Source organism: Chiloscyllium punctatum, chromosome 19 (genome assembly GCF_047496795.1).
Source record: "Chiloscyllium punctatum isolate Juve2018m chromosome 19, sChiPun1.3, whole genome shotgun sequence".
Lineage (NCBI taxonomy): Eukaryota > Metazoa > Chordata > Chondrichthyes > Orectolobiformes > Hemiscylliidae > Chiloscyllium > Chiloscyllium punctatum.
In genome coordinates, this window is record NC_092757.1 from 44,927,545 (window position 1) to 44,999,633 (window position 72,089).

Sequence of the window (72,089 nt, forward strand, 5' to 3'; positions counted from 1 at the left end):
AGCGCTTTAGGGAACCTCTCCGAGACACCCGCACCAATCAACCAAACCGCCCCGTGGCCCAACATTTCAACTCCCCCTCCCACTCTGCCGAGGACATGGAGGTCCTGGGCCTCCTTCACCGCCGCTCCCTCACCACCAGACGCCTGGAGGAAGAACGCCTCATCTTCCGCCTCGGAACACTTCAACCCCAGGGCATCAATGTGGACTTCAACAGCTTCCTCATTTCCCCTTCCCCCACCTCATCCTAGTTTCAAACTTTCAGCTCAGTAACTGTCTCCTTGACTTGTCCGGACTTGTCCGACCTGCCTTTCTTCTTTTCCACCTATCCACTCCACCCTCTCCTCCCTGACCTATCACCTTCATCCCCTCCCCCACTCACCCATTGTACTCTATGCTACTTTCTCCCAACCCCCACCCTCCTCTAGCTTATCTCTCCACGCTTCAGGCTCACTGCCTTTATTCCTGATGAAGGGCTTTTGCCCGAAACGTCGATTTCGCTGCTCTGTTGGATGCTGCCTGAACTGCTGTGCTCTTCCAGCACCACTAATCCAGTATTTGGTTTTCAGCATCTGCAGTCATTGTTTTTACCTAATTTCCTAGCCCTGTCAGGAATTTGCCCTCAATTCTCTTGGCTCCTACCTACTTAAGTGGACTTTGTCAATTACTTTCTGGAAGTCCATGTAAACAACATCTATGGACAATATTCCCTGACAGCTACCTTAGTCCCCTCTTCAAACCCTCTGCAATGAATTTATCAGGCACGACCAACCTGTCATGTGGCTCTCCCTGGTTAACTCAACAATTTGAGGTGCTCACTTATCCCAGCCTTGATTATAGACTCCAACAAATTCCCTGCCATAGGTGCTAAGCTCCATGCTCTGCAATTCCCGAGTTTTCCGGGTTCTCCTCTCTTAAAAAGCGCGACTGACACGTGCAACAATCCAATCCGGAGGGACGACTCCTGGATCTCGGGAATTCTGAACGATTACAGTTCGGGCTTCTATGAGGCGCTTGTCGATTTGTTTTAACACCCACCGATGGAACCCGCCTAATCCCAGGCATTTGTCACCCTTTGATTCCAGTCATTTCCTCATTATCGATGTTTTACTCACCTTCATTTTATTCGGTTGCTTTTCCCGATCCACTTTTCATTTCACCGGGACTTCTGGCAAGCTATCCTCCTTTTCTCCTGAAAATACCGAGGTAAGGGGAATGATGGAACATCTCGACCATTTACAATGTCCCCACCTTCTCCTGACCACCCGCTTTCCCTTTAGGGCAGCGGAACATTTCTTCTCGATTTTGATGTCCCTGGAAAGATTCCGATCAAAATTCCTTTTGGGAGCTCTTTTACACTGCTTTGTGTCTTTCCTGCTCTCTGGATCTTTCCCAATCAGCAGGATCTATGCTGATATTTTTGTCCATGACTGTTTTCTTCTGTGAAGCAGAGCTTTCCCTCTCAGGGGTATCAACTGGTTTCCTATTGTCTTCAATGTTTCTTTAAACATCCTCCCGTCATCTTCAGTTCTTTTAGCCATCAGCAGATTTTCCAACCTTATTGTGGACGGTCTCTGTCTCATCTCAGTCAAGGCGGCTTTACCGAACTCTCCAACTCCAGCAGCATAGAACATAGAACAACACAGCACAGAACAGGCCCTTCGGCCCACAATGTTGTGCCGAACATTTGTCCGAGCTTAAGCACCTATCCAATTGCCGCTTAAAGGTCACGAATGATTCTGACTCTGCCACTCCCACAGGCAGCGCATTCCATGCCCCCACCACTCTCCGGGTAAAGAACCTACCCCTGACATCCCCCCTATACCTTCCACCCTTCACCTTAAATTTATGTCCCCTTGTAACACTCTGTTGTACCAGGGGAAAAAGTTTCTGACTGTCTACTCTATCGATTCCTCTGATCATCTTATAAACCACTATCAAGTCACCCCTCATCCTTCGCCGTTCCAATGAGAAAAGGCCGAGCACTCTCAACCTATCCTCGTACGACCTATTCTCCATTCCAGGCAACATCCTGGTAAGTCTTCTCTGCACTCTCTCCAAAGCTTCCACATCTTTCTGAAAGTGAGGCGACCAGTACTGCACACAGTACTCCAAATGTGGCCTAACCAAGGTCCTGTACAGCTGCAACATCACTTCACGACTCTTGAACTCAATCCCTCTGCTAATGAACGCTAATACACCATAGGCCTTCTTACAAGCTCTATCCACCTGAGTGGCAACTTTCAAAGATCTATGAACATAGACCCCAAGATCCCTCTGCTCCTCCACCTTACTAAGAACCCTACCATTAACCCTGTATTCCGCATTCTTATTTGTCCTTCCAAAATGGACAACCTCACACTTGGCAGGGTTGAACTCCATCTGCCACTCCTCAGCCCAGCTCTGCATTATATCTAAGTCCCTTTGCAGCCGACAACAGCCCTCCTCACTGTCCACAACTCCATCAATCTTTGAATCATCTGCAAATTTATTGACGCACCCTTCGACTCCCTCTTCCAAGTCATTAATAAAAATTACAAACAGCAGAGGACCCAGAACTGATCCCTGCGGAACTCCACTTGTAACTGGGGTCCAGGCTGAATATTTACCACCTACCACCACTCTCTGACGTCGACTTGTTAGCCAGTTCTCTATCCAACTGGCCAAATTTCCCTCTATCATACCTCCTGACTTTCCGCATAAGCCTACCATGGGGAACATTATCAAATGCCTTACTAAAATCCATTTACACTACATCCACTGCTCTACCCTCATCCACATACTTGGTCACCTCCTCAAGACCTACCCTTCACAAAACCGTGCTGGCTGTCCCTAATCAAGCACTGTCTTTCCAGATACTCATAAATCCTATCCCTCAGTACCCTTTCCATTACTTTGCCTACCACTGAAGTAAGACTTACTGGCCTGTAATTCCCGGGGTTATCCCTATTCCCTTTTTTGAACAAGGGCACAACATTCGCCACTCTCCAGTTCCCTGGTACCACCCCCGTTGACAGTGAAGACGAAAAGATCATTGCCAATGGCTCTGCAATTTCCTCTCTTGCTTCCCACATAATCCTAGGATATATCCCGTCAGGCCCGGGGGACTTGTCTATCCTCAAGTTGTTCAAAATGTCCAACACATCTTCCTTCCTAACAAGTATCTCTTCTAGCTTACCAGTCAATTTCACACTCTCTTCTTCAACAATAAGGTCCCTCTTGTTTGTAAATACTGAAGAAAAGTACTCATTCAAGACCTCTCCTACCTCTTCCAACTCAATACACAGTCTCCCACTACTGTCCTTGATCGGACCTACCTTCGTTCTCGTCATTCTCATGTTTCTCACATACGCGTAAAAGGCCTTGGGGTTATCCTTGATCCTACCTGCCAAAGATTTTTCATGCCCTCTTTTCGCTCTCCTAATCCCTTTCTTCAGCTCCAGCCTGGCTATCCTGTATCCCTCCAACGCTCTCTGAACCTCGTTTCCTCAACCTTATGTAAGCCTCCTCCTTCCTCCTTCCAAGACATTCAACCTCCCTCGTCAAGCAAGGATCCCTCACCCTACCATCTCTTTCCTGCCTGACAGGTACATACATATCAAGGACATGTCGTATCTGTTCCTTGAAAAAGTTCCACATTTCCACAACATCCTTCTCTGACAGCCTATGCTCCCAACTTATGCTCCTCAGATCCTGTCTTACAACATTGTATTTACCCTTCCCACCAATTGTAAAACCTACCCTGTTGCACGCACCTATCTCTCTCCATAACCAAGGTGAAAGTCACAGAATTGTGGTCACCATCACCAAAATGTTCACCCACTAACAAGCCCATCACTTGTCCCGGTTCGTTACCAAATACAGCAGATACATGCTTTGTGCTTTCAAACACTGCCTTGAACTTGATAGTGCTATCATCACTATGTGATAAGTGGCCACGCACAAGTAGCTCACTCATTAATTCCAAATCATTACTCATTACTAAACCCAATACTGCTTGTCCACATGAAGCATATAGGACATAATGCAGTGAGAAACAGTACCGGCAATACACCAGACATGCACTACCTTTCTGACAAATGCTTGACTACCTCTAAATCTGTGTTCACGTTAAAATCCCTCATGAGCAGTACTCTGGCTTTGTTACATATTGGATGCTGCCTGAACTGCTGTGCTCTTCCAGCACCACTAATCCAGTATTTGGTTTTCAGCATCTGCAGTCATTGTTTTTACCTTGTTGATTTTAACCCTACTGCGAATCCTCTTGCAAGGATGCCTGCCTTGAAGAAGTTTTCCTCCTCTCTCTACAAGAATCTCAGGGAGTCCCTCTCCCACTGCAACTCCCAGGTCATTGCGTCTGCTCTGAAGCTCTTCAACCATGTTGTGAAACAAACTCGGTACCACAGCCACATTCGCTTCCTCAGTGCATGCCTCCGTAACCAACTCATCCCACACGGACTCCAGACCACCTTTAAATCAGCAGAGTTCGGACCCAAACAGGACAAACAGTACAGACTACAGATTCAAAAACACCAGCAACAGTTCTCCTTCAGGATCCTCCGCTCCACGCTTGCAGCAATGCGCCGTCACCTAACCTCTCTCCAGTCAGCCCTGCCTCAGCTGAGGGCCACACTCTCTCAGAATTGCAAAGGACCCACTCTGTACTACATCCTCAGGAGAATTCATACTCTCAACAAACAGTATTTCAACTCCATCTCAAACATCAAAAACTGTAAGTACAACAAACTTTTATCCACCCACCTCCATAACCAGCGCTCCTCAAACATTCCAGAAGATTCCCCTGGCCTCGGAAACACCATTAGCCATGCGGCTGACGCAGCTACCACCCCCACGCTGAGTGATGATGTCACGTCCGCCCCCATCATGGCCACTCCCACAGTCACTTCCGGCCCTCACATCATTCCTGATGCCACACACTCAGTGACTCCCGCCACCCCTACTGCCATGATCATCACCAATTCCACCTCCACCAGCGCCACTCACCTGCATTCTGCTGACACGGCCCCCACAGACCCCACTGTCACTATCCCCACACCCCAGAACCCCGAGGGCAACATTACCCCAGCTCATGCCTCCACCCCCATTCCCCCCACCATCACACCCACTCCAGGTACTGGCTCCGACCCCACTCCCAGCTCCACACCCACACCAGATCCCAGCTCCCGGCCCTGCCGAGTTTTCACCATCCCTCCAAGACCTCCCACTCACTGAGGAAGAACGATCAGTCCTCAGCAAAGGACTCACCTTCATCCCCCTCCGTCCACACATCACTGAATTTAATACACGCCGTGACGTCAAACAATTCTTCTGTCGCCTCCGCCTCCGAGCTTACTTTCACAATCAGGACTCCCGCCCACCTTCCGAGGACCCCTTCGCCCACCTCCAACACGCTGCATCCACCTGGACACCCTGTGCTGGCCTATTACCTGCCCTCGACCTCTTCATTTCCAACTGCCGCCGGGACATTAACCGCCTCAACCTGTCGACCCCCCTCCCCCACTCCAACCTCTCACCCTCACAACGCGCAGCCCTCCAATCCCTCTGCTCTAATCCCAACCTCACCATTAAGCCAGCGGATAAAGGGGGCACAGTGGTAGTCTGGCGCACTGACCTCTACACCGCTGAAGCCAAACACCAACTCGAGGACACCTCTTCCTACTGCCCCCATCACCAAACCATCATCTCCCAGACCATACAGAACCTCATCACCTCAGGAGACCTCCCACCCACAGCTTCCAACCTCATAGTCCAGGAACCCCGCACTGCCCGGTTCTACCTCCTTCCCAAGATCCACAAGCCTGACCACCCTGGCCGACCCATTGACTCAGCATGCTCCTGCCCCACCGAACTCATCTCTACCTACCTCGACACTATTCTATCCCCCCAGTCCAGAAACTCCCCACATACATTTGAGACACCACCCACGTCCTCCACCTCCTCCAAGACTTCCGTTTCCCCGGCCCCCAAATCCTCATCTTCACCATGGATATCCAATCCCTCTACATCTCCATTCGTCATTACCAGGGCCTCCAAGCCCTCCGTTTTTGCCTCTCCAGACGTCCCCAACAGTACCCTTCCACTGACACCCTCATTCATTTGGCCAAACTGGTCCTCACCCTTAACAATTTCTCCTTTGAATCCTCCCACTTCCTCCAGACCAAAGGCGTAGCCATGGGCACACGTATGGGCCCCAGCTATACCTGTCTCTTTGTTGGCTATGTAGAACAGTTGATCTTCCGTAATTACACCGGCACCACTCCCCACCTCTTCCTCCGCTACATTGATGACTGCATTGGCGCCACCTCGTGCTCCCGCGAGGAGGTTGAGCAATTCATCAACTTCACCAACATATTCCACCCTGATCTTAAATTTACCTGGACCATCTCTGACACCTCGCTCCCCTTCCTGGACCTCTCCATCTCCATTAGTGACGACCAACTTGACACTGACATTTTTTACAAACCCACCGACTCCCACAGCTACCTGGATTACACCTCTTCCCACCCTATCTCTTGAAAAAATGCCATCCCGTATTCCCAATTCCTCCGCCTCCGCCGTATCTGCTCCCAGGAGGACCAGTTCCACCATAGAACACACCAGATGGCCTCCTTCTTTAGAGACCGCAATTTCCCTTCCCACGTGGTTAAAGATGCCCTCCAAAGCATTTCGTCCACATCCCGCACCTCCGCCCTCAGATCTCACCCCTCCAACCGTAACAAGGACAGAACGCCCCTGGTGCTCACCTTCCACCCTACAAACCTTCGCATAAACCAAATCATCCAACGACATTTACGCCACCCCTCCCCACCCCTTTCCGCCTTCCGCAAAGACCGTTCCCTCCGCGACTACCTGGTCAGGTCCACACCCCCCTATGACCCACCCTTCCATTCTGGCACTTTCCCCTGCCACAGCAGGAACTGTAAAACCTGTGCCCACACCTCCTCCCTCACCTCTATCCAAGGCCCTAAAGGAGCCTTCCACATCCAAAGTTTCACCTGCACATCCACCAATATCATTTATTATATCCGTTGCTCCCGATGTGGTCTCATCTACACTGGGGAGACTGGGCGCCTCCTAGCAGAGCGCTTTAGGGAACCTCTCCGAGACACCCGCACCAATCAACCAAACCGCCCCGTGGCCCAACATTTCAACTCCCCCTCCCACTCTGCCGAGGACATGGAGGTCCTGGGCCTCCTTCACCGCCGCTCCCTCACCTCCAGACGCCTGGAGGAAGAACGCCTCATCTTCCGCCTCGGAACACTTCAACCCCAGGGCATCAATGTGGACTTCAACAGATTCCTCATTTCCCCTTCCCCCACCTCATCCTAGTTTCAAACTTCCAGCTCTGCACTGTCTCCTTGACTTGTCCGGACTTGTCCGACCTGCCTATCTTCTTTTCCACCTATCCACTCCACCCTCTCCTCCTTGACCTATCACCTTCATCTCCTCCCCCACTCACCCATTGTACTCTATGCTACTCTCTCCACACCCCCACCCTCCTCTAGCTTATCTCTCCACGCTTCAGGCTCACCGCCTTTATTCCTGATGAAGGGCTTTTGCCCGAAACGTCGATTTCGCTGCTCATTGGATGCTGCCTGAACTGCTGTGCTCTTCCAGCACCACTAATCCAGTATTTGGTTTTCAGCATCTGCAGTCATTGTTTTTACTTTGTTACATATTGCCTAGTTTTGTGCATTTTTACTATCCAGGACTTCAGAGCTGCTACCAGGCGGTCTGTACATAACACCTATTACAATTTTAGGATTTCGACTATTCCTCAGTTCCACCCACACGGTCTCCACTGAATGCGTTTCCTTCATTATGTCCTCCCTCATCATTGACAGAATTTTGTTTCTCATCACGGAGGCTACTCCACCACCTCTGCCATTTTCCATATCCGTCCTATACCACTATCCTATAACCTCGGTCTTCACAATTATCCTTCTGGAGACCACCTTTTGCTTTGCTGAATCTGCAGCACACTCTCCGCGGTCAATATCTCACACCAGAGAGCTCCACCATTCAAACTGATGACCATCGATCCACCTCAACTGCACCTCCCTTTCAGAATTCCCTAAGATATCAAAACTCCATCCACTGACACTGAAGTATCCTCAACAGTAGAACCCACACCACTCTCTGGAGAATATCATTCTAAAGATTAACAACACAATAACTGTCGAAAGTTCACTTATCTGCCTGAAATTATAGGAAATACAGTCTGAAAATCCAAGTCATTGGCACCTATTGCTTCTGCCTTTATCCACCCGACTGTTAATGAACACAACATTCTCTTGCATTTAGTCCAACAGGAGTTCCCTTTCTTCAAAACATCTTGATAGTGTCTTCAAATGGTATGATTATCTTAGTGCACGGTTAAGATTTCCAAAGTAATATCCTTACTCACTAACGTCCTTCTGTCATCCTTAAATGTCAGGGGCTACTCCTCTTTCCAAATCCCACCTTACTATTGTTAATAGTCTGCACTCTGGAAATGTTATTTCTCTACCTTGGTCAACTTGTAACTAAGGCACAGTGATGTCAATTGGATCGAACCATTCATCACCATTTGTGCCATTATTAGGCCGATCTGTTTGTGAAGGCTTCGGCTGTTAGAGAATAAGCCTTGATTTTTGTACCTGGCATTTTAAATACTCACTCTTTACACTTATCTTATTATTTGCTGCTGATGTGTAATAATAATCATCATTACAATGATTGAACTTGCTGTGTTTGCTGACCCATTCTTCCTGCCTTAACCATATCGATCCACCGTTGTATGAACTCGACCGGTGAGTGCAGATATTGTAAAACACCCTTCACCTGACAAGCCCTCACCACAACGTTGTTGCTTTCAGACCCTATCCACACCACTAGTTAGACGATTGTTAGAAAACAGGGGAACGCTGACAGCGATCAGGGAAGTGTGATCATCGAAAGTGAGGCATCACTTAACAAAAACTACGGTTTGTGCTCTTCAATAAAATACTTGCTCCTTTGGTGTTCCTGGTGCGTTTGCTCCAATCTCAAGCAGTAATGATGTGTTTGTGTATTGGGGGAAGAAGTTGAACAATGAAATTGGGCAAGAAAAAGTGAGACAGAGAGACGAAGCGAGTAGTTAATAGGACGTTGCTTGATGAATGGGAGTGTGAGAGTGCGAAGCTGTGAGCAACCTCTGGTGGCTGCAAAAGCCTACTGCACCTGGTATTCCCAGGCGGTCTCCCATCCAAGTACTAACCAGGCCTGAGTCTGCTTAGCTTCCGAGATCAGACGAGATCGGGCGTTTTCAGACTAGTATGGCCGTAGGCACAGACTGCTTCCATTTCTGCTTCCTTAAAGGCACACACTGCTGCATTTACAACAACATTTTGCCATTCAATCAGACTGCACCAAAACATTTCTTTTTCCTTTGCCTTTCTATTCTCCCATCTCCATCTTCAGTTCCTCTACTTCACCCTAGACACACACACACACACACGTTTATTACACAACAGGATCAACTCTTTCACACTCACTCCACTCCATTTCATTACATGCCCATCCAAACTGCTTCACAAATAAACTCCTTTCCAAATTATAACCACAGCAACATACACACACCACAACGCTGTTTAGCCCCTACAACCTCTGCCTCCATTCAAACATCATGGCTCAGCTCTTGCCCAACTTCATATACAAGCCTCTGGCCCTTGGTACCTTTGCTTCACAAACATTTATCTCCCTCTCATTTCAATAGAACAACTCATCCAGCATCCACTGCACTTTGTCAGAAAATGATGGCTAAAATCCACCATCCGATGTATGCACGATGGCTTCCTCACATCTCTACGCAACCCTGTGGCCCTAAGTCTCACGCTATGTCCCTTCGTTCTACAATCCCCAACCAGTAGAAATCGTTTATCATTAGCTACCTTCTCTTTTCCTATTCATGTCTTCGAGACTTTCATCACACCACCCATTAACATTCTCAATTCTACAGACCACAGGCCTAAATGATATGATCTCTCCTTCCATCTTAACCATACAAGTCCAGGTATCATTCTTGTAAATCAATATTCTACTCCTTTCAGAAGGTGTGCGGCCCAGATCCGCTCACAGTACTCCAAGTGGGGTCTATCTACCCAGGGTTTTGTAGAACTGCAGCATAACTTCGGCATCCTTCTACTCCAGTCCTCTACTTAGAAATTTGTCTTGCAAACGTTTCGTCCCCTGTCTAGGTGACATCCTCAGTGCTTGGGAGCCTCCTGTGAAGCGCTTCTGTGCTGTTTGCTCCGGCATTTATTGTGGCCTGTCTCTGCCGCTTCCAGTTGTCAGTTCGAGCTGTCCACTTTAGTGGCCGGTATATTGGGTCCAGGTCGATGTGTTTGTTGATAGAGTCTGTGGATGAGTGCCATGCCTCTAGGAATTCCCTGGCTGTTCTCTGTTTGGCTTGCCCTATAATGGTAGTGTTGTCCCAGTCGAATTCATGTTGCTTGTCGTCTGTGTGTGTGGCTACTAAGGATAGCTGGTCGTGTCGTTTCGTGGCTAGTTGGTGTTTGTGCATACGGATCGTTAACTGTCTTCCTGTTTGTCCGATGTAGTGTTTTGTACAGTCCTTGCATGGGATTTTGTACACTACATTGGTTTTGCTCATGTTGGGTATCGGGTCCTTTGTCCTGGTGAGTTGTTGTCTGAGCGTGGCTGTAGGTTTGTGTGCTGTTATGAGTCCTAGTGGTCGCAGTAGTCTGGCTGTCAGTTCGGAAATACTCCTGATGTATGGTAGTGTGGCTAGTCCTTTGGGTCCACCTAGACAGGGGATGAAACGTTTGCAAGACAAATTCCCAGCTTGACGAACAGAACCACAACGAGCACCCGAGCTACAAATCTTCTCCCAAACTTTGACCTACTCAGAAAGGACAGCAATCTGTTCGCTTTCTGGATTATTTTCTGGATGTGTCCGTGACACTTTAAAGTTGTGTGCACCTGAAACCCCAAGTCTCCTTGGACATGCACTTCATACCATCCAGAAAAATACCTTGATCTGTCCCTTCTTGATCCAAAAATGGATAGCCTCACTATTGCTTTCATTCAAATGCTTTTGCCACAGTTTTGTTTATTGACCTAAATCTATCAATATCCCCTTGCAAATTTATGCTGTCATCTACACAGTCTACAATGCAGCCTAACTTATGCAGCCACAAATTATGATATGACTTCCTGTGCCATTATCCATTCCCTTAACAAATAACATCAATAATTGAGGCCCTAACACAAGTCCTTGTGAGACATAACTGGTTCCATCCTGCCAATTGACTACCTACCCATTATCTCTACTTTCTGTCACCTGCCTCTCAAACAATCTCCGAGCCCTGTCAGGAATTTGCCCTCAATTCTCTTGGCTTCTACCTTCTGAAGTGGATTTTGTCAAATGCCTTCTAGAAGTCCATGTAAACAACATCTATGGACATTATTCCCTGACAGCTACCTTCGTCCCCTCTTCAAACCCTCTGCAATGAATTTGTCAGGCACGACCTACCTGTCATGTGGCTCTCCCTGGTTAACTCAACAATTTGAGGTGCTCACTTATCCCAGCCTTGATTATAGACTCCAACAAATTCCCTGCCATAGGTGCTAAGCTCCATGCTCTGCAATTCCCGAGTTTTCCGGGTTCTCCTCTCTTAAAAAGCGCGACTGACACGTGCAACAATCCAATCCGGAGGAACGACTCCTGGATCTCGGGAATTCTGAACGATTACAGTTCGGGCTTCTATGAGGCGCTTGTCGATTTGTTTTAACACCCACCGATGGAACCCGCCTAATCCCAGGCATTTGTCACCCTTTGATTCCAGTCATTTCCTCATTATCGATGTTTTACTCACCTTCGTTTTATTCGGTTGCTTTTCCCGATCCACTTTTCATTTCACCGGGACTTCTGGCAAGCTATCCTCCTTTTCTCCTGAAAATACCGAGGTAAGGGGAATGATGGAACATCTCGACCATTTACAATGTCCCCACCTTCTCCTGATCACCCGCTTTCCCTTTAGGGCAGCGGAACATTTCTTCTCGATTTTGATGTCCCTGGAAAGATTCCGATCAAAATTCCTTTTGGGAGCTCTTTTACACTGCTTTGTGTCTTTCCTGCTCTCTGGATCTTTCCCAATCAGCAGGATCTATGCTGATATTTTTGTCCATGACTGTTTTCTTCTGTGAAGCAGAGCTTTCCCTCTCAGGGGTATCAACTGGTTTCCTATTGTCTTCAATGTTTCTTTAAACATCCTCCCGTCATCTTCAGTTCTTTTAGCCATCAGCAGATTTTCCAACCTTATTGTGGACGGTCTCTGTCTCATCTCAGTCAAGGCGGCTTTACCGAACTCTCCAACTCCAGCAGCATAGAACATAGAACAACACAGCACAGAACAGGCTCTTCAGCCCACGATGTTGTGCCGAACATTTGTCCGAGCTTAAGCACCTATCCATGTACCTATCCAAATGCCGCTTAAAGGTCACCAATGATTCTGACTCTGCCACTCCCACAGGCAGTGCATTCCATGCCCCCACCACTCTCTGGGTAAAGAACCTACCCCTGACATCCCCCCTATACCTTCTACCCTTCACCTTAAATTTATGTCCCCTTTCAACACTTTGTTGTACCCGGGGGAAAAGTCTCTGACTGTCTACTCTATCTATTCCCCTGATCATCTTATAAACCTCTATCAAGTCACCCCTCATCCTTCGCCGCTCCAATGAGAAAAGGCCGAGCACTCTCAACCTATCCTCGTACGACCTTTTCTCCATTCCAGGCAACATCCTGGTAAATCTTCTCTGCACTCTCTCCAAAGCTTCCACATCTTTCCAAAAGTGAGGCGACCAGAACTGCACACAGTACTCCAAATGTGGCCTAACCAAAGTCCTGTACAGCTGCAACATCACTTCACGACTCTTGAATTCAATCCCTCTGCTAATGAACGCTTATACTCCATAGGCCTCCTTACAAGCTCTCTGGAGTGGCAACTTTCAAAGATCTATGTACATAGACCCCAAGATCCCTCTGTTCCTCCACCTTACTAAGAACCCTACCGTTACCCCTGTATTCCGCATTCTTATTTGTCCTTCCAAAATGGACAACCTCACACTTGACAGTGTTAAACTCCATCTGACACTCCTCAGCCCAGCTCTGCATCACATCGAAGTGCCTTTGCTGCCGACAACAGCCCTCCTCACTATCCACAACTCCACCAATCTTTGTATCATCTGCAAATTTATTGATCTACCCTTCGACTCCCTCTTCCAAGTCATTAATAAAAATTACAAACAGCAGAGGACCCAGAACTGATCCCTGCAGAACTCCACTTGTAACTGGGCTCCAGACTGAATATTTACCATCTACCACCACTCTCTGACTTCGACTTGTAAGCCAGTTCTCCATCCAACTGGCCAAATTTCCCTCTATCATACCTCCTGACTTTCCGCATAAGCCTACCATGGGGAACATTATCAAATGCCTTACTAAAATCCATGTACACTACATCCACTGCTCTACCCTCATCCACATACTTGGTCACCTCCTCAAGACCTACCCTTCACAAATCCGTGCTGGCTGTCCCTAATCAAGCACTGTCTTTCCAGATACTCATAAATCCTATCCCTCAGTACCCTTTCCATTACTTTGCCTACCACTGAAGTAAGACTTACTGGCCTGTAATTCCCGGGGTTATCCCTATTCCCTTTTTTGAACAAGGGCACAACATTCGCCACTCTCCAGTTCCCTGGTACCACCCCCGTTGACAGTGAAGACGAAAAGATCATTGCCAATGGCTCTGCAATTTCCTCTCTTGCTTCCCACGTAATCCTAGGATATATCCCGTCAGGCCCGGGGGATTTGTCTATCCTCAAGTTGTTCAAAACGCCCAACACATCTTCCTTCCTAACAAGTATCTCTTCCAACTTCCCAGTCAATTTCACACTCTCCTCTTCAACAATAAGGTCCCTCTCGTTTGTAAATACTGAAGAAAAGTACTCATACAAGACCTCTCCTATCTCTTCCAACTCAATACACAGTCTCCCGCTACTGTCCTTGATCGGACCTACCCTCGTTCTCGTCATTCTCATGTTTCTCACATACGCATAAAAGGCCTTGGAGTTATCCTTGACCCTATATGCCAAAGACTTTTCATGCCCTCTCTTAGCTCTCCTAATCCCTTTCTTCAGCTCCCGCCTGCTATCCTGTATCCCTCCAACGCTCTCTGAACCTCGTTTCCTCAACCTTATGTAAGCCTCCTTCCTCCTTACAAGACATTCAACCTCCCTTGTCAACCAAGGTGCCCTCACCCTACCATCTTATTCCTGCCTGACAGGTACATACATATCAAGGACATGTCGTATCTGTTCCTTGAAAAAGTTCCACATTTCCACAACATCCTTCCCTAACAGCCTATGCTCCCAACTTATGCTCCTCAGATCCTGTCTTACAACATTGTATTTACCCTTCCCCCAATTGTAAAACCAACCCTGTTGCATGCACCTATCTCTCTCCATAACCAAGGTGAAAGTCACAAAATTGTGGTCACCATCACCAAAATGTTCACCCACTAACAAGCCCATCACTTGTTCCAGTTCGTTACCAAATACAGCAGATACATGCTTTGTGCTTTCAAACACTGCCTTGAACTTGATAGTGCTATCATCGCTCTATGATAAGTGGCCACGCACAACTAGCTCACTCATTAATTCCAAATCATTACTCATTACTAAACCCAATGCTGCTTGTCCACATGAAGCATATAGGACATAATGCAGTGAGAAACAGTACCGGCAATACACCAGACATGCACTACCTTTCTGACAAATGCTTGACTCCCTCTAAATCTGTGTTCACGTTAAAATCCCTCATGAGTAGTACTCTGGCTTTGTTACATATTGGATGCTGCCTGAACTGCTGTGCTCTTCCAGCACCACTAATCCAGTATTTGGTTTCCAGCATCTGCAGTCATTGTTTTTACTTTGTTACATATTGCCTAGTTTTGTGCATTTTTACCATCCAGGACTTCAGAGCTGCTACCAGGCGGTCTGTACATAACACCTATTACAATTTTAGGATTTCGACTATTCCTCAGTTCCACCCGCACGGTCTCCACTGAATGCGTTTCCTTCATTATGTCCTCCCTCATCATTGACAGAATTTTGTTTCTCATCATGGAGGCTACTCCACCACCTCTGCCATTTTCCATATCCCTCCTATACCACTATCCTATAACCTCGGTCTTCACAATTATCCTTCTGGAGACCACCTTTTGCTTTGCTCAATCTGCAGCACACTCTCCGCGGTCAATATCTCACACCAGAGAGCTCCACCATTCAAACTGATGACCATCGATCCACCTCAACTGCACCTCCCTCTCAGAATTCCTTAAGATATCAAAACCCCATCCACTGACACTGAAGTATCCTCAACAGTAGAACCCACACCACACTCTGGAGAATATCATTCTAAAGATTAACAACACAATAACTGTCGAAAGTTCACCTCATCTCAGTCTGAAATTATAGGAAATACAGTCTGAAAATCCAAGTCATGGGAACCTATTGCTTCTGCCTTTATCCACCCGACTGTTAATGAACACAACATTCTCTTGCATTTAGTCCAACAGGAGTTGCCTTTCTTCAAAGCATCTTGACAGTGTCTTCAAATGGTATGATTATCTTAGTGCACGGTTAAGATTTCCAAAGTAATATCCTTACTTACTAATGTCCTTCTGTCATCCTTAAATGTCAGGGCCTACTCCTCTTTCCAAATTCCACCTTACTATTGCTAATAGTCTGCACTCTGGAAATGTTATTTCTCTACCTTGGTCAACTTGTAACTAAGGCACAGTGATGTCAATTAGATCGAACCATTCATCACCATTTGTGCCATTATTAGGCCGATCTGTTTGTGAAGGCTTCGGATGTTAGAGAATAAGCCTTGATTTTTGTACCTGGCATTTTAAATACTCCCTCTTTACACTTATCTTATTATTTGCTGCTGATGTGTAATAATAATCATTACAATGATTGAACTTGCTGTGTTTGCTGACCCATTCTTCCTGCCGTAACCATATCGATCCACCGTTGTATGAACTCGACCGGTGAGTGCAGATATTGTAAAACACCCTTCACCTGACAAGCCCTCACCACAACGTTGTTGCTTTCAGACCCTATCCACACCACTAGTTAGACGATTGTTAGAAAACAGGGGAACGCTGACATCGATCAGGGAAGTGTGATCATCGAAAGTGAGGCATCACTTAATAAAAATCACGGTTTGTGCTCTTCAATAAAATACTTGCTGCTTTGGTGTTCCTGGTGCGTTTGCTCCAATCTCAAGCAGTAATGATGTGTTTGTGTATTGGGGGAAGAAGCTGAACAATGAAATTGGGCAAGAAAAAGTGAGACAGAGAGACGAAGCGAGTAGTTAATAGGACGTTGCTTGATGAATGGGAGTGTGAGAGTGCGAAGCTGTGAGCAACCTCTGGTGGCTGCAAAAGCCTACTGCACCTGGTATTCCCAGGCGGTCTCCCATCCAAGTACTAACCAGGCCTGAGTCTGCTTAGCTTCCGAGATCAGACGAGATCGGGCGTTTTCAGACTAGTATGGCCGTAGGCACAGACTGCTTCCATTTCTGCTTCCTTAAAGGCGCACACTGCTGCATTTACAACAACATTTTGCCATTCAATCATCCTGCACCAAAACATTTCTTTTTCCTTTGCCTTTCTATTCTCCCATCTCCATCTTCAGTTCCTCTACTTCACCCTAGACACACACACACACACACGTTTATTACACAACAGGATCAACTCTTTCACACTCACTCCACTCCATTTCATTACATGCCCATCCAAACTGCTTCACAAATAAACTCCTTTCCAAATTATAACCACAGCAACATACACACACCACAACGCTGTTTAGCCCCTACAACCTCTGCCTCCATTCAAACATCATGGCTCAGCTCTTGCCCAACTTCATATACAAGCCTCTGGCCCTTGGTACTGTGAGAAACAAAGCTCACACACCTCAATAATTGCAGTCCGAGACAAAATCTGAATCAGTAGTGTCCTTTATTTTACACTTGCAAGTGGGTGAGATGTCCACTGCCTATAAGGTAGAGGACATACACACCAAGTTCAATTCATATAAATATTATGTATGATTTGATGTCTTTTGTTTTACATTGCTCCTCCCCTGTTTACATCTTCCACTTCCCTAAGACCGACCCCCTTTACCCCTGTTTATCTCTTGCCTTATCCGGCCCTGTCTGTGACAAAATGCTTATTCCTGGCCTCACAAGCCTGTTTGACCTCATCCTGCTGTAGGTCATTGTTAGGCATATTCTTTCTTCATCATTATCTACCCCCCTTCATCTGTGCCTTTCCCGAGGCCGTTCTGATCCCTATGATCCTTTTAATTGAGGTTTGTTCCTGTGTTTTTGTAAAAGTGGGAAGCAGATGTTTATACCTACTGTTTGTACAAGGGTATCTAGCTTAACTTCATCCCCTCACAACATCTTATCTATTTGCCCGTAATGTTTTAATGGCACATCTCATTCTAACATACAATTTTAGCTCATACAAAAACAATTATATATTTCCTCCAAATCGTTCCCATTCTTGTTTACTCAGCTCGTGGCTAAAACAATTACACGCTGGTGTGAGTTCACTTTACTTTGTAAAATGGAATTGCAGAAGTAACGTTAATTTACCTATATCCCACAATTTCCCCCTTTTCTTTTAATTACTCTTTGTTATCTTCTGCATTTTTCTTTTCGGGGCACCTGTTTCATCAAGGCTGTTTCAATCAGTCTTTGGGTGAGCCCTCGTATAGAGGGTATGATACAACAGCCAATGGCCACCAATACCCCGACTACTACTATCAGGGAAGTAAGGATAGAAACCACCATCCCCTTCTACCTTCCAATCCAGGACTCAAGCCATCCTGTGAGAGATGTGTCTACTCCTGGATTCTCAGCCAATTCCTCTGCTAAGGTAGTCAATCCTCTTAAGACCCGAGTAATTGAACCATCAGGTGCAGTGTTATTAGGAATAAAGGTACAACAACTTCCTCCTAACATCACACACACACACACCCCCTTTTTCTGCTAAAACCCTATCAAGGGCCATTCTGTTCTCCCATGCCATCCTACTTGTCGCATCAAGCTGGTCTGATATTCCTTTAACCGCATCTCTTGTATAATTTACAAATCGCTGTTGATTATAGAAAATGTAATTTATCCAATCTACATTTTTATTAACTGTTACCCACCAGAAGAGAGCTGACTCAAAGCCTGCTGCAATCTGGTTACGAGCCTTGGATTCATCAGGTACCCCCCTAGGGACTCCTACCGCATCGAGACAAAGCCTGTCATCGAAAGAAGTGTCTAACAGTAATCTCTTACCCCTTCCCTTTTTCCCCCCTATCTTTTCCTTCTCAAATGCCAGGGTAAATGGAATTGCCAATTGTACAATTGCACATATCCCTCTCCAATCTGGAGGTAGCGTGGGTCTCAATATTTTGCCTCCACAGTCCCACCACAGATCCGCTCGGGGAACCTTTAGTGCTGAGTAGTTCCTTCCCTTCTCCGTTTCGGTAACATTCTTAATCTCTGTACATAATTTCAGCTCCCCCAAATCATTCGACCGACCTGTACCTCGTCTACACACACAGGCTGTGTGATTTCCAACTGCGGCAGAAAACAGCGGGGGGAACTTTTGCATCTTTCTTCTCCAAGGGAGGGAACATCAGAGATAGGGGAGGTACAATTCCTATCATTCCATGCAGTCTCATCCTGATACAGGGCTATCATACATTTCATGCCCTTCCTGTCTCGCTTCCACCCGAGTGGAAAGGGAACCCCCTGGGCCACTGGCCGACTGGAGGCACATGCAGAGCAATTGCTTTTGTTCAGACTTTTCACAGTATACTTTACCCATTCAACCCAGGCATTTGGATCCCCGTACCCAGTTTCTATTTCAATGGTCTGTTTCAAGTCCTTTACCTCTATAAATTTTACTACTTTAGGATCATCGGGAGGGGTGAAAGATTGTATCTTCTTACCCAGTAGTTCTACCTGTTTTCCCTGTCCTTCACTAATTTGAAAACAATAGCCCAAGAAATCCTTCCCATTTGCTTTCATTTCTATCCCAAACGTTTCATTTCATTGTATCTCATAGGTGCCCCCCCCAGGATTGTTTCATGCCATGTGGTTTTCCTTATCGTTAGGTATATTGGGTTACACTTTTTATCAGGACAATCACGAGCTGGTTGGAAGGGGGCCCAGTGTACTGTGATGAGATCATTATACTAAGTACCATCCCCAAGGCCATCCCCATAGGACGTAAGATGTATCTCAGAGCTGCGGTACTGTCTCTGATTATCTACATCCCCACAATTTACTAAGCTGCATACATCAGCGTCTATTACTTGTGGATTATCAAATTCAGGAACCGTTAATAATACATATGAAAATGATATTTGACGAAATCCCAATACTAAAAGGGCTAGCATCATAATTCTAGCAGCATCCCCAGTATTCTAAACATCATGCTGAAGCACCAAAAAGACTTAATATACAATCTTACAGAAATAATCCCGCACTCGCATCACCACTGTATAATTAGTTACTCAAAGTCTCTTTAATCTGAGTTTCAGCGGATCTTGCGTTGATTCGGCTGTCCAGACTTCTTCCTCAACTGGAGATTCCACTGGCCCTTTGATCCGAGTGTAGTGAGTCCAGCCTTTCCCCACCGTCCTTATTGCCGTTTCGGTCGTCAAAAGAGCCTGGTACGGCCCTTCCCAGTCCGGCTGTAATTTAGTCTCTGTCCATGATTTTACTAAGATTCAATCGCCCGGCTGGATGGGATGAACGGTGAATTCAAGGGGTGGAGTCTGTGCCAATAAACCCTGTTTCCTGAGGAAAGACAAAGAGGAGGACAAGCCCAGTATATACTTCTTTAAGAACAACTCTTTAGTTTCGGGAATTGGCAATTCTCCATTCGTTCCCAAGTAAGGTAATCCAAATAAGATTTCATAGGGGGATAGTCCCAAATCTTTCCTTGGGGCTGTTCGTACTCACAAGAGAGCTATAGGTCAACATTTGGTCCAAGGGAGTGTGGTTTCTATTATCAATTTAGAGAGCTGTTGTTTGAGTGTTTGGTTCATTCTCTCAACCCTTCCCGATGATGGCAGGTGCCATGGAGTATGGAACTCCCAGGAAATTCCCAACCCTTTCATTACCTCTAAAGTGTTACAGGGGGTAAAGTGAGTTCCTTGGTCGGAATCAATATGGTTCACGAGCCCATATCAGGGAATTATGTGCTCCAATATTGTTTTAGACACTCCACTCACAGTGGCGGTAGCTCGGGGGTATGCCTCAACCCAACCAGATGGATGATCTACTATGACTAGCAAATATTTTAGTCTCCCTACCCTGGGGAGTTCAGTATAATCTACTTGTATACTCTGGAAAGGTCTCAATCCTGGGTCTCTTCCTCCCGGGGTCTGTTTTCTCAAGACTTTCTTATTTACCTTTCTGCATATTATACATCCCTCACATATTTGTTTAGCAATTGTATATATTCCTTTACATCCATATTCCCTAAGAACTAAATCACACATTGCTTGTACTCCCCAATGGCTGCCTTGGTGTAGGACAGCCATAATCTCTCACATCATCATTTTGTTTAACATTTCCCTTCCATCAGGTAACCTCCAATGCCTGTCTGCTGTTTTTACAGCTCCTAAATCTCTCAATTCATTTTCTTCGCTTTCAGTAAATATAGGAGCTTCCCTAGGACTTGGGACAGTAAGTAGTAGGGAATGAATCACCACTTCTTGTGGGTTCAGGGCTGCTTCCTTAGCCACTTCATCGGCTAATCCATTTCCCCTAACTTCTAGTTCATTTCCTTTCTGATGACCATTTACATGCACTACTGCTATTTCTCGGGGAAGTAATAGGGACTCCAAGACTCGTTTAATCAATTCTTCATGTACTAATTCTTTCCCTCGGCTATTGATCAGCCGTCGTTCCTGCCATATCTTACTGAAGGTGTGCACAACACCAAATGCATATTTAGAGTCAATGTATACTGTTCCCTCTTTATTCTCCAATGCCCTAAGGGCTCTTTCCAATGCATAGAGTTCACAAGTCTGAGCTGACCACCCATTTGGCAACCGTCCTGCCTCCACCACACTACTGTTTGTCCCAACTACGACTGCATACCCATTATGTATTTTCCCTTCAGTCACCCGGGATGATCCGTCTATAAAAAGTCTAGCCCCTGCATGAAGTGGAACATCTCTCAGGTCCATGCAGTCCTTAGTTTGGTATTCTATAATGTCAAGGCAATCGTGCCCTGGATTCTGAGGAGAGTCTCCTTCCCCTTTCCAATGAAAGGCAGCTGGATTTAAACAATTGTCAGTGACCAACACTAGATCATCCTTTTCTATTAATATTGCCTCGTATTTCAGAATCCGCGAGTCTGTCAACCATCGCCCAGCTTTTTGGTTTAGGATTGTTCTCACTTGGTGTGGAGTGCTTACTATTAGGGCTCCCCCAAATGTAAGCTTTCTGCTTTCCTCCACCAACAGTGCAGTGGCAGCCACGGCCTGCACACACTCAGGCCACCCCCGGGATACTGGATCCAGTAGCTTCGAAAGATATGCTACTGGTTGTCTCATTCCTCCCCACCTCTGGGTCAATGCTCCCAAAGCCGCTCCCTTATCCACGGTAACAAAGAGGTGGAAAGGTTTATCTAGAGAAGGTAAGGCTAACACGGGGGCATGGATCAGATCTCTTTTGAGTTTCTCAACTAGTTCTTTTTCCTCATCATCCCAAAGTAGACATTTTGGTTCCCCCTCTAATAGTTTGAGATATAATTTCTTAGTCTTCTGTGCATAGGAATCAATCCACAATCTGCAATAACCCGTTAGACCCAAACATTTGCGTAACTCCCGTTTAGTGCTGGGCAGTGACATCCCCAATATTCCCTCTATCCGTTCCGGGCTTATCTTTCGCTTTCCCTCACTAACTAAATGTCCCAAGTATTTCACTTCTTGGTCCACATATTGTAGTTTGTTTTTAGATACTCGCAGTCCCTGCTGACCCAGGAAATTCAATAATTTGTTAGTGGCTTCTACTACTCTCTCTCTTCTTTTTCCTGTTACTAAGAGGTCGTCTACATACTGCAACAGGGTAGTCCCCTTGGGGCTGCTAAATTTCTCCAATATTTGTTCTAACATCTGTCCAAATAAATTCAGGGATTCCGTAAACCCCTGGGGAAGCACAGGTGTTGCGGTTTGTGTCCTGTCTTAGGGTCTTCCCACTCAAAGGCAAACATATTCCTACCTTCCTCTGCCAAGGGACAAGCCCAAAAGGCATCCTTTAAATCTATCACACTAAACCATTTGTGGTCATGAGGGATCTCACTTAATAAGGAATAGGGGTTTGGTACCACTGGGTGCCTGATCTGTACTATGCGATTTAATGTTCTCAAATCCTGCCCCAATCGATAAGTTCCATCGGATGTCCACACTGGTAGTATTGGGGTATTATAAGGAGACATACATGGCTCCAACAGTCCATCTCTAATCAATCCTTCAATTACTGGCTGCAGTCCTCGTTTACCTTCTATGGAAATGGGATATTGTCGCTCACAGACAACGTCCCCTTTTCCTTTTTTTAAAAATTTACTTCAAGGGGAGGGATCTGTAGTTTTCCACAATTCCCTTCTCTAGCCCATACAATAGGGTCTATCTCTCTCTCCACATCCTTTGTCAACATTGCCTTTCTACAACTAATTCTTTTTCCTGAATTCCAATCCCCAGTCCTAAGAGGATAATTAAATCTCTCCCTAATAAGTTACTTCCTATATCAGGGATATACAACAGTTCCCCTGTGACCCTATCCTTAGGACCTTCTATCATCATAGGTTCAAATACTGGAACAGTAAATCCTTCCCCTTTTACCCCCGAAACAGTAATTGACCGTGTTGACATTCCTACTTTCTTTGGTTTAAAATTCAGCGATGACCGTGCTGCCCCAGTATCTACTAGGAAGACGACCTCTTCCTTACAGGGTCCCACCTTCAGGTTTATCAAGGGTTCCTGGTGGGTCCCCGGGGGCAGGAACCCCTGACACCCCTATTCTTCATCAAAATTCATAAGCGGAATTGCCCTCTCTTCCCTTTTCAGAGCAGGACATTCCCGCTTAAAGTGCCCTATCTTTCCGCAATAATAGCATCCTGCCTGTGGAGACCTCCAGCTCTGCCCCTGTCACTCGAACCCTCTATCAAACGCTCCCCCTTGTCCTCTCTGTCCGACATGCTGCCACCCACCGCTCCGGTTGGTCACTATCGGTTCCATTCTTTTCTTAACTATCTCATCAACCGCAGCTACCATCATTTTCACCTTCTGTTTCTGTCTCTCATCCTCTCTCTTTACAAACACTTTCTGTGCCTCTCTTAACAATTCATCTAATGGCTTTTCACTCCACCCTATCTTCTGTATCTTTCTCTGTATGTCTGGCCATGCCTTTGTCACAAAATGTACTTTCAAAAGACCATGTGCCACTGGGTCCTCAGGGTTCATCCCAGAATATTTCCGCATTGAGTCTCTTAATCTTTGCAAGAAAGCTGAGGGAGTCTCACCTTTCTCCTGTCTAACTTCAAAGGCTTTAGTCAAATTCTGTGACTTTGGAACTGCCTCTCTTATTCCTTTTAGAATCAGGTCTTTCAATTCCCTCATTTCTTTTCTATGCTCCGGGTTTTGATTTTCCCTCTGGGGGTCTCTGAGGGGAAACTTCACCTCTCCCTGTCCAGCATCCCCATCTCCAATGGGGTGTTCCCTGTCCCATATTTTAATGGCTGCTCCCCATACAAGTCCCCTTTCTTCCCCAGTAAATAATATATTCAAAATAGACATTAACCCAGCCCAGGTATACAGACTGGGCCCCAAAAATTGATCAATTTGTTCAGACAACCCTACCGGATCCTCAACCAGGACCTTCATTTCTTTTTTAAATGTTCTGACCTCCCCACTGCTGAGGGGGACACTTACAAACCCAATCTCTTTGTCCCCTATTGGTACCTCCCGAAGGGGATAAGTCATTACGTTCTTCCCCTTTTTCTTTTTTAAAGAAATATTGCAGTATTTCTAGCTCCCCATAACTTCAAACACCAATTCATCAATTCATGCTTGACTCACCTTAAAGCCTGTTCCAAACTTGTAAATATATTTATATATTTACATTCATTTATTCAGTATTTAATATTCAAAATGTAAAATGCATACAGTTCTCAATTTTGAAATCCACTGTACTCACCCAGTTTTAGTCCCTTAATTTAAATCCAAAATTAGTTTTCTTAAGTAGTGCTGACCAATCATTGCTCAATTACAATACTATAGGTCGTGAAATAATCAGAGCTGCCTTAAAAGAATTTGTCTATTCAAGTTTAACAAAAACTTCTAATGCATGAACAATGGCCGAATCCAAGGTCACAGATATTAACCATAGAATTTTGTTTTTACTACAATCTAATGTTGAACTGAAACTTCAACTGTCCTCCTTAAATCACTTTTATGTAAAGATAAAAGAGATTAGTTAGAAACTGATAGTAAGGCAGCTATGACCTGTGAGAAGAACAGGAGTTATCATTCTTTTTTTTTCATAATCTCTATAGAATCCTTCACCTTTAAAGAAATCATGTTAAGTTTCCATAATAAAAATCAGATTCAAAACAGTCCCGGAACTCAAGCTCCAGGGAATAAAACACAAACATTCAATCACCAACAAACAAATGTGCATTCAAACCAAATCACAAAGGGTTAAACTTTCTACCAGCTGTACAGCTCTTTTCATTCTCTCTCTCTCTCTCACTCATTGACAAATAAATTCAGATATTTACAGTCTTTGTCCGACCTGTATTTTGGCCAGAAGAGGCGGGACGAAGAATGGATTCCTTCGTCCATACGAAGCAACAATATTTAATCATCTTTTTCCCCTGTACAAGTATTATTTTCCCAATTCCACAACATCCTCCCCAAAGGACTTTCTGGAGGTATGTTGTAAGAGACCCCGCCTCCATTTCCATTGCTTTTTCCTTCTTTTGTTTTCCCGGAGGCTTTTTCCCTACCCACGGCACAACCCATATTGAGTTCCTTCGTTAGTCCCTTATTAACTACTAAAACTCAATCCCGGCCACCAAGGTAATACTTAAAAGTCAGGTTTCTTACCTTGGTCTGTGCAGAGAGTTGCCTGGCCCCTTGTCACCGTATTTTCTATCGAACGCCTATCCCTGTCTGATTCAGACGTCTCTCTTGTGGGATTCGTACCAGTCGCCCAAGGGAGCAGACCAAACCAGGACACGAGACCGCTCCTCAATGGGGAACGGGACGCGTCTTCCCAGTGTCCAAGGCCAGCCACTCCCCCCGGTGATGGAAGAAAATCCCGGACAGCCCCCAATTGTGAGAAACAAAGCTCACACACCTCAATAATTGTAGTCCGAGACAACATCTGAATCAGCAGTGTCCTTTATTTTACACTTGTAAGTGGGTGAGATGTCCAGTGCCTATAAGGTAGAGGACATACACACCCAGTTCAATTCATATATAATATTTATATGATTTGATGTCTTTTGTTTTACATTGCTCCTCCCCTGTTTACATCGTCCACTTCCCCAAGACCAGCTCCCATTACCCCTGTTTATCTCTTGCCTTATCCGGCCCTGTCTGTGACAAAATGCTTATTCCTGGCCTCACAAGGCTGTTTGACCTCATTCTGCTGTAGGTCATTGTTAGGCATATTCTTTCTTCATCATTATCTACCCCCTTCATCTGTGCCTTTCCCGAGGCCGTTCTGATCCCTATGACCCTTTTAATTGGGGTTTGTTCCTGTGTTTTTGTAAAAGTGGGAAGCAGATGTTTATACCTACTGTTTGTACAGCCGTATCTAGCTTAACTTCATCCCCTCACAACATCTTATCTATTTGCCCGTAATGTCTACCATTGTTTTATTGGCACATCTCATTCTAACATACAATTTTAGCTCATACAAAAACAATTATATATTTCCTCCACAACGTTTCCATTCTTGTTGACTCAGCTCGTGGCTAAAACAATGACACACAGGTGTGAGTTCATTTTACTTTGTAAAATGGAATTGCAGAATTGCAGAATTGCAGAAGTAACATTAATTTACCTATATCCCACAAGGATCAACTCCTTCACACTCACTCCACTCCATTTCATTACATGCCCATCCAAACTGCTTCACAAATAAACTCCTTTCCAAATTATAACCACAGCAACATACACACACCACAACGCTGTTTAGCCCCTACAACCTCTGCCTCCATTCAAACATCATGGCTCAGCTCTTGCCCAACTTCATATACAAGCCTCTGGCCCTTGGTACCTTTGCTTCACAAACATTTATCTCCCTCACATTTCAATAGAACAACTCCTCCAGCATCCACTGCGCTTTGTCAGAAAATGATGGCTAAAATCCACCATCCGATGTGTGCACGACTGCTTCCTCACATCTCTATGCAACCCTCTGGCCCAAAGTCTCACGTTATGTTCCTTCATTCTACAATCCCCAACCAGTAGAAATCGTTTATCGTTCTCCACCTTCTCTTTTCCTATTCATGTCTTCAAGACTTTCATCACACCACCCATTAACATTCTCAATTCTACAGACCACAGGCCTAAATGATATGATTTCTCCTTCCATCTTAACCATGGAAGTCCAGGTATCATTCTTGTCAATCAATATTCTACTCCTTTCAGAAGGTGTGCGGCCCAGATCCGCTCACAGTACTCCAAGTGGGGTCTATCTACCCAGGGTTTTGTAGAACTGCAGCACAACTTCGGCATCCTTCTACTCCAGTCCTCTACTTAAAAAGGACAGCAATCTGTTCGCTTTCTGGATTATTTTCTGTACGTGTCCGTGACATTTTAAAGTTGTGTGCACCTGAAACCCCAAGTCTCCTTGGACATGCACTTCATACCATCCAGAAAAATACCTTGATCTGTCCCTTCTTGATCCAAAAATGGATAGCCTCACTGTTGCTTTCATTCTAATGCTTTTGCCACAGTTTTGCTTATTGACTTAATCTATCAATATCCCCTTGCAATTTTATGCTGTCATCTACACAGTCTACAATGCAGCCTAACTTATGCAGCCACAAATTATGATAAGACTTCCTGTGCCATTACCCATTCCCTTAACAAATAACATCAATAATTGAGGCCCTAACACAAGTCCGTGTGAGACATAACTGGTTCCATCCTGCCAATTGACTACCTACCCATTATCTCTACTTTCTGTCACCTGCCACTCAAACAATCTCCGAGCCCTGTCAGGAATTTGCCCTCAATTCTCTTGGCTCCTACCTACTTAAGTGGACTTTGTCAAATGCCTTCTAGAAGTACATGTAAACAACATCTACGGACATTATTCCCTGACAGCTACCTTAGTCCCCTCTTCAAACCCTCTGCAATGAATTTATCAGGCACGACCTACCTGTCATGTGGCTCTCCCTGGTTAACTCAACAATTTGAGGTGCTCACTTATCCCAGCCTTGATTATAGACTCCAACAAATTCCCTGCCATAGGTGCTAAGCTCCATGCTCTGCAATTCCCGAGTTTTCCGGGTTCTCCTCTCTTAAAAAGCGCGACTGACACGTGCAACAATCCAATCCGGAGGGACGACTCCTGGATCTCGGGAATTCTGAACGATTACAGTTCGGGATTCTATGAGGCGCTTGTCGATTTGTTTTAACACCCACCGATGGAACCCGCCTAATCCCAGGCATTTGTCACCCTTTGATTCCAGTCATTTCCTCATTATCGATGTTTTATTCACCTTCATTTTATTCGGTTGCTTTTCCCGATCCACTTTTCATTTCACCGGGACTTCTGGCAAGCTATCCTCCTTTTCTCCTGAAAATACGAGGTAAGGGGAATGATGGAACATCTCGACCATTTACAATGTCCCCACCTTCTCCTGACCACCCGCTTTCCCTTTAGGGCAGCGGAACATTTCTTCTCGATTTTGATGTCCCTGGAAAGATTCCGATCAAAATTCCTTTTGGGAGCTCTTTTACACTGCTTTGTGTCTTTCCTGCTCTCTGGATCTTTCCCAATCAGCAGGATCTATGCTGATATTTTTGTCCATGACTGTTTTCTTCTGTGAAGCAGAGCTTTCCCTCTCAGGGGTATCAACTGGTTTCCTATCGTCTTCAATGTTTCTTTAAACATCCTCCCGTCATCTTCAGTTCTTTTAGCCATCAGCAGATTTTCCAACCTTATTGTGGAAGGTCTCTGCCTCATCTCAGTCAAGGCGGCTTTTCCGAACTCTCCAACTCCAGCAGCATAGAACATAGAACAATACAGCACAGAACAGGCCCTTCGGCCCCCGATGTTGTGCCGAACATTTGTCCTAGCTTAAGCACCTATCCATGTACCTCTCCAATTGCCGCTTAAAGGTCACCAATGATTCTGACTCTGCCACTCCCACGGGCAGTGCATTCCATGCCCCCACCACTCTCTGGGTAAAGAACCTACCCCTGACATCCCCCCTATACCTTCCACCCTTCACCTTAAATTTATGTCCCGTTGTAACACTCTGTTGTACCAGGGGGAAAAGTTTCTGACTGTCTACTCTCTCTATCTATACCTCTGATCATCTTATAAACCACTATCAAGTCACCCCTCATCCTTCGCCGTTCCAATGAGAAAAGGCCTAGCACTCACAACCTATCCTCGTACGACCTATTCTCCATTCCAGGCAACATCCTGGTAAGTCTTCTCTGCACTCTCTCCAAAGCTTCCACATCTTTCCGAAAGTGAGGGGACCAGAACTGCACACAGTACTCCAAATGTGGCCCAACCAAGGTCCTGTACAGCTGCAACATCACTTCATGACTCTTGAATTCAATCCCTCTGCTAATCCCTCTCTATCCAACTGGCCACATTTCCCGCTATCATACCTCCTGACTTTCCGCATAAGCCTACCATGGGGAAGCTTATCAAATGCTTTCTTAAAATCCATGTACACTACATCCACTGCTCTGCCCTCATCCACATACTTGGTCACCTCCTCAAAGAATTCAATAAGACTTGTAAGGCATGACCTACCCCTCACAAATCCGTGCTGGCTGTCCCGAATCAAGCAGTGTCTTTCCAGATACTCATAAATCCTATCCCTCAGTACCCTTTCCGTTACTTTGCCTACCACTGAAGTAAGATTAACTGGCCTGTAATTCCCGGGTTATCCATATTCCCTTTTTTGAACAGGGGAACAACATTTGTCACTCTCCAGTCACCTGGTACCACCCCCGTTGACAGTGAAGATGAAAAGATCATTGCCAATGGCTCTGCAATTTCCTCTCTTGCTTCCCACATAATCCTAGGATATATCCCGTCAGGCCCGGGGGACTTGTCTATCCTGAAGTTGTTCAAAATGCCCAACACATCTTTCTTCCTAACAAGTATCTCTTCGAGCTTACCAGTCCGTTTCACATTCTCCTCTTCAACAATAAGGTCCCTCTCATTTGTAAATACTGAAGAAAAGTACTCATTCAAGACCTCTCCTATCTCTTCCGACTCAATACAGTCTCCCACTACTGTCCTGGATCAGACCTAACCTCGTTCTCGTCATTCTCATGTTTCTCACATACGCGTAAAAAGCCTTGGGGTTATCCTTGATCCTACCCCGCCAAAGATTTTTCATGCCCTCTCTTAGCTCTCCTTATCCCTTTCTTCAGCTCCGGCCTGGCTATCCTGTATCCCTCCAATGCTCTCTGAACCTTGTTTCCTCAACCTTATGTAAGCCTCCTCCTTCCTCCTTACAAGACATTCAACCTCCCTCGTCAACCAAGGATCCCTCACACGACCATCTCTTTCCTGCCTGACAGATACATACATATCAAGGACGTGTCGTATCTGTTCCTTGAAAAAGTTCCACATTTCCACGACATCCTTCCCTAACAGCCTATGCTCCCAACTTATGCTCCTCAGATCCTGTCTTACAACATTGTATTTACTCTTCCCTCAATTGTAAAACCTACCCTGTTGCACGCACCTATCTCTCTCCATAACCAAGGTGAAAGTCACAGAACTGTGGTCACCATCACCAAAATGTTCATCCACTAACAAGCCCATCACTTGTCCCGGTTCGTTACCGAATACAGCAGATACATGCTTTGTGCTTTCAAACACTGCCTTGAACTTGATAGTGCTATCATCACTATGTGATAAGTGGCCACGCACAAGTAGCTCACTCATTAATTCCAAATCATTACTCATTACTAAACCCAATACTGCTTGTCCACATGAAGCATATAGGACATAATGCAGTGAGAAACAGTACCGGCAATACACCAGACATGCACTACCTTTCTGACAAATGCTTGACTACCTCTAAATCTGTGTTCACGTTAAAATCCCTCATGAGCAGTACTCTGGCTTTGTTACATATTGGATGCTGCCTGAACTGCTGTGCTCTTCCAGCACCACTAATCCAGTATTTGGTTTTCAGCATCTGCAGTCATTGTTTTTACCTTGTTGATTTTAACCCTACTGCGAATCCTCTTGCAAGGATGCCTGCCTTGAAGAAGTTTTCCTCCTCTCTCTACAAGAATCTCAGGGAGTCCCTCTCCCACTGCAACTCCCAGGTCATTGCGTCTGCTCTGAAGCTCTTCAACCATGTTGTGAAACAAACTCGGTACCACAGCCACATTCGCTTCCTCAGTGCATGCCTCCGTAACCAACTCATCCCACACGGACTCCAGACCACCTTTAAATCAGCAGAGTTCGGACCCAAACAGGACAAACAGTACAGACTACAGATTCAAAAACACCAGCAACAGTTCTCCTTCAGGATCCTCCGCTCCACGCTTGCAGCAATGCGCCGTCACCTAACCTCTCTCCAGTCAGCCCTGCCTCAGCTGAGGGCCACACTCTCTCAGAATTGCAAAGGACCCACTCTGTACTACATCCTCAGGAGAATTCATACTCTCAACAAACAGTATTTCAACTCCATCTCAAACATCAAAAACTGTAAGTACAACAAACTTTTATCCACCCACCTCCATAACCAGCGCTCCTCAAACATTCCAGAAGATTCCCCTGGCCTCGGAAACACCATTAGCCATGCGGCTGACGCAGCTACCACCCCCACGCTGAGTGATGATGTCACGTCCGCCCCCATCATGGCCACTCCCACAGTCACTTCCGGCCCTCACATCATTCCTGATGCCACACACTCAGTGACTCCCGCCACCCCTACTGCCATGATCATCACCAATTCCACCTCCACCAGCGCCACTCACCTGCATTCTGCTGACACGGCCCCCACAGACCCCACTGTCACTATCCCCACACCCCAGAACCCCGAGGGCAACATTACCCCAGCTCATGCCTCCACCCCCATTCCCCCCACCATCACACCCACTCCAGGTACTGGCTCCGACCCCACTCCCAGCTCCACACCCACACCAGATCCCAGCTCCCGGCCCTGCCGAGTTTTCACCATCCCTCCAAGACCTCCCACTCACTGAGGAAGAACGATCAGTCCTCAGCAAAGGACTCACCTTCATCCCCCTCCGTCCACACATCACTGAATTTAATACACGCCGTGACGTCAAACAATTCTTCTGTCGCCTCCGCCTCCGAGCTTACTTTCACAATCAGGACTCCCGCCCACCTTCCGAGGACCCCTTCGCCCACCTCCAACACGCTGCATCCACCTGGACACCCTGTGCTGGCCTATTACCTGCCCTCGACCTCTTCATTTCCAACTGCCGCCGGGACATTAACCGCCTCAACCTGTCGACCCCCCTCCCCCACTCCAACCTCTCACCCTCACAACGCGCAGCCCTCCAATCCCTCTGCTCTAATCCCAACCTCACCATTAAGCCAGCGGATAAAGGGGGCACAGTGGTAGTCTGGCGCACTGACCTCTACACCGCTGAAGCCAAACACCAACTCGAGGACACCTCTTCCTACTGCCCCCATCACCAAACCATCATCTCCCAGACCATACAGAACCTCATCACCTCAGGAGACCTCCCACCCACAGCTTCCAACCTCATAGTCCAGGAACCCCGCACTGCCCGGTTCTACCTCCTTCCCAAGATCCACAAGCCTGACCACCCTGGCCGACCCATTGACTCAGCATGCTCCTGCCCCACCGAACTCATCTCTACCTACCTCGACACTATTCTATCCCCCCAGTCCAGAAACTCCCCACATACATTTGAGACACCACCCACGTCCTCCACCTCCTCCAAGACTTCCGTTTCCCCGGCCCCCAAATCCTCATCTTCACCATGGATATCCAATCCCTCTACATCTCCATTCGTCATTACCAGGGCCTCCAAGCCCTCCGTTTTTGCCTCTCCAGACGTCCCCAACAGTACCCTTCCACTGACACCCTCATTCATTTGGCCAAACTGGTCCTCACCCTTAACAATTTCTCCTTTGAATCCTCCCACTTCCTCCAGACCAAAGGCGTAGCCATGGGCACACGTATGGGCCCCAGCTATACCTGTCTCTTTGTTGGCTATGTAGAACAGTTGATCTTCCGTAATTACACCGGCACCACTCCCCACCTCTTCCTCCGCTACATTGATGACTGCATTGGCGCCACCTCGTGCTCCCGCGAGGAGGTTGAGCAATTCATCAACTTCACCAACATATTCCACCCTGATCTTAAATTTACCTGGACCATCTCTGACACCTCGCTCCCCTTCCTGGACCTCTCCATCTCCATTAGTGACGACCAACTTGACACTGACATTTTTTACAAACCCACCGACTCCCACAGCTACCTGGATTACACCTCTTCCCACCCTATCTCTTGAAAAAATGCCATCCCGTATTCCCAATTCCTCCGCCTCCGCCGTATCTGCTCCCAGGAGGACCAGTTCCACCATAGAACACACCAGATGGCCTCCTTCTTTAGAGACCGCAATTTCCCTTCCCACGTGGTTAAAGATGCCCTCCAAAGCATTTCGTCCACATCCCGCACCTCCGCCCTCAGATCTCACCCCTCCAACCGTAACAAGGACAGAACGCCCCTGGTGCTCACCTTCCACCCTACAAACCTTCGCATAAACCAAATCATCCAACGACATTTACGCCACCCCTCCCCACCCCTTTCCGCCTTCCGCAAAGACCGTTCCCTCCGCGACTACCTGGTCAGGTCCACACCCCCCTATGACCCACCCTTCCATTCTGGCACTTTCCCCTGCCACAGCAGGAACTGTAAAACCTGTGCCCACACCTCCTCCCTCACCTCTATCCAAGGCCCTAAAGGAGCCTTCCACATCCAAAGTTTCACCTGCACATCCACCAATATCATTTATTATATCCGTTGCTCCCGATGTGGTCTCATCTACACTGGGGAGACTGGGCGCCTCCTAGCAGAGCGCTTTAGGGAACCTCTCCGAGACACCCGCACCAATCAACCAAACCGCCCCGTGGCCCAACATTTCAACTCCCCCTCCCACTCTGCCGAGGACATGGAGGTCCTGGGCCTCCTTCACCGCCGCTCCCTCACCTCCAGACGCCTGGAGGAAGAACGCCTCATCTTCCGCCTCGGAACACTTCAACCCCAGGGCATCAATGTGGACTTCAACAGATTCCTCATTTCCCCTTCCCCCACCTCATCCTAGTTTCAAACTTCCAGCTCTGCACTGTCTCCTTGACTTGTCCGGACTTGTCCGACCTGCCTATCTTCTTTTCCACCTATCCACTCCACCCTCTCCTCCTTGACCTATCACCTTCATCTCCTCCCCCACTCACCCATTGTACTCTATGCTACTCTCTCCACACCCCCACCCTCCTCTAGCTTATCTCTCCACGCTTCAGGCTCACCGCCTTTATTCCTGATGAAGGGCTTTTGCCCGAAATGTCGATTTCGCTGCTCATTGGATGCTGCCTGAACTGCTGTGCTCTTCCAGCACCACTAATCCAGTATTTGGTTTTCAGCATCTGCAGTCATTGTTTTTACTTTGTTACATATTGCCTAGTTTTGTGCATTTTTACTATCCAGGACTTCAGAGCTGCTACCAGGCGGTCTGTACATAACACCTATTACAATTTTAGGATTTCGACTATTCCTCAGTTCCACCCACACGGTCTCCACTGAATGCGTTTCCTTCATTATGTCCTCCCTCATCATTGACAGAATTTTGTTTCTCATCACGGAGGCTACTCCACCACCTCTGCCATTTTCCATATCCGTCCTATACCACTATCCTATAACCTCGGTCTTCACAATTATCCTTCTGGAGACCACCTTTTGCTTTGCTCAATCTGCAGCACACTCTCCGCGGTCAATATCTCACACCAGAGAGCTCCACCATTCAAACTGATGACCATCGATCCACCTCAACTGCACCTCCCTTTCAGAATTCCCTAAGATATCAAAACTCCATCCACTGACACTGAAGTATCCTCAACAGTAGAACCCACACCACTCTCTGGAGAATATCATTCTAAAGATTAACAACACAATAACTGTCGAAAGTTCACTTATCTGCCTGAAATTATAGGAAATACAGTCTGAAAATCCAAGTCATTGGCACCTATTGCTTCTGCCTTTATCCACCCGACTGTTAATGAACACAACATTCTCTTGCATTTAGTCCAACAGGAGTTCCCTTTCTTCAAAACATCTTGATAGTGTCTTCAAATGGTATGATTATCTTAGTGCACGGTTAAGATTTCCAAAGTAATATCCTTACTCACTAACGTCCTTCTGTCATCCTTAAATGTCAGGGGCTACTCCTCTTTCCAAATCCCACCTTACTATTGTTAATAGTCTGCACTCTGGAAATGTTATTTCTCTACCTTGGTCAACTTGTAACTAAGGCACAGTGATGTCAATTGGATCGAACCATTCATCACCATTTGTGCCATTATTAGGCCGATCTGTTTGTGAAGGCTTCGGCTGTTAGAGAATAAGCCTTGATTTTTGTACCTGGCATTTTAAATACTCACTCTTTACACTTATCTTATTATTTGCTGCTGATGTGTAATAATAATCATCATTACAATGATTGAACTTGCTGTGTTTGCTGACCCATTCTTCCTGCCTTAACCATATCGATCCACCATTGTATGAACTCGACCGGTGAGTGCAGATATTGTAAAACACCCTTCACCTGACAAGCCCTCACCACAACGTTGTTGCTTTCAGACCCTATCCACACCACTAGTTAGACGATTGTTAGAAAACAGGGGAACGCTGACAGCGATCAGGGAAGTGTGATCATCGAAAGTGAGGCATCACTTAACAAAAACTACGGTTTGTGCTCTTCAATAAAATACTTGCTCCTTTGGTGTTCCTGGTGCGTTTGCTCCAATCTCAAGCAGTAATGATGTGTTTGTGTATTGGGGGAAGAAGTTGAACAATGAAATTGGGCAAGAAAAAGTGAGACAGAGAGACGAAGCGAGTAGTTAATAGGACGTTGCTTGATGAATGGGAGTGTGAGAGTGCGAAGCTGTGAGCAACCTCTGGTGGCTGCAAAAGCCTACTGCACCTGGTATTCCCAGGCGGTCTCCCATCCAAGTACTAACCAGGCCTGAGTCTGCTTAGCTTCCGAGATCAGACGAGATCGGGCGTTTTCAGACTAGTATGGCCGTAGGCACAGACTGCTTCCATTTCTGCTTCCTTAAAGGCACACACTGCTGCATTTACAACAACATTTTGCCATTCAATCAGACTGCACCAAAACATTTCTTTTTCCTTTGCCTTTCTATTCTCCCATCTCCATCTTCAGTTCCTCTACTTCACCCTAGACACACACACACACACACGTTTATTACACAACAGGATCAACTCTTTCACACTCACTCCACTCCATTTCATTACATGCCCATCCAAACTGCTTCACAAATAAACTCCTTTCCAAATTATAACCACAGCAACATACACACACCACAACGCTGTTTAGCCCCTACAACCTCTGCCTCCATTCAAACATCATGGCTCAGCTCTTGCCCAACTTCATATACAAGCCTCTGGCCCTTGGTACCTTTGCTTCACAAACATTTATCTCCCTCTCATTTCAATAGAACAACTCATCCAGCATCCACTGCACTTTGTCAGAAAATGATGGCTAAAATCCACCATCCGATGTATGCACGATGGCTTCCTCACATCTCTACGCAACCCTGTGGCCCTAAGTCTCACGCTATGTCCCTTCGTTCTACAATCCCCAACCAGTAGAAATCGTTTATCATTAGCTACCTTCTCTTTTCCTATTCATGTCTTCGAGACTTTCATCACACCACCCATTAACATTCTCAATTCTACAGACCACAGGCCTAAATGATATGATCTCTCCTTCCATCTTAACCATGCAAGTCCAGGTATCATTCTTGTAAATCAATATTCTACTCCTTTCAGAAGGTGTGCGGCCCAGATCCGCTCACAGTACTCCAAGTGGGGTCTATCTACCCAGGGTTTTGTAGAACTGCAGCATAACTTCGGCATCCTTCTACTCCAGTCCTCTACTTAGAAATTTGTCTTGCAAACGTTTCGTCCCCTGTCTAGGTGACATCCTCAGTGCTTGGGAGCCTCCTGTGAAGCGCTTCTGTGCTGTTTGCTCCGGCATTTATTGTGGCCTGTCTCTGCCGCTTCCAGTTGTCAGTTCGAGCTGTCCACTTTAGTGGCCGGTATATTGGGTCCAGGTCGATGTGTTTGTTGATAGAGTCTGTGGATGAGTGCCATGCCTCTAGGAATTCCCTGGCTGTTCTCTGTTTGGCTTGCCCTATAATGGTAGTGTTGTCCCAGTCGAATTCATGTTGCTTGTCGTCTGTGTGTGTGGCTACTAAGGATAGCTGGTCGTGTCGTTTCGTGGCTAGTTGGTGTTTGTGCATACGGATCGTTAACTGTCTTCCTGTTTGTCCGATGTAGTGTTTTGTACAGTCCTTGCATGGGATTTTGTACACTACATTGGTTTTGCTCATGTTGGGTATCGGGTCCTTTGTCCTGGTGAGTTGTTGTCTGAGCGTGGCTGTAGGTTTGTGTGCTGTTATGAGTCCTAGTGGTCGCAGTAGTCTGGCTGTCAGTTCGGAAATACTCCTGATGTATGGTAGTGTGGCTAGTCCTTTGGGTCCACCTAGACAGGGGATGAAACGTTTGCAAGACAAATTCCCAGCTTGACGAACAGAACCACAACGAGCACCCGAGCTACAAATCTTCTCCCAAACTTTGACCTACTCAGAAAGGACAGCAATCTGTTCGCTTTCTGGATTATTTTCTGGACGTGTCCGTGACACTTTAAAGTTGTGTGCACCTGAAACCCCAAGTCTCCTTGGACATGCACTTCATACCATCCAGAAAAATACCTTGATCTGTCCCTTCTTGATCCAAAAATGGATAGCCTCACTATTGCTTTCATTCAAATGCTTTTGCCACAGTTTTGTTTATTGACCTAAATCTATCAATATCCCCTTGCAAATTTATGCTGTCATCTACACAGTCTACAATGCAGCCTAACTTATGCAGCCACAAATTATGATATGACTTCCTGTGCCATTATCCATTCCCTTAACAAATAACATCAATAATTGAGGCCCTAACACAAGTCCTTGTGAGACATAACTGGTTCCATCCTGCCAATTGACTACCTACCCATTATCTCTACTTTCTGTCACCTGCCTCTCAAACAATCTCCGAGCCCTGTCAGGAATTTGCCCTCAATTCTCTTGGCTTCTACCTTCTGAAGTGGATTTTGTCAAATGCCTTCTAGAAGTCCATGTAAACAACATCTATGGACATTATTCCCTGACAGCTACCTTCGTCCCCTCTTCAAACCCTCTGCAATGAATTTGTCAGGCACGACCTACCTGTCATGTGGCTCTCCCTGGTTAACTCAACAATTTGAGGTGCTCACTTATCCCAGCCTTGATTATAGACTCCAACAAATTCCCTGCCATAGGTGCTAAGCTCCATGCTCTGCAATTCCCGAGTTTTCCGGGTTCTCCTCTCTTAAAAAGCGCGACTGACACGTGCAACAATCCAATCCGGAGGAACGACTCCTGGATCTCGGGAATTCTGAACGATTACAGTTCGGGCTTCTATGAGGCGCTTGTCGATTTGTTTTAACACCCACCGATGGAACCCGCCTAATCCCAGGCATTTGTCACCCTTTGATTCCAGTCATTTCCTCATTATCGATGTTTTACTCACCTTCGTTTTATTCGGTTGCTTTTCCCGATCCACTTTTCATTTCACCGGGACTTCTGGCAAGCTATCCTCCTTTTCTCCTGAAAATACCGAGGTAAGGGGAATGATGGAACATCTCGACCATTTACAATGTCCCCACCTTCTCCTGATCACCCGCTTTCCCTTTAGGGCAGCGGAACATTTCTTCTCGATTTTGATGTCCCTGGAAAGATTCCGATCAAAATTCCTTTTGGGAGCTCTTTTACACTGCTTTGTGTCTTTCCTGCTCTCTGGATCTTTCCCAATCAGCAGGATCTATGCTGATATTTTTGTCCATGACTGTTTTCTTCTGTGAAGCAGAGCTTTCCCTCTCAGGGGTATCAACTGGTTTCCTATTGTCTTCAATGTTTCTTTAAACATCCTCCCGTCATCTTCAGTTCTTTTAGCCATCAGCAGATTTTCCAACCTTATTGTGGACGGTCTCTGTCTCATCTCAGTCAAGGCGGCTTTACCGAACTCTCCAACTCCAGCAGCATAGAACATAGAACAACACAGCACAGAACAGGCTCTTCAGCCCACGATGTTGTGCCGAACATTTGTCCGAGCTTAAGCACCTATCCATGTACCTATCCAAATGCCGCTTAAAGGTCACCAATGATTCTGACTCTGCCACTCCCACAGGCAGTGCATTCCATGCCCCCACCACTCTCTGGGTAAAGAACCTACCCCTGACATCCCCCCTATACCTTCTACCCTTCACCTTAAATTTATGTCCCCTTTCAACACTTTGTTGTACCCGGGGGAAAAGTCTCTGACTGTCTACTCTATCTATTCCCCTGATCATCTTATAAACCTCTATCAAGTCACCCCTCATCCTTCGCCGCTCCAATGAGAAAAGGCCGAGCACTCTCAACCTATCCTCGTACGACCTTTTCTCCATTCCAGGCAACATCCTGGTAAATCTTCTCTGCACTCTCTCCAAAGCTTCCACATCTTTCCAAAAGTGAGGCGACCAGAACTGCACACAGTACTCCAAATGTGGCCTAACCAAGGTCCTGTACAGCTGCAACATCACTTCACGACTCTTGAATTCAATCCCTCTGCTAATGAACGCTTATACTCCATAGGCCTCCTTACAAGCTCTCTGGAGTGGCAACTTTCAAAGATCTATGTACATAGACCCCAAGATCCCTCTGTTCCTCCACCTTACTAAGAACCCTACCGTTACCCCTGTATTCCGCATTCTTATTTGTCCTTCCAAAATGGACAACCTCACACTTGACAGTGTTAAACTCCATCTGACACTCCTCAGCCCAGCTCTGCATCACATCGAAGTGCCTTTGCTGCCGACAACAGCCCTCCTCACTATCCACAACTCCACCAATCTTTGTATCATCTGCAAATTTATTGATCTACCCTTCGACTCCCTCTTCCAAGTCATTAATAAAAATTACAAACAGCAGAGGACCCAGAACTGATCCCTGCAGAACTCCACTTGTAACTGGGCTCCAGACTGAATATTTACCATCTACCACCACTCTCTGACTTCGACTTGTAAGCCAGTTCTCCATCCAACTGGCCAAATTTCCCTCTATCATACCTCCTGACTTTCCGCATAAGCCTACCATGGGGAACATTATCAAATGCCTTACTAAAATCCATGTACACTACATCCACTGCTCTACCCTCATCCACATACTTGGTCACCTCCTCAAGACCTACCCTTCACAAATCCGTGCTGGCTGTCCCTAATCAAGCACTGTCTTTCCAGATACTCATAAATCCTATCCCTCAGTACCCTTTCCATTACTTTGCCTACCACTGAAGTAAGACTTACTGGCCTGTAATTCCCGGGGTTATCCCTATTCCCTTTTTTGAACAAGGGCACAACATTCGCCACTCTCCAGTTCCCTGGTACCACCCCCGTTGACAGTGAAGACGAAAAGATCATTGCCAATGGCTCTGCAATTTCCTCTCTTGCTTCCCACATAATCCTAGGATATATCCCGTCAGGCCCGGGGGATTTGTCTATCCTCAAGTTGTTCAAAACGCCCAACACATCTTCCTTCCTAACAAGTATCTCTTCCAACTTCCCAGTCAATTTCACACTCTCCTCTTCAACAATAAGGTCCCTCTCGTTTGTAAATACTGAAGAAAAGTACTCATACAAGACCTCTCCTATCTCTTCCAACTCAATACACAGTCTCCCGCTACTGTCCTTGATCGGACCTACCCTCGTTCTCGTCATTCTCATGTTTCTCACATACGCATAAAAGGCCTTGGAGTTATCCTTGACCCTATATGCCAAAGACTTTTCATGCCCTCTCTTAGCTCTCCTAATCCCTTTCTTCAGCTCCCGCCTGCTATCCTGTATCCCTCCAACGCTCTCTGAACCTCGTTTCCTCAACCTTATGTAAGCCTCCTTCCTCCTTACAAGACATTCAACCTCCCTTGTCAACCAAGGTGCCCTCACCCTACCATCTTATTCCTGCCTGACAGGTACATACATATCAAGGACATGTCGTATCTGTTCCTTGAAAAAGTTCCACATTTCCACAACATCCTTCCCTAACAGCCTATGCTCCCAACTTATGCTCCTCAGATCCTGTCTTACAACATTGTATTTACCCTTCCCCCAATTGTAAAACCAACCCTGTTGCATGCACCTATCTCTCTCCATAACCAAGGTGAAAGTCACAAAATTGTGGTCACCATCACCAAAATGTTCATCCACTAACAAGCCCATCACTTGTTCCAGTTCGTTACCAAATACAGCAGATACATGCTTTGTGCTTTCAAACACTGCCTTGAACTTGATAGTGCTATCATCGCTCTATGATAAGTGGCCACGCACAACTAGCTCACTCATTAATTCCAACTCATTACTCATTAATAAATCCAATACTGCTTGTCCACATGAAGCATATAGGACATAATGCAGTGAGAAACAGTACCGGCAATACACCAGACATGCACTACCTTTCTGACAAATGCTTGACTCCCTCTAAATCTGTGTTCACGTTAAAATCCCTCATGAGTAGTACTCTGGCTTTGTTACATATTGGATGCTGCCTGAACTGCTGTGCTCTTCCAGCACCACTAATCCAGTATTTGGTTTCCAGCATCTGCAGTCATTGTTTTTACTTTGTTACATATTGCCTAGTTTTGTGCATTTTTACCATCCAGGACTTCAGAGCTGCTACCAGGCGGTCTGTACATAACACCTATTACAATTTTAGGATTTCGACTATTCCTCAGTTCCACCCGCACGGTCTCCACTGAATGCGTTTCCTTCATTATGTCCTCCCTCATCATTGACAGAATTTTGTTTCTCATCATGGAGGCTACTCCACCACCTCTGCCATTTTCCATATCCCTCCTATACCACTATCCTATAACCTCGGTCTTCACAATTATCCTTCTGGAGACCACCTTTTGCTTTGCTCAATCTGCAGCACACTCTCCGCGGTCAATATCTCACACCAGAGAGCTCCACCATTCAAACTGATGACCATCGATCCACCTCAACTGCACCTCCCTCTCAGAATTCCTTAAGATATCAAAACCCCATCCACTGACACTGAAGTATCCTCAACAGTAGAACCCACACCACACTCTGGAGAATATCATTCTAAAGATTAACAACACAATAACTGTCGAAAGTTCACCTCATCTCAGTCTGAAATTATAGGAAATACAGTCTGAAAATCCAAGTCATGGGAACCTATTGCTTCTGCCTTTATCCACCCGACTGTTAATGAACACAACATTCTCTTGCATTTAGTCCAACAGGAGTTGCCTTTCTTCAAAGCATCTTGACAGTGTCTTCAAATGGTATGATTATCTTAGTGCACGGTTAAGATTTCCAAAGTAATATCCTTACTTACTAATGTCCTTCTGTCATCCTTAAATGTCAGGGCCTACTCCTCTTTCCAAATTCCACCTTACTATTGCTAATAGTCTGCACTCTGGAAATGTTATTTCTCTACCTTGGTCAACTTGTAACTAAGGCACAGTGATGTCAATTAGATCGAACCATTCATCACCATTTGTGCCATTATTAGGCCGATCTGTTTGTGAAGGCTTCGGATGTTAGAGAATAAGCCTTGATTTTTGTACCTGGCATTTTAAATACTCCCTCTTTACACTTATCTTATTATTTGCTGCTGATGTGTAATAATCATCATTACAATGATTGAACTTGCTGTGTTTGCTGACCCATTCTTCCTGCCGTAACCATATCGATCCACCGTTGTATGAACTCGACCGGTGAGTGCAGATATTGTAAAACACCCTTCACCTGACAAGCCCTCACCACAACGTTGTTGCTTTCAGACCCTATCCACACCACTAGTTAGACGATTGTTAGAAAACAGGGGAACGCTGACATCGATCAGGGAAGTGTGATCATCGAAAGTGAGGCATCACTTAATAAAAATCACGGTTTGTGCTCTTCAATAAAATACTTGCTGCTTTGGTGTTCCTGGTGCGTTTGCTCCAATCTCAAGCAGTAATGATGTGTTTGTGTATTGGGGGAAGAAGCTGAACAATGAAATTGGGCAAGAAAAAGTGAGACAGAGAGACGAAGCGAGTAGTTAATAGGACGTTGCTTGATGAATGGGAGTGTGAGAGTGCGAAGCTGTGAGCAACCTCTGGTGGCTGCAAAAGCCTACTGCACCTGGTATTCCCAGGCGGTCTCCCATCCAAGTACTAACCAGGCCTGAGTCTGCTTAGCTTCCGAGATCAGACGAGATCGGGTGTTTTCAGACTAGTATGGCCGTAGGCACAGACTGCTTCCATTTCTGCTTCCTTAAAGGCGCACACTGCTGCATTTACAACAACATTTTGCCATTCAATCATCCTGCACCAAAACATTTCTTTTTCCTTTGCCTTTCTATTCTCCCATCTCCATCTTCAGTTCCTCTACTTCACCCTAGACACACACACACACACACGTTTATTACACAACAGGATCAACTCTTTCACACTCACTCCACTCCATTTCATTACATGCCCATCCAAACTGCTTCACAAATAAACTCCTTTCCAAATTATAACCACAGCAACATACACACACCACAACGCTGTTTAGCCCCTACAACCTCTGCCTCCATTCAAACATCATGGCTCAGCTCTTGCCCAACTTCATATACAAGCCTCTGGCCCTTGGTACTGTGAGAAACAAAGCTCACACACCTCAATAATTGCAGTCCGAGACAAAATCTGAATCAGTAGTGTCCTTTATTTTACACTTGCAAGTGGGTGAGATGTCCACTGCCTATAAGGTAGAGGACATACACACCAAGTTCAATTCATATAAATATTATGTATGATTTGATGTCTTTTGTTTTACATTGCTCCTCCCCTGTTTACATCTTCCACTTCCCTAAGACCGACCCCCTTTACCCCTGTTTATCTCTTGCCTTATCCGGCCCTGTCTGTGACAAAATGCTTATTCCTGGCCTCACAAGCCTGTTTGACCTCATCCTGCTGTAGGTCATTGTTAGGCATATTCTTTCTTCATCATTATCTACCCCCCTTCATCTGTGCCTTTCCCGAGGCCGTTCTGATCCCTATGATCCTTTTAATTGAGGTTTGTTCCTGTGTTTTTGTAAAAGTGGGAAGCAGATGTTTATACCTACTGTTTGTACAAGGGTATCTAGCTTAACTTCATCCCCTCACAACATCTTATCTATTTGCCCGTAATGTTTTAATGGCACATCTCATTCTAACATACAATTTTAGCTCATACAAAAACAATTATATATTTCCTCCACATCGTTCCCATTCTTGTTTACTCAGCTCGTGGCTAAAACAATTACACGCTGGTGTGAGTTCACTTTACTTTGTAAAATGGAATTGCAGAAGTAACGTTAATTTACCTATATCCCACAATTTCCCCCTTTTCTTTTAATTACTCTTTGTTATCTTCTGCATTTTTCTTTTCGGGGCACCTGTTTCATCAAGGCTGTTTCAATCAGTCTTTGGGTGAGCCCTCGTATAGAGGGTATGATACAACAGCCAATGGCCACCAATACCCCGACTACTACTATCAGGGAAGTAAGGATAGAAACCACCATCCCCTTCTACCTTCCAATCCAGGACTCAAGCCATCCTGTGAGAGATGTGTCTACTCCTGGATTCTCAGCCAATTCCTCTGCTAAGGTAGTCAATCCTCTTAAGACCCGAGTAATTGAACCATCAGGTGCAGTGTTATTAGGAATAAAGGTACAACAACTTCCTCCTAACATCACACACACACACACCCCCTTTTTCTGCTAAAACCCTATCAAGGGCCATTCTGTTCTCCCATGCCATCCTACTTGTCGCATCAAGCTGGTCTGATATTCCTTTAACCGCATCTCTTGTATAATTTACAAATCGCTGTTGATTATAGAAAATGTAATTTATCCAATCTACATTTTTATTAACTGTTACCCACCAGAAGAGAGCTGACTCAAAGCCTGCTGCAATCTGGTTACGAGCCTTGGATTCATCAGGTACCCCCCTAGGGACTCCTACCGCATCGAGACAAAGCCTGTCATCGAAAGAAGTGTCTAACAGTAATCTCTTACCCCTTCCCTTTTTCCCCCCTATCTTTTCCTTCTCAAATGCCAGGGTAAATGGAATTGCCAATTGTACAATTGCACATATCCCTCTCCAATCTGGAGGTAGCGTGGGTCTCAATATTTTGCCTCCACAGTCCCACCACAGATCCGCTCGGGGAACCTTTAGTGCTGAGTAGTTCCTTCCCTTCTCCGTTTCGGTAACATTCTTAATCTCTGTACATAATTTCAGCTCCCCCAAATCATTCGACCGACCTGTACCTCGTCTACACACACAGGCTGTGTGATTTCCAACTGCGGCAGAAAACAGCGGGGGGAACTTTTGCATCTTTCTTCTCCAAGGGAGGGAACATCAGAGATAGGGGAGGTACAATTCCTATCATTCCATGCAGTCTCATCCTGATACAGGGCTATCATACATTTCATGCCCTTCCTGTCTCGCTTCCACCCGAGTGGAAAGGGAACCCCCTGGGCCACTGGCCGACTGGAGGCACATGCAGAGCAATTGCTTTTGTTCAGACTTTTCACAGTATACTTTACCCATTCAACCCAGGCATTTGGATCCCCGTACCCAGTTTCTATTTCAATGGTCTGTTTCAAGTCCTTTACCTCTATAAATTTTACTACTTTAGGATCATCGGGAGGGGTGAAAGATTGTATCTTCTTACCCAGTAGTTCTACCTGTTTTCCCTGTCCTTCGCTAATTTGAAAACAATAGCCCAAGAAATCCTTCCCATTTGCTTTCATTTCTATCCCAAACGTTTCATTTCATTGTATCTCATAGGTGCCCCCCCAGGATTGTTTCATGCCATGTGGTTTTCCTTATCGTTAGGTATATTGGGTTACACTTTTTATCAGGACAATCACGAGCTGGTTGGAAGGGGGCCCAGTGTACTGTGATGAGATCATTATACTAAGTACCATCCCCAAGGCCATCCCCATAGGACGTAAGATGTATCTCAGAGCTGCGGTACTGTCTCTGATTATCTACATCCCCACAATTTACTAAGCTGCATACATCAGCGTCTATTACTTGTGGATTATCAAATTCAGGAACCGTTAATAATACATATGAAAATGATATTTGACGAAATCCCAATACTAAAAGGGCTAGCATCATAATTCTAGCAGCATCCCCAGTATTCTAAACATCATGCTGAAGCACCAAAAAGACTTAATATACAATCTTACAGAAATAATCCCGCACTCGCATCACCACTGTATAATTAGTTACTCAAAGTCTCTTTAATCTGAGTTTCAGCGGATCTTGCGTTGATTCGGCTGTCCAGACTTCTTCCTCAACTGGAGATTCCACTGGCCCTTTGATCCGAGTGTAGTGAGTCCAGCCTTTCCCCACCGTCCTTATTGCCGTTTCGGTCGTCAAAAGAGCCTGGTACGGCCCTTCCCAGTCCGGCTGTAATTTAGTCTCTGTCCATGATTTTACTAAGATTCAATCGCCCGGCTGGATGGGATGAACGGTGAATTCAAGGGGTGGAGTCTGTGCCAATAAACCCTGTTTCCTGAGGAAAGACAAAGAGGAGGACAAGCCCAGTATATACTTCTTTAAGAACAACTCTTTAGTTTCGGGAATTGGCAATTCTCCATTCGTTCCCAAGTAAGGTAATCCAAATAAGATTTCATAGGGGGATAGTCCCAAATCTTTCCTTGGGGCTGTTCGTACTCACAAGAGAGCTATAGGTCAACATTTGGTCCAAGGGAGTGTGGTTTCTATTATCAATTTAGAGAGCTGTTGTTTGAGTGTTTGGTTCATTCTCTCAACCCTTCCCGATGATGGCAGGTGCCATGGAGTATGGAACTCCCAGGAAATTCCCAACCCTTTCATTACCTCTAAAGTGTTACAGGGGGTAAAGTGAGTTCCTTGGTCGGAATCAATATGGTTCACGAGCCCATATCAGGGAATTATGTGCTCCAATATTGTTTTAGACACTCCACTCACAGTGGCGGTAGCTCGGGGGTATGCCTCAACCCAACCAGATGGATGATCTACTATGACTAGCAAATATTTTAGTCTCCCTACCCTGGGGAGTTCAGTATAATCTACTTGTATACTCTGGAAAGGTCTCAATCCTGGGTCTCTTCCTCCCGGGGTCTGTTTTCTCAAGACTTTCTTATTTACCTTTCTGCATATTATACATCCCTCACATATTTGTTTAGCAATTGTATATATTCCTTTACATCCATATTCCCTAAGAACTAAATCACACATTGCTTGTACTCCCCAATGGCTGCCTTGGTGTAGGACAGCCATAATCTCTCACATCATCATTTTGTTTAACATTTCCCTTCCATCAGGTAACCTCCAATGCCTGTCTGCTGTTTTTACAGCTCCTAAATCTCTCAATTCATTTTCTTCGCTTTCAGTAAATATAGGAGCTTCCCTAGGACTTGGGACAGTAAGTAGTAGGGAATGAATCACCACTTCTTGTGGGTTCAGGGCTGCTTCCTTAGCCACTTCATCGGCTAATCCATTTCCCCTAACTTCTAGTTCATTTCCTTTCTGATGACCATTTACATGCACTACTGCTATTTCTCGGGGAAGTAATAGGGACTCCAAGACTCGTTTAATCAATTCTTCATGTACTAATTCTTTCCCTCGGCTATTGATCAGCCGTCGTTCCTGCCATATCTTACTGAAGGTGTGCACAACACCAAATGCATATTTAGAGTCAATGTATACTGTTCCCTCTTTATTCTCCAATGCCCTAAGGGCTCTTTCCAATGCATAGAGTTCACAAGTCTGAGCTGACCACCCATTTGGCAACCGTCCTGCCTCCACCACACTACTGTTTGTCCCAACTACGACTGCATACCCATTATGTATTTTCCCTTCAGTCACCCGGGATGATCCGTCTATAAAAAGTCTAGCCCCTGCATGAAGTGGAACATCTCTCAGGTCCATGCAGTCCTTAGTTTGGTATTCTATAATGTCAAGGCAATCGTGCCCTGGATTCTGAGGAGAGTCTCCTTCCCCTTTCCAATGAAAGGCAGCTGGATTTAAACAATTGTCAGTGACCAACACTAGATCATCCTTTTCTATTAATATTGCCTCGTATTTCAGAATCCGCGAGTCTGTCAACCATCGCCCAGCTTTTTGGTTTAGGATTGTTCTCACTTGGTGTGGAGTGCTTACTATTAGGGCTCCCCCAAATGTAAGCTTTCTGCTTTCCTCCACCAACAGTGCAGTGGCAGCCACGGCCTGCACACACTCAGGCCACCCCCGGGATACTGGATCCAGTAGCTTCGAAAGATATGCTACTGGTTGTCTCATTCCTCCCCACCTCTGGGTCAATGCTCCCAAAGCCGCTCCCTTATCCACGGTAACAAAGAGGTGGAAAGGTTTATCTAGAGAAGGTAAGGCTAACACGGGGGCATGGATCAGATCTCTTTTGAGTTTCTCAACTAGTTCTTTTTCCTCATCATCCCAAAGTAGACATTTTGGTTCCCCCTCTAATAGTTTGAGATATAATTTCTTAGTCTTCTGTGCATAGGAATCAATCCACAATCTGCAATAACCCGTTAGACCCAAACATTTGCGTAACTCCCGTTTAGTGCTGGGCAGTGACATCCCCAATATTCCCTCTATCCGTTCCGGGCTTATCTTTCGCTTTCCCTCACTAACTAAATGTCCCAAGTATTTCACTTCTTGCTCCACATATTGTAGTTTGTTTTTAGATACTCGCAGTCCCTGCTGACCCAGGAAATTCAATAATTTGTTAGTGGCTTCTACTACTCTCTCTCTTCTTTTTCCTGTTACTAAGAGGTCGTCTACATACTGCAACAGGGTAGTCCCCTTGGGGCTGCTAAATTTCTCCAATATTTGTTCTAACATCTGTCCAAATAAATTCAGGGATTCCGTAAACCCCTGGGGAAGCACAGGTGTTGCGGTTTGTGTCCTGTCTTAGGGTCTTCCCACTCAAAGGCAAACATATTCCTACCTTCCTCTGCCAAGGGACAAGCCCAAAAGGCATCCTTTAAATCTATCACACTAAACCATTTGTGGTCATGAGGGATCTCACTTAATAAGGAATAGGGGTTTGGTACCACTGGGTGCCTGATCTGTACTATGCGATTTAATGTTCTCAAATCCTGCCCCAATCGATAAGTTCCATCGGATGTCCACACTGGTAGTATTGGGGTATTATAAGGAGACATACATGGCTCCAACAGTCCATCTCTAATCAATCCTTCAATTACTGGCTGCAGTCCTCGTTTACCTTCTATGGAAATGGGATATTGTCGCTCACAGACAACGTCCCCTTTTCCTTTTTTTAAAAATTTACTTCAAGGGGAGGGATCTGTAGTTTTCCACAATTCCCTTCTCTAGCCCATACAATAGGGTCTATCTCTCTCTCCACATCCTTTGTCAACATTGCCTTTCTACAACTAATTCTTTTTCCTGAATTCCAATCCCCAGTCCTAAGAGGATAATTAAATCTCTCCCTAATAAGTTACTTCCTATATCAGGGATATACAACAGTTCCCCTGTGACCCTATCCTTAGGACCTTCTATCATCATAGGTTCAAATACTGGAACAGTAAATCCTTCCCCTTTTACCCCCGAAACAGTAATTGACCGTGTTGACATTCCTACTTTCTTTGGTTTAAAATTCAGCGATGACCGTGCTGCCCCAGTATCTACTAGGAAGACGACCTCTTCCTTACAGGGTCCCACCTTCAGGTTTATCAAGGGTTCCTGGTGGGTCCCCGGGGGCAGGAACCCCTGACACCCCTATTCTTCATCAAAATTCATAAGCGGAATTGCCCTCTCTTCCCTTTTCAGAGCAGGACATTCCCGCTTAAAGTGCCCTATCTTTCCGCAATAATAGCATCCTGCCTGTGGAGACCTCCAGCTCTGCCCCTGTCACTCGAACCCTCTATCAAACGCTCCCCCTTGTCCTCTCTGTCCGACATGCTGCCACCCACCGCTCCGGTTGGTCACTATCGGTTCCATTCTTTTCTTAACTATCTCATCAACCGCAGCTACCATCATTTTCACCTTCTGTTTCTGTCTCTCATCCTCTCTCTTTACAAACACTTTCTGTGCCTCTCTTAACAATTCATCTAATGGCTTTTCACTCCACCCTATCTTCTGTATCTTTCTCTGTATGTCTGGCCATGCCTTTGTCACAAAATGTACTTTCAAAAGACCATGTGCCACTGGGTCCTCAGGGTTCATCCCAGAATATTTCCGCATTGAGTCTCTTAATCTTTGCAAGAAAGCTGAGGGAGTCTCACCTTTCTCCTGTCTAACTTCAAAGGCTTTAGTCAAATTCTGTGACTTTGGAACTGCCTCTCTTATTCCTTTTAGAATCAGGTCTTTCAATTCCCTCATTTCTTTTCTATGCTCCGGGTTTTGATTTTCCCTCTGGGGGTCTCTGAGGGGAAACTTCACCTCTCCCTGTCCAGCATCCCCATCTCCAATGGGGTGTTCCCTGTCCCATATTTTAATGGCTGCTCCCCATACAAGTCCCCTTTCTTCCCCAGTAAATAATATATTCAAAATAGACATTAACCCAGCCCAGGTATACAGACTGGGCCCCAAAAATTGATCAATTTGTTCAGACAACCCTACCGGATCCTCAACCAGGACCTTCATTTCTTTTTTAAATGTTCTGACCTCCCCACTGCTGAGGGGGACACTTACAAACCCAATCTCTTTGTCCCCTATTGGTACCTCCCGAAGGGGATAAGTCATTACGTTCTTCCCCTTTTTCTTTTTTAAAGAAATATTGCAGTATTTCTAGCTCCCCATAACTTCAAACACCAATTCATCAATTCATGCTTGACTCACCTTAAAGCCTGTTCCAAACTTGTAAATATATTTATATATTTACATTCATTTATTCAGTATTTAATATTCAAAATGTAAAATGCATACAGTTCTCAATTTTGAAATCCACTGTACTCACCCAGTTTTAGTCCCTTAATTTAAATCCAAAATTAGTTTTCTTAAGTAGTGCTGACCAATCATTGCTCAATTACAATACTATAGGTCGTGAAATAATCAGAGCTGCCTTAAAAGAATTTGTCTATTCAAGTTTAACAAAAACTTCTAATGCATGAACAATGGCCGAATCCAAGGTCACAGATATTAACCATAGAATTTTATTTTTACTACAATCTAATGTTGAACTGAAACTTCAACTGTCCTCCTTAAATCGCTTTTATGTAAAGATAAAAGAGATTAGTTAGAAACTGATAGTAAGGCAGTCATGACCTGTGAGAAGAACAGGAGTTATCATTCTTTTTTTTCCATAATCTCTATAGAATCCTTCACCTTTAAAGAAATCATGTTAAGTTTCCATAATAAAAATCAGATTCAAAACAGTCCCGGAACTCAAGCTCCAGGGAATAAAACGCAAACATTCAATCACCAACAAACAAATGTGCATTCAAACCAAATCACAAAGGGTTAAACTTTCTACCAGCTGTACAGCTCTTTTCATTCTCTCTCTCTCTCTCACTCATTGACAAATAAATTCAGATATTTACAGTCTTTGTCCGACCTGTATTTTGGCCAGAAGAGGCGGGACGAAGAATGGATTCCTTCGTCCATACGAAGCAACAATATTTAATCATCTTTTTCCCCTGTACAAGTATTATTTTCCCAATTCCACAACATCCTCCCCAAAGGACTTTCTGGAGGTATGTTGTAAGAGACCCCGCCTCCATTTCCATTGCTTTTTCCTTCTTTTGTTTTCCCGGAGGCTTTTTCCCTACCCACGGCACAACCCATATTGAGTTCCTTCGTTAGTCCCTTATTAACTACTAAAACTCAATCCCGGCCACCAAGGTAATACTTAAAAGTCAGGTTTCTTACCTTGGTCTGTGCAGAGAGTTGCCTGGCCCCTTGTCACCGTATTTTCTATCGAACGCCTATCCCTGTCTGATTCAGACGTCTCTCTTGTGGGATTCGTACCAGTCGCCCAAGGGAGCAGACCAAACCAGGACACGAGACCGCTCCTCAATGGGGAACGGGACGCGTCTTCCCAGTGTCCAAGGCCAGCCACTCCCCCCGGTGATGGAAGAAAATCCCGGACAGCCCCCAATTGTGAGAAACAAAGCTCACACACCTCAATAATTGTAGTCCGAGACAACATCTGAATCAGCAGTGTCCTTTATTTTACACTTGTAAGTGGGTGAGATGTCCAGTGCCTATAAGGTAGAGGACATACACACCCAGTTCAATTCATATATAATATTTATATGATTTGATGTCTTTTGTTTTACATTGCTCCTCCCCTGTTTACATCGTCCACTTCCCCAAGACCAGCTCCCATTACCCCTGTTTATCTCTTGCCTTATCCGGCCCTGTCTGTGACAAAATGCTTATTCCTGGCCTCACAAGGCTGTTTGACCTCATTCTGCTGTAGGTCATTGTTAGGCATATTCTTTCTTCATCATTATCTACCCCCTTCATCTGTGCCTTTCCCGAGGCCGTTCTGATCCCTATGACCCTTTTAATTGGGGTTTGTTCCTGTGTTTTTGTAAAAGTGGGAAGCAGATGTTTATACCTACTGTTTGTACAGCCGTATCTAGCTTAACTTCATCCCCTCACAACATCTTATCTATTTGCCCGTAATGTCTACCATTGTTTTATTGGCACATCTCATTCTAACATACAATTTTAGCTCATACAAAAACAATTATATATTTCCTCCACAACGTTTCCATTCTTGTTGACTCAGCTCGTGGCTAAAACAATGACACACAGGTGTGAGTTCATTTTACTTTGTAAAATGGAATTGCAGAATTGCAGAATTGCAGAAGTAACATTAATTTACCTATATCCCACAAGGATCAACTCCTTCACACTCACTCCACTCCATTTCATTACATGCCCATCCAAACTGCTTCACAAATAAACTCCTTTCCAAATTATAACCACAGCAACATACACACACCACAACGCTGTTTAGCCCCTACAACCTCTGCCTCCATTCAAACATCATGGCTCAGCTCTTGCCCAACTTCATATACAAGCCTCTGGCCCTTGGTACCTTTGCTTCACAAACATTTATCTCCCTCACATTTCAATAGAACAACTCCTCCAGCATCCACTGCGCTTTGTCAGAAAATGATGGCTAAAATCCACCATCCGATGTGTGCACGACTGCTTCCTCACATCTCTATGCAACCCTCTGGCCCAAAGTCTCACGTTATGTTCCTTCATTCTACAATCCCCAACCAGTAGAAATCGTTTATCGTTCTCCACCTTCTCTTTTCCTATTCATGTCTTCAAGACTTTCATCACACCACCCATTAACATTCTCAATTCTACAGACCACAGGCCTAAATGATATGATTTCTCCTTCCATCTTAACCATGGAAGTCCAGGTATCATTCTTGTCAATCAATATTCTACTCCTTTCAGAAGGTGTGCGGCCCAGATCCGCTCACAGTACTCCAAGTGGGGTCTATCTACCCAGGGTTTTGTAGAACTGCAGCACAACTTCGGCATCCTTCTACTCCAGTCCTCTACTTAAAAAGGACAGCAATCTGTTCGCTTTCTGGATTATTTTCTGTACGTGTCCGTGACATTTTAAAGTTGTGTGCACCTGAAACCCCAAGTCTCCTTGGACATGCACTTCATACCATCCAGAAAAATACCTTGATCTGTCCCTTCTTGATCCAAAAATGGATAGCCTCACTGTTGCTTTCATTCTAATGCTTTTGCCACAGTTTTGCTTATTGACTTAATCTATCAATATCCCCTTGCAATTTTATGCTGTCATCTACACAGTCTACAATGCAGCCTAACTTATGCAGCCACAAATTATGATAAGACTTCCTGTGCCATTACCCATTCCCTTAACAAATAACATCAATAATTGAGGCCCTAACACAAGTCCGTGTGAGACATAACTGGTTCCATCCTGCCAATTGACTACCTACCCATTATCTCTACTTTCTGTCACCTGCCACTCAAACAATCTCCGAGCCCTGTCAGGAATTTGCCCTCAATTCTCTTGGCTCCTACCTACTTAAGTGGACTTTGTCAAATGCCTTCTAGAAGTCCATGTAAACAACATCTACGGACATTATTCCCTGACAGCTACCTTAGTCCCCTCTTCAAACCCTCTGCAATGAATTTATCAGGCACGACCTACCTGTCATGTGGCTCTCCCTGGTTAACTCAACAATTTGAGGTGCTCACTTATCCCAGCCTTGATTATAGACTCCAACAAATTCCCTGCCATAGGTGCTAAGCTCCATGCTCTGCAATTCCCGAGTTTTCCGGGTTCTCCTCTCTTAAAAAGCGCGACTGACACGTGCAACAATCCAATCCGGAGGGACGACTCCTGGATCTCGGGAATTCTGAACGATTACAGTTCGGGATTCTATGAGGCGCTTGTCGATTTGTTTTAACACCCACCGATGGAACCCGCCTAATCCCAGGCATTTGTCACCCTTTGATTCCAGTCATTTCCTCATTATCGATGTTTTATTCACCTTCATTTTATTCGGTTGCTTTTCCCGATCCACTTTTCATTTCACCGGGACTTCTGGCAAGCTATCCTCCTTTTCTCCTGAAAATACGAGGTAAGGGGAATGATGGAACATCTCGACCATTTACAATGTCCCCACCTTCTCCTGACCACCCGCTTTCCCTTTAGGGCAGCGGAACATTTCTTCTCGATTTTGATGTCCCTGGAAAGATTCCGATCAAAATTCCTTTTGGGAGCTCTTTTACACTGCTTTGTGTCTTTCCTGCTCTCTGGATCTTTCCCAATCAGCAGGATCTATGCTGATATTTTTGTCCATGACTGTTTTCTTCTGTGAAGCAGAGCTTTCCCTCTCAGGGGTATCAACTGGTTTCCTATCGTCTTCAATGTTTCTTTAAACATCCTCCCGTCATCTTCAGTTCTTTTAGCCATCAGCAGATTTTCCAACCTTATTGTGGAAGGTCTCTGCCTCATCTCAGTCAAGGCGGCTTTTCCGAACTCTCCAACTCCAGCAGCATAGAACATAGAACAATACAGCACAGAACAGGCCCTTCGGCCCCCGATGTTGTGCCGAACATTTGTCCTAGCTTAAGCACCTATCCATGTACCTCTCCAATTGCCGCTTAAAGGTCACCAATGATTCTGACTCTGCCACTCCCACGGGCAGTGCATTCCATGCCCCCACCACTCTCTGGGTAAAGAACCTACCCCTGACATCCCCCCTATACCTTCCACCCTTCACCTTAAATTTATGTCCCGTTGTAACACTCTGTTGTACCAGGGGGAAAAGTTTCTGACTGTCTACTCTCTCTATCTATACCTCTGATCATCTTATAAACCACTATCAAGTCACCCCTCATCCTTCGCCGTTCCAATGAGAAAAGGCCTAGCACTCACAACCTATCCTCGTACGACCTATTCTCCATTCCAGGCAACATCCTGGTAAGTCTTCTCTGCACTCTCTCCAAAGCTTCCACATCTTTCCGAAAGTGAGGGGACCAGAACTGCACACAGTACTCCAAATGTGGCCCAACCAAGGTCCTGTACAGCTGCAACATCACTTCATGACTCTTGAATTCAATCCCTCTGCTAATCCCTCTCTATCCAACTGGCCACATTTCCCGCTATCATACCTCCTGACTTTCCGCATAAGCCTACCATGGGGAAGCTTATCAAATGCTTTCTTAAAATCCATGTACACTACATCCACTGCTCTGCCCTCATCCACATACTTGGTCACCTCCTCAAAGAATTCAATAAGACTTGTAAGGCATGACCTACCCCTCACAAATCCGTGCTGGCTGTCCCGAATCAAGCAGTGTCTTTCCAGATACTCATAAATCCTATCCCTCAGTACCCTTTCCGTTACTTTGCCTACCACTGAAGTAAGATTAACTGGCCTGTAATTCCCGGGTTATCCATATTCCCTTTTTTGAACAGGGGAACAACATTTGTCACTCTCCAGTCACCTGGTACCACCCCCGTTGACAGTGAAGATGAAAAGATCATTGCCAATGGCTCTGCAATTTCCTCTCTTGCTTCCCACATAATCCTAGGATATATCCCGTCAGGCCCGGGGGACTTGTCTATCCTGAAGTTGTTCAAAATGCCCAACACATCTTTCTTCCTAACAAGTATCTCTTCGAGCTTACCAGTCCGTTTCACATTCTCCTCTTCAACAATAAGGTCCCTCTCATTTGTAAATACTGAAGAAAAGTACTCATTCAAGACCTCTCCTATCTCTTCCGACTCAATACAGTCTCCCACTACTGTCCTGGATCAGACCTAACCTCGTTCTCGTCATTCTCATGTTTCTCACATACGCGTAAAAAGCCTTGGGGTTATCCTTGATCCTACCCCGCCAAAGATTTTTCATGCCCTCTCTTAGCTCTCCTTATCCCTTTCTTCAGCTCCGGCCTGGCTATCCTGTATCCCTCCAATGCTCTCTGAACCTTGTTTCCTCAACCTTATGTAAGCCTCCTCCTTCCTCCTTACAAGACATTCAACCTCCCTCGTCAACCAAGGAACCCTCACACGACCATCTCTTTCCTGCCTGACAGATACATACATATCAAGGACGTGTCGTATCTGTTCCTTGAAAAAGTTCCACATTTCCACGACATCCTTCCCTAACAGCCTATGCTCCCAACTTATGCTCCTCAGATCCTGTCTTACAACATTGTATTTACTCTTCCCTCAATTGTAAAACCTACCCTGTTGCACGCACCTATCTCTCTCCATAACCAAGGTGAAAGTCACAGAACTGTGGTCACCATCACCAAAATGTTCATCCACTAACAAGCCCATCACTTGTCCCGGTTCGTTACCGAATACAGCAGATACATGCTTTGTGCTTTCAAACACTGCCTTGAACTTGATAGTGCTATCATCACTATGTGATAAGTGGCCACGCACAAGTAGCTCACTCATTAATTCCAAATCATTACTCATTACTAAACCCAATACTGCTTGTCCACATGAAGCATATAGGACATAATGCAGTGAGAAACAGTACCGGCAATACACCAGACATGCACTACCTTTCTGACAAATGCTTGACTACCTCTAAATCTGTGTTCACGTTAAAATCCCTCATGAGCAGTACTCTGGCTTTGTTACATATTGGATGCTGCCTGAACTGCTGTGCTCTTCCAGCACCACTAATCCAGTATTTGGTTTTCAGCATCTGCAGTCATTGTTTTTACCTTGTTGATTTTAACCCTACTGCGAATCCTCTTGCAAGGATGCCTGCCTTGAAGAAGTTTTCCTCCTCTCTCTACAAGAATCTCAGGGAGTCCCTCTCCCACTGCAACTCCCAGGTCATTGCGTCTGCTCTGAAGCTCTTCAACCATGTTGTGAAACAAACTCGGTACCACAGCCACATTCGCTTCCTCAGTGCATGCCTCCGTAACCAACTCATCCCACACGGACTCCAGACCACCTTTAAACCAGCAGAGTTCGGACCCAAACAGGACAAACAGTACAGACTACAGATTCAAAAACACCAGCAACAGTTCTCCTTCAGGATCCTCCGCTCCACGCTTGCAGCAATGCGCCGTCACCTAACCTCTCTCCAGTCAGCCCTGCCTCAGCTGAGGGCCACACTCTCTCAGAATTGCAAAGGACCCACTCTGTACTACATCCTCAGGAGAATTCATACTCTCAACAAACAGTATTTCAACTCCATCTCAAACATCAAAAACTGTAAGTACAACAAACTTTTATCCACCCACCTCCATAACCAGCGCTCCTCAAACATTCCAGAAGATTCCCCTGGCCTCGGAAACACCATTAGCCATGCGGCTGACGCAGCTACCACCCCCACGCTGAGTGATGATGTCACGTCCGCCCCCATCATGGCCACTCCCACAGTCACTTCCGGCCCTCACATCATTCCTGATGCCACACACTCAGTGACTCCCGCCACCCCTACTGCCATGATCATCACCAATTCCACCTCCACCAGCGCCACTCACCTGCATTCTGCTGACACGGCCCCCACAGACCCCACTGTCACTATCCCCACACCCCAGAACCCCGAGGGCAACATTACCCCAGCTCATGCCTCCACCCCCATTCCCCCCACCATCACACCCACTCCAGGTACTGGCTCCGACCCCACTCCCAGCTCCACACCCACACCAGATCCCAGCTCCCGGCCCTGCCGAGTTTTCACCATCCCTCCAAGACCTCCCACTCACTGAGGAAGAACGATCAGTCCTCAGCAAAGGACTCACCTTCATCCCCCTCCGTCCACACATCACTGAATTTAATACACGCCGTGACGTCAAACAATTCTTCTGTCGCCTCCGCCTCCGAGCTTACTTTCACAATCAGGACTCCCGCCCACCTTCCGAGGACCCCTTCGCCCACCTCCAACACGCTGCATCCACCTGGACACCCTGTGCTGGCCTATTACCTGCCCTCGACCTCTTCATTTCCAACTGCCGCCGGGACATTAACCGCCTCAACCTGTCGACCCCCCTCCCCCACTCCAACCTCTCACCCTCACAACGCGCAGCCCTCCAATCCCTCTGCTCTAATCCCAACCTCACCATTAAGCCAGCGGATAAAGGGGGCACAGTGGTAGTCTGGCGCACTGACCTCTACACCGCTGAAGCCAAACACCAACTCGAGGACACCTCTTCCTACTGCCCCCATCACCAAACCATCATCTCCCAGACCATACAGAACCTCATCACCTCAGGAGACCTCCCACCCACAGCTTCCAACCTCATAGTCCAGGAACCCCGCACTGCCCGGTTCTACCTCCTTCCCAAGATCCACAAGCCTGACCACCCTGGCCGACCCATTGACTCAGCATGCTCCTGCCCCACCGAACTCATCTCTACCTACCTCGACACTATTCTATCCCCCCAGTCCAGAAACTCCCCACATACATTTGAGACACCACCCACGTCCTCCACCTCCTCCAAGACTTCCGTTTCCCCGGCCCCCAAATCCTCATCTTCACCATGGATATCCAATCCCTCTACATCTCCATTCGTCATTACCAGGGCCTCCAAGCCCTCCGTTTTTGCCTCTCCAGACGTCCCCAACAGTACCCTTCCACTGACACCCTCATTCATTTGGCCAAACTGGTCCTCACCCTTAACAATTTCTCCTTTGAATCCTCCCACTTCCTCCAGACCAAAGGCGTAGCCATGGGCACACGTATGGGCCCCAGCTATACCTGTCTCTTTGTTGGCTATGTAGAACAGTTGATCTTCCGTAATTACACCGGCACCACTCCCCACCTCTTCCTCCGCTACATTGATGACTGCATTGGCGCCACCTCGTGCTCCCGCGAGGAGGTTGAGCAATTCATCAACTTCACCAACATATTCCACCCTGATCTTAAATTTACCTGGACCATCTCTGACACCTCGCTCCCCTTCCTGGACCTCTCCATCTCCATTAGTGACGACCAACTTGACACTGACATTTTTTACAAACCCACCGACTCCCACAGCTACCTGGATTACACCTCTTCCCACCCTATCTCTTGAAAAAATGCCATCCCGTATTCCCAATTCCTCCGCCTCCGCCGTATCTGCTCCCAGGAGGACCAGTTCCACCATAGAACACACCAGATGGCCTCCTTCTTTAGAGACCGCAATTTCCCTTCCCACGTGGTTAAAGATGCCCTCCAAAGCATTTCGTCCACATCCCGCACCTCCGCCCTCAGATCTCACCCCTCCAACCGTAACAAGGACAGAACGCCCCTGGTGCTCACCTTCCACCCTACAAACCTTCGCATAAACCAAATCATCCAACGACATTTACGCCACCCCTCCCCACCCCTTTCCGCCTTCCGCAAAGACCGTTCCCTCCGCGACTACCTGGTCAGGTCCACACCCCCCTATGACCCACCCTTCCATTCTGGCACTTTCCCCTGCCACAGCAGGAACTGTAAAACCTGTGCCCACACCTCCTCCCTCACCTCTATCCAAGGCCCTAAAGGAGCCTTCCACATCCAAAGTTTCACCTGCACATCCACCAATATCATTTATTATATCCGTTGCTCCCGATGTGGTCTCATCTACACTGGGGAGACTGGGCGCCTCCTAGCAGAGCGCTTTAGGGAACCTCTCCGAGACACCCGCACCAATCAACCAAACCGCCCCGTGGCCCAACATTTCAACTCCCCCTCCCACTCTGCCGAGGACATGGAGGTCCTGGGCCTCCTTCACCGCCGCTCCCTCACCTCCAGACGCCTGGAGGAAGAACGCCTCATCTTCCGCCTCGGAACACTTCAACCCCAGGGCATCAATGTGGACTTCAACAGATTCCTCATTTCCCCTTCCCCCACCTCATCCTAGTTTCAAACTTCCAGCTCTGCACTGTCTCCTTGACTTGTCCGGACTTGTCCGACCTGCCTATCTTCTTTTCCACCTATCCACTCCACCCTCTCCTCCTTGACCTATCACCTTCATCTCCTCCCCCACTCACCCATTGTACTCTATGCTACTCTCTCCACACCCCCACCCTCCTCTAGCTTATCTCTCCACGCTTCAGGCTCACCGCCTTTATTCCTGATGAAGGGCTTTTGCCCGAAACGTCGATTTCGCTGCTCATTGGATGCTGCCTGAACTGCTGTGCTCTTCCAGCACCACTAATCCAGTATTTGGTTTTCAGCATCTGCAGTCATTGTTTTTACTTTGTTACATATTGCCTAGTTTTGTGCATTTTTACTATCCAGGACTTCAGAGCTGCTACCAGGCGGTCTGTACATAACACCTATTACAATTTTAGGATTTCGACTATTCCTCAGTTCCACCCACACGGTCTCCACTGAATGCGTTTCCTTCATTATGTCCTCCCTCATCATTGACAGAATTTTGTTTCTCATCACGGAGGCTACTCCACCACCTCTGCCATTTTCCATATCCGTCCTATACCACTATCCTATAACCTCGGTCTTCACAATTATCCTTCTGGAGACCACCTTTTGCTTTGCTGAATCTGCAGCACACTCTCCGCGGTCAATATCTCACACCAGAGAGCTCCACCATTCAAACTGATGACCATCGATCCACCTCAACTGCACCTCCCTTTCAGAATTCCCTAAGATATCAAAACTCCATCCACTGACACTGAAGTATCCTCAACAGTAGAACCCACACCACTCTCTGGAGAATATCATTCTAAAGATTAACAACACAATAACTGTCGAAAGTTCACTTATCTGCCTGAAATTATAGGAAATACAGTCTGAAAATCCAAGTCATTGGCACCTATTGCTTCTGCCTTTATCCACCCGACTGTTAATGAACACAACATTCTCTTGCATTTAGTCCAACAGGAGTTCCCTTTCTTCAAAACATCTTGATAGTGTCTTCAAATGGTATGATTATCTTAGTGCACGGTTAAGATTTCCAAAGTAATATCCTTACTCACTAACGTCCTTCTGTCATCCTTAAATGTCAGGGGCTACTCCTCTTTCCAAATCCCACCTTACTATTGTTAATAGTCTGCACTCTGGAAATGTTATTTCTCTACCTTGGTCAACTTGTAACTAAGGCACAGTGATGTCAATTGGATCGAACCATTCATCACCATTTGTGCCATTATTAGGCCGATCTGTTTGTGAAGGCTTCGGCTGTTAGAGAATAAGCCTTGATTTTTGTACCTGGCATTTTAAATACTCACTCTTTACACTTATCTTATTATTTGCTGCTGATGTGTAATAATAATCATCATTACAATGATTGAACTTGCTGTGTTTGCTGACCCATTCTTCCTGCCTTAACCATATCGATCCACCGTTGTATGAACTCGACCGGTGAGTGCAGATATTGTAAAACACCCTTCACCTGACAAGCCCTCACCACAACGTTGTTGCTTTCAGACCCTATCCACACCACTAGTTAGACGATTGTTAGAAAACAGGGGAACGCTGACAGCGATCAGGGAAGTGTGATCATCGAAAGTGAGGCATCACTTAACAAAAACTACGGTTTGTGCTCTTCAATAAAATACTTGCTCCTTTGGTGTTCCTGGTGCGTTTGCTCCAATCTCAAGCAGTAATGATGTGTTTGTGTATTGGGGGAAGAAGTTGAACAATGAAATTGGGCAAGAAAAAGTGAGACAGAGAGACGAAGCGAGTAGTTAATAGGACGTTGCTTGATGAATGGGAGTGTGAGAGTGCGAAGCTGTGAGCAACCTCTGGTGGCTGCAAAAGCCTACTGCACATGGTATTCCCAGGCGGTCTCCCATCCAAGTACTAACCAAGCCTGACTCTGCTTAGCTTCCGAGATCAGACGAGATCGGGCGTTTTCAGACTAGTATGGCCGTAGGCACAGACTGCTTCCATTTCTGCTTCCTTAAAGGCACACACTGCTGCATTTACAACAACATTTTGCCATTCAATCAGACTGCACCAAAACATTTCTTTTTCCTTTGCCTTTCTATTCTCCCATCTCCATCTTCAGTTCCTCTACTTCACCCTAGACACACACACACACACACGTTTATTACACAACAGGATCAACTCTTTCACACTCACTCCACTCCATTTCATTACATGCCCATCCAAACTGCTTCACAAATAAACTCCTTTCCAAATTATAACCACAGCAACATACACACACCACAACGCTGTTTAGCCCCTACAACCTCTGCCTCCATTCAAACATCATGGCTCAGCTCTTGCCCAACTTCATATACAAGCCTCTGGCCCTTGGTACCTTTGCTTCACAAACATTTATCTCCCTCTCATTTCAATAGAACAACTCATCCAGCATCCACTGCACTTTGTCAGAAAATGATGGCTAAAATCCACCATCCGATGTATGCACGATGGCTTCCTCACATCTCTACGCAACCCTGTGGCCCTAAGTCTCACGCTATGTCCCTTCGTTCTACAATCCCCAACCAGTAGAAATCGTTTATCATTAGCTACCTTCTCTTTTCCTATTCATGTCTTCGAGACTTTCATCACACCACCCATTAACATTCTCAATTCTACAGACCACAGGCCTAAATGATATGATCTCTCCTTCCATCTTAACCATGCAAGTCCAGGTATCATTCTTGTAAATCAATATTCTACTCCTTTCAGAAGGTGTGCGGCCCAGATCCGCTCACAGTACTCCAAGTGGGGTCTATCTACCCAGGGTTTTGTAGAACTGCAGCATAACTTCGGCATCCTTCTACTCCAGTCCTCTACTTAGAAATTTGTCTTGCAAACGTTTCGTCCCCTGTCTAGGTGACATCCTCAGTGCTTGGGAGCCTCCTGTGAAGCGCTTCTGTGCTGTTTGCTCCGGCATTTATTGTGGCCTGTCTCTGCCGCTTCCAGTTGTCAGTTCGAGCTGTCCACTTTAGTGGCCGGTATATTGGGTCCAGGTCGATGTGTTTGTTGATAGAGTCTGTGGATGAGTGCCATGCCTCTAGGAATTCCCTGGCTGTTCTCTGTTTGGCTTGCCCTATAATGGTAGTGTTGTCCCAGTCGAATTCATGTTGCTTGTCGTCTGTGTGTGTGGCTACTAAGGATAGCTGGTCGTGTCGTTTCGTGGCTAGTTGGTGTTTGTGCATACGGATCGTTAACTGTCTTCCTGTTTGTCCGATGTAGTGTTTTGTGCAGTCCTTGCATGGGATTTTGTACACTACATTGGTTTTGCTCATGTTGGGTATCGGGTCCTTTGTCCTGGTGAGTTGTTGTCTGAGCGTGGCTGTAGGTTTGTGTGCTGTTATGAGTCCTAGTGGTCGCAGTAGTCTGGCTGTCAGTTCGGAAATACTCCTGATGTATGGTAGTGTGGCTAGTCCTTTGGGTCCACCTAGACAGGGGATGAAACGTTTGCAAGACAAATTCCCAGCTTGACGAACAGAACCACAACGAGCACCCGAGCTACAAATCTTCTCCCAAACTTTGACCTACTCAGAAAGGACAGCAATCTGTTCGCTTTCTGGATTATTTTCTGGACGTGTCCGTGACACTTTAAAGTTGTGTGCACCTGAAACCCCAAGTCTCCTTGGACATGCACTTCATACCATCCAGAAAAATACCTTGATCTGTCCCTTCTTGATCCAAAAATGGATAGCCTCACTATTGCTTTCATTCAAATGCTTTTGCCACAGTTTTGTTTATTGACCTAAATCTATCAATATCCCCTTGCAAATTTATGCTGTCATCTACACAGTCTACAATGCAGCCTAACTTATGCAGCCACAAATTATGATATGACTTCCTGTGCCATTATCCATTCCCTTAACAAATAACATCAATAATTGAGGCCCTAACACAAGTCCTTGTGAGACATAACTGGTTCCATCCTGCCAATTGACTACCTACCCATTATCTCTACTTTCTGTCACCTGCCTCTCAAACAATCTCCGAGCCCTGTCAGGAATTTGCCCTCAATTCTCTTGGCTTCTACCTTCTGAAGTGGATTTTGTCAAATGCCTTCTAGAAGTCCATGTAAACAACATCTATGGACATTATTCCCTGACAGCTACCTTCGTCCCCTCTTCAAACCCTCTGCAATGAATTTGTCAGGCACGACCTACCTGTCATGTGGCTCTCCCTGGTTAACTCAACAATTTGAGGTGCTCACTTATCCCAGCCTTGATTATAGACTCCAACAAATTCCCTGCCATAGGTGCTAAGCTCCATGCTCTGCAATTCCCGAGTTTTCCGGGTTCTCCTCTCTTAAAAAGCGCGACTGACACGTGCAACAATCCAATCCGGAGGAACGACTCCTGGATCTCGGGAATTCTGAACGATTACAGTTCGGGCTTCTATGAGGCGCTTGTCGATTTGTTTTAACACCCACCGATGGAACCCGCCTAATCCCAGGCATTTGTCACCCTTTGATTCCAGTCATTTCCTCATTATCGATGTTTTACTCACCTTCGTTTTATTCGGTTGCTTTTCCCGATCCACTTTTCATTTCACCGGGACTTCTGGCAAGCTATCCTCCTTTTCTCCTGAAAATACCGAGGTAAGGGGAATGATGGAACATCTCGACCATTTACAATGTCCCCACCTTCTCCTGATCACCCGCTTTCCCTTTAGGGCAGCGGAACATTTCTTCTCGATTTTGATGTCCCTGGAAAGATTCCGATCAAAATTCCTTTTGGGAGCTCTTTTACACTGCTTTGTGTCTTTCCTGCTCTCTGGATCTTTCCCAATCAGCAGGATCTATGCTGATATTTTTGTCCATGACTGTTTTCTTCTGTGAAGCAGAGCTTTCCCTCTCAGGGGTATCAACTGGTTTCCTATTGTCTTCAATGTTTCTTTAAACATCCTCCCGTCATCTTCAGTTCTTTTAGCCATCAGCAGATTTTCCAACCTTATTGTGGACGGTCTCTGTCTCATCTCAGTCAAGGCGGCTTTACCGAACTCTCCAACTCCAGCAGCATAGAACATAGAACAACACAGCACAGAACAGGCTCTTCAGCCCACGATGTTGTGCCGAACATTTGTCCGAGCTTAAGCACCTATCCATGTACCTATCCAAATGCCGCTTAAAGGTCACCAATGATTCTGACTCTGCCACTCCCACAGGCAGTGCATTCCATGCCCCCACCACTCTCTGGGTAAAGAACCTACCCCTGACATCCCCCCTATACCTTCTACCCTTCACCTTAAATTTATGTCCCCTTTCAACACTTTGTTGTACCCGGGGGAAAAGTCTCTGACTGTCTACTCTATCTATTCCCCTGATCATCTTATAAACCTCTATCAAGTCACCCCTCATCCTTCGCCGCTCCAATGAGAAAAGGCCGAGCACTCTCAACCTATCCTCGTACGACCTTTTCTCCATTCCAGGCAACATCCTGGTAAATCTTCTCTGCACTCTCTCCAAAGCTTCCACATCTTTCCAAAAGTGAGGCGACCAGAACTGCACACAGTACTCCAAATGTGGCCTAACCAAGGTCCTGTACAGCTGCAACATCACTTCACGACTCTTGAATTCAATCCCTCTGCTAATGAACGCTTATACTCCATAGGCCTCCTTACAAGCTCTCTGGAGTGGCAACTTTCAAAGATCTATGTACATAGACCCCAAGATCCCTCTGTTCCTCCACCTTACTAAGAACCCTACCGTTACCCCTGTATTCCGCATTCTTATTTGTCCTTCCAAAATGGACAACCTCACACTTGACAGTGTTAAACTCCATCTGACACTCCTCAGCCCAGCTCTGCATCACATCGAAGTGCCTTTGCTGCCGACAACAGCCCTCCTCACTATCCACAACTCCACCAATCTTTGTATCATCTGCAAATTTATTGATCTACCCTTCGACTCCCTCTTCCAAGTCATTAATAAAAATTACAAACAGCAGAGGACCCAGAACTGATCCCTGCAGAACTCCACTTGTAACTGGGCTCCAGACTGAATATTTACCATCTACCACCACTCTCTGACTTCGACTTGTAAGCCAGTTCTCCATCCAACTGGCCAAATTTCCCTCTATCATACCTCCTGACTTTCCGCATAAGCCTACCATGGGGAACATTATCAAATGCCTTACTAAAATCCATGTACACTACATCCACTGCTCTACCCTCATCCACATACTTGGTCACCTCCTCAAGACCTACCCTTCACAAATCCGTGCTGGCTGTCCCTAATCAAGCACTGTCTTTCCAGATACTCATAAATCCTATCCCTCAGTACCCTTTCCATTACTTTGCCTACCACTGAAGTAAGACTTACTGGCCTGTAATTCCCGGGGTTATCCCTATTCCCTTTTTTGAACAAGGGCACAACATTCGCCACTCTCCAGTTCCCTGGTACCACCCCCGTTGACAGTGAAGACGAAAAGATCATTGCCAATGGCTCTGCAATTTCCTCTCTTGCTTCCCACATAATCCTAGGATATATCCCGTCAGGCCCGGGGGATTTGTCTATCCTCAAGTTGTTCAAAACGCCCAACACATCTTCCTTCCTAACAAGTATCTCTTCCAACTTCCCAGTCAATTTCACACTCTCCTCTTCAACAATAAGGTCCCTCTCGTTTGTAAATACTGAAGAAAAGTACTCATACAAGACCTCTCCTATCTCTTCCAACTCAATACACAGTCTCCCGCTACTGTCCTTGATCGGACCTACCCTCGTTCTCGTCATTCTCATGTTTCTCACATACGCATAAAAGGCCTTGGAGTTATCCTTGACCCTATATGCCAAAGACTTTTCATGCCCTCTCTTAGCTCTCCTAATCCCTTTCTTCAGCTCCCGCCTGCTATCCTGTATCCCTCCAACGCTCTCTGAACCTCGTTTCCTCAACCTTATGTAAGCCTCCTTCCTCCTTACAAGACATTCAACCTCCCTTGTCAACCAAGGTGCCCTCACCCTACCATCTTATTCCTGCCTGACAGGTACATACATATCAAGGACATGTCGTATCTGTTCCTTGAAAAAGTTCCACATTTCCACAACATCCTTCCCTAACAGCCTATGCTCCCAACTTATGCTCCTCAGATCCTGTCTTACAACATTGTATTTACCCTTCCCCCAATTGTAAAACCAACCCTGTTGCATGCACCTATCTCTCTCCATAACCAAGGTGAAAGTCACAAAATTGTGGTCACCATCACCAAAATGTTCATCCACTAACAAGCCCATCACTTGTTCCAGTTCGTTACCAAATACAGCAGATACATGCTTTGTGCTTTCAAACACTGCCTTGAACTTGATAGTGCTATCATCGCTCTATGATAAGTGGCCACGCACAACTAGCTCACTCATTAATTCCAACTCATTACTCATTAATAAATCCAATACTGCTTGTCCACATGAAGCATATAGGACATAATGCAGTGAGAAACAGTACCGGCAATACACCAGACATGCACTACCTTTCTGACAAATGCTTGACTCCCTCTAAATCTGTGTTCACGTTAAAATCCCTCATGAGTAGTACTCTGGCTTTGTTACATATTGGATGCTGCCTGAACTGCTGTGCTCTTCCAGCACCACTAATCCAGTATTTGGTTTCCAGCATCTGCAGTCATTGTTTTTACTTTGTTACATATTGCCTAGTTTTGTGCATTTTTACCATCCAGGACTTCAGAGCTGCTACCAGGCGGTCTGTACATAACACCTATTACAATTTTAGGATTTCGACTATTCCTCAGTTCCACCCGCACGGTCTCCACTGAATGCGTTTCCTTCATTATGTCCTCCCTCATCATTGACAGAATTTTGTTTCTCATCATGGAGGCTACTCCACCACCTCTGCCATTTTCCATATCCCTCCTATACCACTATCCTATAACCTCGGTCTTCACAATTATCCTTCTGGAGACCACCTTTTGCTTTGCTCAATCTGCAGCACACTCTCCGCGGTCAATATCTCACACCAGAGAGCTCCACCATTCAAACTGATGACCATCGATCCACCTCAACTGCACCTCCCTCTCAGAATTCCTTAAGATATCAAAACCCCATCCACTGACACTGAAGTATCCTCAACAGTAGAACCCACACCACACTCTGGAGAATATCATTCTAAAGATTAACAACACAATAACTGTCGAAAGTTCACCTCATCTCAGTCTGAAATTATAGGAAATACAGTCTGAAAATCCAAGTCATGGGAACCTATTGCTTCTGCCTTTATCCACCCGACTGTTAATGAACACAACATTCTCTTGCATTTAGTCCAACAGGAGTTGCCTTTCTTCAAAGCATCTTGACAGTGTCTTCAAATGGTATGATTATCTTAGTGCACGGTTAAGATTTCCAAAGTAATATCCTTACTTACTAATGTCCTTCTGTCATCCTTAAATGTCAGGGCCTACTCCTCTTTCCAAATTCCACCTTACTATTGCTAATAGTCTGCACTCTGGAAATGTTATTTCTCTACCTTGGTCAACTTGTAACTAAGGCACAGTGATGTCAATTAGATCGAACCATTCATCACCATTTGTGCCATTATTAGGCCGATCTGTTTGTGAAGGCTTCGGATGTTAGAGAATAAGCCTTGATTTTTGTACCTGGCATTTTAAATACTCCCTCTTTACACTTATCTTATTATTTGCTGCTGATGTGTAATAATAATCATTACAATGATTGAACTTGCTGTGTTTGCTGACCCATTCTTCCTGCCGTAACCATATCGATCCACCGTTGTATGAACTCGACCGGTGAGTGCAGATATTGTAAAACACCCTTCACCTGACAAGCCCTCACCACAACGTTGTTGCTTTCAGACCCTATCCACACCACTAGTTAGACGATTGTTAGAAAACAGGGGAACGCTGACATCGATCAGGGAAGTGTGATCATCGAAAGTGAGGCATCACTTAATAAAAATCACGGTTTGTGCTCTTCAATAAAATACTTGCTGCTTTGGTGTTCCTGGTGCGTTTGCTCCAATCTCAAGCAGTAATGATGTGTTTGTGTATTGGGGGAAGAAGCTGAACAATGAAATTGGGCAAGAAAAAGTGAGACAGAGAGACGAAGCGAGTAGTTAATAGGACGTTGCTTGATGAATGGGAGTGTGAGAGTGCGAAGCTGTGAGCAACCTCTGGTGGCTGCAAAAGCCTACTGCACCTGGTATTCCCAGGCGGTCTCCCATCCAAGTACTAACCAGGCCTGAGTCTGCTTAGCTTCCGAGATCAGACGAGATCGGGCGTTTTCAGACTAGTATGGCCGTAGGCACAGACTGCTTCCATTTCTGCTTCCTTAAAGGCGCACACTGCTGCATTTACAACAACATTTTGCCATTCAATCATCCTGCACCAAAACATTTCTTTTTCCTTTTCCTTTACTCACCTTCATTTTATTCGGTTGCTTTTCCCGATCCACTTTTCATTTCACCGGGACTTCTGGCAAGCTATCCTCCTTTTCTCCTGAAAATACCGAGGTAAGGGGAATGATGGAACATCTCGACCATTTACAATGTCCCCACCTTCTCCTGACCACCCGCTTTCCCTTTAGGGCAGCGGAACATTTCTTCTCGATTTTGATGTCCCTGGAAAGATTCCGATCAAAATTCCTTTTGGGAGCTCTTTTACACTGCTTTGTGTCTTTCCTGCTCTCTGGATCTTTCCCAATCAGCAGGATCTATGCTGATATTTTTGTCCATGACTGTTTTCTTCTGTGAAGCAGAGCTTTCCCTCTCAGGGGTATCAACTGGTTTCCTATTGTCTTCAATGTTTCTTTAAACATCCTCCCGTCATCTTCAGTTCTTTTAGCCATCAGCAGATTTTCCAACCTTATTGTGGACGGTCTCTGTCTCATCTCAGTCAAGGCGGCTTTACCGAACTCTCCAACTCCAGCAGCATAGAACATAGAACAACACAGCACAGAACAGGCCCTTCGGCCCACAATGTTGTGCCGAACATTTGTCCGAGCTTAAGCACCTATCCAATTGCCGCTTAAAGGTCACGAATGATTCTGACTCTGCCACTCCCACAGGCAGCGCATTCCATGCCCCCACCACTCTCCGGGTAAAGAACCTACCCCTGACATCCCCCCTATACCTTCCACCCTTCACCTTAAATTTATGTCCCCTTGTAACACTCTGTTGTACCAGGGGAAAAAGTTTCTGACTGTCTACTCTATCGATTCCTCTGATCATCTTATAAACCACTATCAAGTCACCCCTCATCCTTCGCCGTTCCAATGAGAAAAGGCCGAGCACTCTCAACCTATCCTCGTACGACCTATTCTCCATTCCAGGCAACATCCTGGTAAGTCTTCTCTGCACTCTCTCCAAAGCTTCCACATCTTTCTGAAAGTGAGGCGACCAGTACTGCACACAGTACTCCAAATGTGGCCTAACCAAGGTCCTGTACAGCTGCAACATCACTTCACGACTCTTGAACTCAATCCCTCTGCTAATGAACGCTAATACACCATAGGCCTTCTTACAAGCTCTATCCACCTGAGTGGCAACTTTCAAAGATCTATGAACATAGACCCCAAGATCCCTCTGCTCCTCCACCTTACTAAGAACCCTACCATTAACCCTGTATTCCGCATTCTTATTTGTCCTTCCAAAATGGACAACCTCACACTTGACAGGGTTGAACTCCATCTGCCACTCCTCAGCCCAGCTCTGCATTATATCTTAGTCCCTTTGCAGCCGACAACAGCCCTCCTCACTGTCCACAACTCCATCAATCTTTGAATCATCTGCAAATTTATTGACGCACCCTTCGACTCCCTCTTCCAAGTCATTAATAAAAATTACAAACAGCAGAGGACCCAGAACTGATCCCTGCGGAACTCCACTTGTAACTGGGGTCCAGGCTGAATATTTACCACCTACCACCACTCTCTGACGTCGACTTGTTAGCCAGTTCTCTATCCAACTGGCCAAATTTCCCTCTATCATACCTCCTGACTTTCCGCATAAGCCTACCATGGGGAACATTATCAAATGCCTTACTAAAATCCATTTACACTACATCCACTGCTCTACCCTCATCCACATACTTGGTCACCTCCTCAAGACCTACCCTTCACAAAACCGTGCTGGCTGTCCCTAATCAAGCACTGTCTTTCCAGATACTCATAAATCCTATCCCTCAGTACCCTTTCCATTACTTTGCCTACCACTGAAGTAAGACTTACTGGCCTGTAATTCCCGGGGTTATCCCTATTCCCTTTTTTGAACAAGGGCACAACATTCGCCACTCTCCAGTTCCCTGGTACCACCCCCGTTGACAGTGAAGACGAAAAGATCATTGCCAATGGCTCTGCAATTTCCTCTCTTGCTTCCCACATAATCCTAGGATATATCCCGTCAGGCCCGGGGGACTTGTCTATCCTCAAGTTGTTCAAAATGTCCAACACATCTTCCTTCCTAACAAGTATCTCTTCTAGCTTACCAGTCAATTTCACACTCTCTTCTTCAACAATAAGGTCCCTCTTGTTTGTAAATACTGAAGAAAAGTACTCATTCAAGACCTCTCCTACCTCTTCCAACTCAATACATAGTCTCCCACTACTGTCCTTGATCGGACCTACCTTCGTTCTCGTCATTCTCATGTTTCTCACATACGCGTAAAAGGCCTTGGGGTTATCCTTGATCCTACCTGCCAAAGATTTTTCATGCCCTCTTTTCGCTCTCCTAATCCCTTTCTTCAGCTCCAGCCTGGCTATCCTGTATCCCTCCAACGCTCTCTGAACCTCGTTTCCTCAACCTTATGTAAGCCTCCTCCTTCCTCCTTCCAAGACATTCAACCTCCCTCGTCAAGCAAGGATCCCTCACCCTACCATCTCTTTCCTGCCTGACAGGTACATACATATCAAGGACATGTCGTATCTGTTCCTTGAAAAAGTTCCACATTTCCACAACATCCTTCTCTGACAGCCTATGCTCCCAACTTATGCTCCTCAGATCCTGTCTTACAACATTGTATTTACCCTTCCCACCAATTG

At 45.8% G+C, this 72,089-nt stretch overlaps 2 long non-coding RNA genes and 6 other non-coding genes across 8 annotated transcripts; all 8 read right to left on the bottom strand.

Annotated features, from left to right (window-relative positions):
* Positions 1-9,207: 9,207 nt before the first annotated feature.
* LOC140491723 (5S ribosomal RNA) lies at positions 9,208-9,326 on the bottom strand. Its single transcript, XR_011963394.1, has one exon. It is a non-coding gene; the product is annotated as a 5S ribosomal RNA (ribosomal RNA).
* Positions 9,327-16,518: 7,192 nt separating this feature from the next.
* Positions 16,519-16,637, bottom strand: LOC140491724 (5S ribosomal RNA). The gene has a single exon (XR_011963395.1). It is a non-coding gene; the product is annotated as a 5S ribosomal RNA (ribosomal RNA).
* A 439-nt stretch (positions 16,638-17,076) lies between these two features.
* Positions 17,077-26,449, bottom strand: LOC140491307 (uncharacterized). Its single transcript, XR_011963282.1, has 2 exons — positions 25,261-26,449; positions 17,077-19,939 (listed from the first exon to the last, which is right to left on the bottom strand). It is a non-coding gene; the product is annotated as an uncharacterized lncRNA (long non-coding RNA).
* A 9,119-nt stretch (positions 26,450-35,568) lies between these two features.
* On the bottom strand, positions 35,569-35,687 carry LOC140491725 (5S ribosomal RNA). Its single transcript, XR_011963396.1, has one exon. It is a non-coding gene; the product is annotated as a 5S ribosomal RNA (ribosomal RNA).
* Positions 35,688-42,879: 7,192 nt separating this feature from the next.
* LOC140491722 (5S ribosomal RNA) lies at positions 42,880-42,998 on the bottom strand. Its single transcript, XR_011963393.1, has one exon. It is a non-coding gene; the product is annotated as a 5S ribosomal RNA (ribosomal RNA).
* A 439-nt stretch (positions 42,999-43,437) lies between these two features.
* Positions 43,438-52,809, bottom strand: LOC140491304 (uncharacterized). The gene is made up of 2 exons (XR_011963279.1): positions 51,621-52,809; positions 43,438-46,299 (listed from the first exon to the last, which is right to left on the bottom strand). It is a non-coding gene; the product is annotated as an uncharacterized lncRNA (long non-coding RNA).
* A 9,119-nt stretch (positions 52,810-61,928) lies between these two features.
* LOC140491680 (5S ribosomal RNA) lies at positions 61,929-62,047 on the bottom strand. The gene has a single exon (XR_011963361.1). It is a non-coding gene; the product is annotated as a 5S ribosomal RNA (ribosomal RNA).
* Positions 62,048-69,239: 7,192 nt separating this feature from the next.
* LOC140491726 (5S ribosomal RNA) lies at positions 69,240-69,358 on the bottom strand. The gene has a single exon (XR_011963397.1). It is a non-coding gene; the product is annotated as a 5S ribosomal RNA (ribosomal RNA).
* Positions 69,359-72,089: the final 2,731 nt, after the last annotated feature.